The sequence below is a fragment of the Taudactylus pleione genome, unplaced genomic scaffold (assembly GCF_031769625.1).
Source record: "Taudactylus pleione unplaced genomic scaffold, aTauple2 ptg000674l, whole genome shotgun sequence".
NCBI lineage: Eukaryota > Metazoa > Chordata > Amphibia > Anura > Myobatrachidae > Taudactylus > Taudactylus pleione.
In genome coordinates this window covers 1,399,922-1,472,010 of record NW_028285076.1, presented here as the reverse complement: position 1 = coordinate 1,472,010, position 72,089 = coordinate 1,399,922, and the positions used below count along the sequence as shown (strand labels likewise).

The 72,089-nt window shown below is 45.8% G+C and overlaps 1 protein-coding gene across 2 annotated transcripts; it reads right to left on the bottom strand.

The window, feature by feature from the left end:
• Positions 1 to 35,169: 35,169 nt before the first annotated feature.
• LOC148478160 (uncharacterized) lies at positions 35,170 to 66,955 on the bottom strand. 2 transcript variants are annotated; one of them, XM_088455853.1, is made up of 4 exons: positions 66,644 to 66,955; positions 57,772 to 57,798; positions 35,861 to 35,978; positions 35,170 to 35,678 (listed from the first exon to the last, which is right to left on the bottom strand). In XM_088455853.1, exons 1-4 carry the CDS (start codon positions 66,915 to 66,917, stop codon positions 35,612 to 35,614), a joined length of 486 nt encoding a protein of 161 aa, XP_088311979.1. In that variant the 5' UTR covers positions 66,918 to 66,955; the 3' UTR covers positions 35,170 to 35,611. The 2 variants fall into 2 exon arrangements, with proteins under 2 accessions (XP_088311979.1, XP_088311980.1); XM_088455854.1 differs by lacking the exon at positions 57,772 to 57,798.
• Between the last annotated feature and the right edge of the window lie 5,134 nt (positions 66,956 to 72,089).

The window sequence follows — 72,089 nt, the reverse complement described above, 5'->3', positions numbered from 1 at the left end:
TAGGCCTTGCACAGATGTTTTACGTATATCAGCGTTACCCAGTTTGTTGCACAAGCACTCTATCTGCTGCTGAGGCACCAGATACATTTTCTCAGCGTATTCCATCAATGATTAGTAAGAAGTCCCGTTATTAATGGTATAGCAAAGCCAAGCAACGAGCCAATAAATCCGCCGGACTGTTTCACCAAACGCTTCTTTTTACCAATGGTGAATTTCTTATTACATAGCGTTTTTATAAGGTTGCACTTCTTTTTAAGGTAATTCAACTGTCGTTGTGACAAAGGTATTTTACCTTTTAGCGTGTTGAGCGCAATCTCACAAATGGCCGTCACCAAATCGTTTGAAGCCGTGGATAAAATAGCGTTTCTTTGAGTCGGTGGCGCCTTTATTAACGCTTTTAAAAGCGCCCAATTACGGCGTAAACGCGCCGACATGCTCGCTGATGGTGTCGCTAGTGGTGAATGACTAAAAGTTGAAGAATTACAGCTTTTTAGAAGTATGCTTTTTAAAGACTTACGCTACCAGTGTGTCCGGCGGGAATAACCCGCTTCGTAAACGGAACTCATCAGGCGTGTTGTTTCTTAAATCAACCAGTAAACACCCATAAGGAGCTCTGGTCGCTTCTTCAAAAGCCTCTAAAAAGAACATCGATTTACCGGGATACATCTGCCTAGCCAGCATCGTCACTTGCAATTTATCCCTAGGATTTTTGAAAAGAACCATATATTTTGTAATTAACTGTATAGTTCTGCTCTTTTACCCTGACAAAACACATTTTGCACAAGGTACATAATGCTGAGATTTCTATGGTGTATATACTTTGTGAAAGCTTTCTCAATCTCCGAATTATTGCTAGCCGACTCCATCAGATCATCAACCACTGCTAAATTAATCTTATCGGGCGGGAAAAGTTGGTCATCATTAAAAGTCTCAGGTAGCCCCTCTATAAAATGCATACCGGGGTAATCACGCAGAAGATGATCATACATTGACTGCCAGCAAGCGTAAAACCAAACAATATTATCGGGAACATGTGAGAGGTGCGTAGTGGAATTATGCAGCAGCATTTTCACAAAATAACTTTTACCCGAGTTGTAGGGTCCTGCTAAAATACATGAAAAGGGGTGTTGCAGCCTGATATCCATCTTAATACCCAAACGGTAGCGTTGTGAAGTTATCTGTAAGCTTCCGTTTAGTGTAAACGCACTTTTGCGTTTTCTGCAGCACTCGCGTTTCAATCTGCCAATACCTTTTAAAACACACTATACCGGGCTGGCGAATCACAATTTTTTTCTGGTCGTCGCCTTCGGGGTTTAAAGGATAATCTAAGACCAGCTCTTTCAGGCTGTCAAAGTTGACATGTTGCACATTATCAACATTAAGCGTGATTCCTTTAACTTTTAAACTAGTCTTTCCGTTATTTAAACGATATCCGTATGACTTGGGTCCCGCTGAGACAAACTCTGTTATATGCGCACCAGCCGGGATTTCACTAGTCAGTTCGCCTAGATAATCACCCAATGGCGGATTCCAATCACCGGGCCTTCTGACAAAAATGACAGTGTCTGTATCGTGGTAAAGACAGCGATCTTGTAACCTATCCAGCAGTTTGTACAGTTCAATACGGGCATACGCTGTTGTTATTGCGGCTATAAAAATATTACAAATACACAAGCAGGTGTAATGATCTTTGGCGTATTTCCAATTCACCATCACCGCGTCGTCATCTATGAAGTCTAAAGAAGATACCTCATAGTGGGGCAAAAACGCGTATTCAAAAAGTTTGTCGGGGTCTGAGACAATTGCGGTGTTGGGTAAGTTACACCGTTTCCCAAACTTACCCCACAATGAGTTCAAAAAGAGCTTAGACAGCTGACACTTGGCCGGATTAATATGAATATGATCCGGCCGTAAAGACACCCCTTCATTTTTTTGATAGGCGTCTATATACGCTTGCCATTTCTCAGAGTCTGTACACCATTCGGGATAACCAGACGCCTCTTGTTTGTCCCTGAGATGTAATTTAATGTACCCTGAAAACAAATCATCGGATTGGTTATCAAAATGCCACACCTCATAGATTTTACACACTTTGTAACCCTTGTCAATTGCTAAATTTAACTCTACGGTACACCACGTACCGACGAGGGCTCGTTCCTCATCATTATGTTCACATGTCTCTGCATGCCCAGACTCGCAGCATGTTCAACATAAGGGAAACATTAGTTTACCGAGCATTTTAACAGGTAGAACCGGAAAGAAAAGCCCACGCGGAGGGTACACTTTTACTTTGGCGATGCCAAAATATGTTGTGATATCGCCAAAATCTTTATAAATGATCCTGGGATGTTTTACAGGTTATGATTTGGTTTTGTTGACAAATGGGTACAGACTGGTAAAATCATAGTAGTGTATGCGCTCATCCTGTTGCGTTTGGTGATACAGCTTTATGTTGTTTGTAAGGCCGCCGTAAAGTGCAGCGCACGGGTCCAAGGGTTCGGGCAATTCTCTGTCCTTAAGAAATGCCTGTAGACACGCATCCTCTTGTAAAAAAATTTTCCACTCGCATTCCCAAATAACACGCACGTGAAACCCGCACAGTTTAAGAAAGTTAATTCTCACCTGCGTCTTGTGACTCAACTGGCCGTAGGTCGTTTGAGTCACTTTGTTTTCATCATCGGGGTTGTAACAAGCGCTACATCCTGATAAAAACAACCTTGGAACTCAAACGCCATTTGTACACCATTGATAACGGCGTATCCGTCCAGGTAGTATCTACCGACCTTCTTCTCACCCCCTTGTAATGCGTGTCTTATGTCTATGCCCTCTGTATGCACTATGTACATTAACCACTGTATGGCCGGTGTTGAGTAGCGCTTCTGAGTCTTATGATAGTTATCGCCCGGTACAAGCGCCAGCGTGTTTTCCTTTAAAAATTTACATCGGTACATGGCCATACATACCGATGCTAATGTGGTAATTTGAAACGGGTCAACGTGCCTCTTAACAATGACGGGACCCTTTTTCTTATATACAATTATGTCAACTGATGTCATTGCTAAAACGGTGTCTTGGAAGGTCTTACAAGCCCTCTGTAGTATTACCACATCCTGCTTGCTATAGCGTTTAAGTTCATCCAGGAAGTTAAATGGCATATGCTTGTATTTCTCATACCACTCTTTGAATTCAGCTAAATCTGATTATATCATATATTGTATGCCAAAATGCTGAATATCCGGCATGACGCCTATATAATTTTGGTTAGCAGCGGTGTTAAAAAAATGCGGGAAATGGCCTTTTGAGCCCTCAAAACCCATCGCTTTTGGTAATCGACTGAGGTGCATGGGCAAAAAATGTAAAGAGTCGATAAATCTTATCTTTAAATCAAGAACCTTAATGCACATCAGCTTACCATCTTGCGCCAGCACATCGATTTTAAATTTCTCCTTAATCAGATGGCGCATTACAAAGTACCCATCATAACGACCGGCATTATGGGCTATGAATGTGTACCCCTCAAATTTTGGTCTCATGAATGTTTTTACAAAGTCTTCAATACAAGTAACACCCTGAAACTCCCAGGATTGTTCATCCGCTGTTGTTTGAATCACCCAGGACTGTTCACCCCCTAGTGCTAACGCGTAACAGTAATTTGGTATGTGTACACCCGTCTCCTGCATACATTCAAAATCATAAAAATTTTATTTTTTTGTAGGATCCACAGGTTTAATGTTTTGGATATAACACAAATGATCTGCTAAACTGCCAATGCACACCTTGCAAACGGGACATGTCATTCCTCTACACTTGTGACTGGGGGTGGTGTACAAGCCGCAGCAGTGGCAATACAATTTTTCAAGACACGGTGTTTTGGAAGACAATGCTAGAGCCTTGTGCTCTTCTAAACAATCGGTTGACCTGCAAAACACCCTACACACAGGGCATCTTAGCTCCACTTTTCCTGTATCAATACACTCCTGTCTGAGACAAGCCTTACAAAAGAAGAGGCAGTCGTGATTATTTTTATGGTGGTACGCTGTGTTGCAAAACTTGCAGAAGAATCGGGCACCCACAAATGTTTTTATGTCTAATATACCGTAGTAATGGTCGTCGTGCCATAAGATAAACAGTATGCTGTCTTTGTATTGACTGTCTGTACAATAAAAATGCCAGTCTGTACTGTAGTACAGTACCTTTATTGTTGCTTTTAAGTGATTTTCAAAACAAGCAACGTCACTAAAGCTGATCGGCTTATCAAGGGGCAGATTCAAAGCTTTATGAAGCTCAAGAGCACGCTTGTGTATAGCGATATACGTGACATTTTCATTGTCCAGAAGTTTGCAGAGACTAGCCGCCAGACACAAATTGTTACCACTGTTATTAAAATCATATAACAAATGCCTGCATTTCTCAATAATAAGACTGTGTGGTATTCTCCGCAGACGTAGACCCGTCAGGGCACCGCCTACGCGATTCTTGAAAACAGAGATCACAAATTTCAACTCTGTATCAATTAAAACCTCAGAATTACTTTGCAGCGTGTTTGTTATCTGATTCAAAAAACTGACGGCGTCTCATGTATCGTGCGGCCTGCGATGTGAATAAATCGCATTGCGTAAACTACTGCCCTCCAACCTTAACTGCACACGGTCATTAGGGTCGACATTAACCATGTAGCTGTTGAACAAAGTCTGTATTGCATCGTGTATTGCCCTCATAGCATCTACAAACGATGTAACCCTATCCAAATTGACAAACCGGAAATGGTGGTGGATTTCAGACGCCCTGAAATTGGGGTGATTTCGCTCGTATCTGTCGATGGATTCTAAAAACACAGGGTGCGTCTCCTCGTTATTACCGGGAGATTCCGGACCGACAGGTACGGGTGATGCTACAGCATGGTCCATCTGTGATAATCATCTATCTATGCGGCCCGATGCTGCGTTGTCATTCTGGCCACTAAATCTAAACATGCCATGCCGTCCTAGTCTAAGCTGTTTCTGTCTTGCATTTATTAAAGTCTGAATAGCGCACTTTACTTTTAAACGTCTGTATGTATTTTTACAGCGCTGCGCTCTCTTTTGATAGTTTATTCGTGTCTTCTGTCATCGTGGGTGAACCTGTAGTGGGTTGTCGACCAACACCCGCACCTGTCGATCCTACGCCCGATGGACCTGTGACAGCATCGTCCACTGTGTTCTGCGGCGCTGAATGACGTCTACCCTCCCCGCCTGGTGGCCCTGCGACAGCATCATCCAGCGCAGCAGAAGGCGGATCATTCACAGACACACTGACGTCGATGCTTGGGGCGCCTGAAACACCACCTTCCTCATGCGCATCTCTCGATTCTACATCTGACGCCCAGAACACCTGGGCATCTTGATAAGAATCAACATCATCTCGTATCAAAATGGGCTCTACCTGTGTGTCTGGGATGATAATTGTTTCAGATTGGTTGTCTGATATTGTAATAGGACTGACCCGTACAGATGGCAATATTATAACATTATGTTCTTTTGTATGCCTGCTCTTCCTTTTTGAAGTGGTATTGCTGACCTCTGCGGTAGTGTTAACGCCAGTGCAGGGCACTTGTTCATCACGCCTGTTGACCCTCTTAACCTTTGTGCAATCTGCGCTGTGTTAACACTAAGGCAAGGTGATTGATCATCATCATCACCATCACCCTGTCCTTGTAACTTCCTGTATGTCTTACCACCGTTACAACTTTCTGGTACACTTCGCAACGGCATCAGTTGCCTTCTTTTAGGGGCTGATTCGTCAGTATAACTCAGTCTCCTCTTTAATCGCTTTTATTTAATGGTTCATGCACCCAATGCGTTGTGTGTGGTAAAGCTCTCACCCGTCTATTTGGCTTGATTTTATTGTACAATTGGTTCATTATCAGCGGTGTAGAACCGGCTAGACGATAATGGCGGTTCAGAGGCGCCAGTGTGCGTTGGTTATCTTTGTCAGCATCGGACAATTGCGGCGTTGTTATTCCGTCCACTGTTGTATGGGCCTCTGGTTCTCCAGGCGATTCATCAAACGTTATTGCGCTGCAATAATCCACCGGTTCCATATTATATAGCGCATCTACATCGAACGCTACAATAAAAAATAAAAAAAGCATTTAGATGTGCAGCGGTGATATACATTTTGCTCTGTGGAAAAATTATCATTTTAGGTGCATGTAATGAACGTATAGCGTCGATTAATTAACTTACCCTCGATAGAATGCTCTCGGGGCAGTTCTGTCACCGGCGCCAGTGGTGAACACGCTGGTGCATCGCGTATAAGATTTTCAATGGCTGATTGTCCACATGGTATGGTAGGACTGTCTGTGGAATACAGATGCATAATTTAAAAACATATCGCATGATCTACTTACAGGCATTTTGTATTGTCGCTAAATACCCATGGATACTTACAGCTGTTTTCTGACTGCGGCGACGCTGCATACCCCATGTAAGGATTCTGGAATGTTCCGACATCATCCCCAAATGCGCATTCTGCACCATATGGGTCGGCACTTCTCAGGTCTTGACCGGCCGTTCCTGCATAAGATTAATTCTGATTAATTATGCACGAATAAACATTTGTAAAATACATTACAAAAAAATAAAAATAAATAAATTAATTAAAAAAAATAAATAAATAAAAAATTTAAAAATAAAATAATAATAAATAAAAAATTCAGCACCCATTTTTATATAAATAAATAACTTTATGTAGGCATCGTTAAACTATAGCCACTTACGGTTTAGAGGCCGATATACATGATCTTCTTCATCTTGCGAAAGGCACGTGATCATATCATCGTCAGAAATCTCAAAGACGTTCTGGCTTGTTGACTGTAAAAACAAAATATATTAATATGCAAATCATTTATATTTTTTACCGTTAATGCATATTTTAACATGATAATGCGAGCAGCTCTGCTGTAGAAAAAAACAAAATAATACACACCTCCATTACTGTTTTTTCTAAGTCTGTGTCTTGGAGTAACCGTAAATCTGGAAGACATATTAAAATGTGGTAAATCACAGCACCCTGTAATTGTGACAATCTATTTTAAATAACGCCATAAAACATTAATTTTATAATTTAAAAAATAAAAAAATACATAAACCACACTAAAAGCAAGTCATGTCAGCTAACATAATGACATTCCAACTGCTAATTCACGCATTTTAAACAATATCAGACATATATATGACAACGAGACATTACTCTAATACTTGCAATACCAAAAGAAAACACTATCTTAAAATTATGCTATCATACAATTTATAATCACAGCATTAAAAAGTATAGTAAATATCTGTGTGTATATATATATATATGTGTGTATATATGCTTAACTTATGCACTATGCTTAAAACCACCATGTACATATATCATGCCATGCATAGCATCAATCTGCAATTCCAAAACTCGTCACTAGATGCCGCTCAAGTCATATGTAATACACCGTCTATCTTTGAAAATTTCAAATGCTATCCCAATGCTAGCATTGTTATATATGTAATAAAAATACAATTAAAAGACGGTAATATTTGTATAAACCAAAAAAAACAAACAAACAAAAAAATAAAATAAAATAAAAATAAAAATATATATAGTTATATATCTAATAAAAACACATTTAAAAGAAGGTAATATTTGTATAAATAAAAAATACAACTGCTGATATATATATATATATATATATTTAACATAACATGTACATATATCATTCCATGTATATAAACATTTGCTAACCCATACAATACCAAGAGATTCTGTTAGATTAGGAATTACCACACATATTTATAAGACGCTTGTTATGAAACACAAAAATAACGGTAACTGTTATAACCACAATGGTGCCATTTTTTATAAAAAATAAAATAAACCACTAATCTAATAAATGTATATACCCGTATATACTACAACTGCTGGTTATTATTTACTTCACAGAAAGGATAGTGTTAGCAGTGATAATCGTTAGAACAATTTAAACATGCTGTATAAGAATATCAAGCGCTTAGGGCGCAGTCACAATGTGGTCATTCTATGACTAAATTAATATTTCATACTGTGAGTATAATATAACATAATTATACACAAAACATATACAATGGGAGTTTACTAAGCAGAAATGTTAGTTTTTGCAGTGAATAGAATACTGTTGCTGTAACTTCTATAAACCGCACGTCTACAATACCCGGCAATAGACAAACCGCGCATTATATATAAAAAGGCTAATACATATTGAAGACACATGCACCTCTATATACAGCTGATAAGTATTGTATAAGAATAGCTATGCAAAGAACCGATGATCGCACTTGTTTGTATCTTAAAAAAAAAATTAAAAATATATACTTACATTCTCCTGTGGCCGTTTGCTCAACCTCAAAACAGTTGTGGATGTGTAGCAGTCCTAGCCTGGTGGCCCCCCTTATATTCCATTGCCTGTTACTGATGCATACAAGGTACAGCCCCCCAGTAGGCGTAGTTATAGAGGCATGTGCTATTAGCAACTAAAAATGTATCTTTTTTATTAAAATTATATATTTTTTCTATAGATAATGATATTCTAAAATTTTTAAGGTCTTTATAATGTACGGAGAATTATTTATCATATGAGTCTAAACATGCCTGGCGCAATTATGTTTAAATGTTTAATCGCCCTATATATATATTTTCTTTTCTTTTTTTTCTTCATTGATTTAAATGTGCTACATTAGACATAAACTGGCGTACAATTTAAAAGCAAGCACAAGATATTTTAACAGACGGAATTAAGTTATTTTATAAATATATATTTTATAACAAGCACAAATTGAAATTAAAGACAACCTAACAACGCGCTATTTCAATTTAATCATACCGGCTGTATAATACCTGCATTTAACAGCGTTCTGTTTTAAACTGTGTATTTATCATTTGAGGTTAAAGGTGCCCTAATGCTGATATTGAATCATGTTTAAGGTTCAGGACAGCCTAATGGTTATATTGAATCATGATACTTATTTGAATATGTATCTTACTAACAATTGAATATGTACTTATAATACAGCTATCGTATGAATCATTATCTATCAAAGGCTGCTGTGAAATAAAATCAAATGTATCTTACTAACAATTGAATATGTGCTTATAATATAGCTTTCGTATGAATCTAAATTAAGGGATGTATCTATCAAAGGCTGATGTGAAATAAAATAAAATCTTGATGTGAGATAAATTGTGATTATTATGTATGCCACTTCCTCAGGAATGCTGCATATTATTCACCAGCTTTTTCAAGTGTGAAGGCAGAACATGTGCATCACATATTCTGTTTCACACTTGACAATAGCCCATAGTCCTGTTCCGGACAGAGCTGTAAAAACTTATACCATTCATCATATTCCACATCTGTATTCCATAAAAATAAAAATAAACATGACATGTCCTGACTTGTTCACAGCCATATCTTATGTAAGAATAACAGCGCAGGTAATCCCCCCTGCTGTTTATGCAGGATATAGCCCTGTGGTATTTAGGCATACTGACATGTTCTCACACTGAATAATGACCTGGTATGCCTGTATACTTTGTAGGGAAAACTTATGCATGTGTTTTTTCATAAGTTCATAGTATTATTCCAAGATACATGGCATCTGGCTGATGCTTCATCTAACAGCAGCACTGCCTGTTTAAACAGTGCACTCGTTTTATATCAACCCCTATCGCATTTATATACATTTGATTTAGATTTATTTATCAAACCCTATCAAAAAGATATCGTTTAATATGAATTTATTTTCATTTAATATTAAAAACTATAAATTCATATAAAATGCATATTAAACGATATCAAAAAGGGGAGGAAAAGAGGGAGTGCCAGGAGGAGGGTAAATGGGAGGGGCTGGGGGGCGTGGTACCTGTCAAATTAAGTTTGACGGAAAAGTGTTCTCTATCTACTTGCTCAATTATGAATTTTCATCAGTTTCAGTTCCAGCTGTAAGGTAAACACGGACAGGAAAGTACAACTGAAACTTCTGTAAATTTATGCGTCTACCACCTTTATAATTGCTTTTTTATTTTTGTTATGTTATATTTAAAATACATATAAGTTTTAAATATAATAGCACAAAATTATACATGTATATAATACACCCCAAATAGATTTTTTATGATTTTACATGCTTAAATACTAATTAGCTGACGCAAGTCACTAGTAAGCAAGGACAAAGATTGGGGGGGGAATGCTACATGTACTTTTTTGACAATTTAGCTTGGCCAGTGCAGTTATCATGTAAATTTATATATGTTCTTCATGTAACGCAATTCTGAGAAGGTGTTATATGAAGTCCTAAAACAATTTACTTTCATGTAAAGCAAAAAGTGTTAGAGCACTATACAGATCTATGCCATGATACCTAATACAGTGCAGTACTTTGCAAAAGTGAATTAATGGAGAAGATAATTACTTTATCTTATACATTATCCCAATGAATACTAGTTGTTTTTAAATTAAAAAAATTAAAATACATTGTTTCATTATATTTTTCAAAAGAAAATAAGTGCTGAATAGGCACACTAATTATTTGTAACATATTAATAGTGGAAAAATAAGAAATATATCACCGCATAGAATGCTTGTATGAAGGTCCAAGGTCTTCATGCTCCTTCAGTGTAAGACCATTAAATTTTAGAAGATAACGTGTTTCTAGCTATAAAATAAATATATACATTGGTTCATAAATTTATAAGGAAAATTGTGTACTGTTGGATCATTTATTTTAAAAATTGTGAGGTTTATCATATAAAATAGCCAAGATGTATCAAGCAATAGAAAGAGTTCTTTATAGGACCAGAGATCAATTGCTTTTGACAACCAGACAGTCAGCTCTCAACTGTCATGCTGTAGCCTGTTTAAACAATTACAATATTAATAACTTTTGATCTTTCCAAAGCTTAATACATGTGCCACATTGACATTAGGCTTTACATTTTTAATAAAGTTTGTGTTTTTAATATTTACCATTTAAAATTTTCACAATTAATACATTACAGTGAATAGTAATCTAAAAAATAAAATTTTACATTCCCGTTATGGTATAGTTGCTAATTACAGATTAATAGCTTTCTGGTTCTGAACTAAAATTGCTTAGCATCTGTAAACAATGTAATAAGAAATTTTAATAAAGAAGTGTAGACAAACGGAAAATTATAAAAAAAAAATACAGTACATATGGTTATTTAAATCATTTGACAGAAGTAGTAATTTTTACAATGGAAAATAATATAACATTTCCCTATAGATTGTAAGCTTGCAAGCAAGGCCCTCTTACAACTCTCTTGGACTATTAGGCAATTTTAGTTATATTACTGTTCAAAATCCTAAAGCACAAAATAATATAATCCGCAATATAACAATATATTCATAATGATAATGATGATTAGCCCATGCTGCTCCCCATCTTTGAAACTCTCTACTTCTCACCATCACACTATACACCTCTCTACAATCCTTCAAACAGGATCTTAAGACTCACTACTTCATCAATGCTTTCCAGCTCTCTTCCTAACTTGATGTTCTATGCTCCCTCCTCCCTGTCTTCCCCATCTGTACCATGCTTGTATATCTGCCCCTCCCCTTGAGAATGTAAGCTGTTGAGAGAAGGGCTCTCTAGCCTCTTGTGATTCTCATCTCTTTATTCTCTAGTTCTTAACCACCACTAGGACACCTAACTCTTGGTTGCTTATGCTCTCTTGCTTATTTCAGTGTTATGGCCAACAATGTATCAATGTATATTATCCATGTACTTCTCCTGCATTCTATTGTATTGTCAGTTTTTTGGGTTATGTACTTTGTAAGGTGCTGCTGTACACTTGTGGGGCCATATAAATAAACGATAAGAATAATAAGCATGAACTAAACATTTTATGTATAATGTAATTGCTCTATTGACAATAAATAAAGATTTTATTAAAAAAATATGTCAGTGGGTATAAATTTTTTTACATAGAATACAGAAATATTATTTAAAATATTATATGAATTACATGTGTTTAAAATAACCCCCCAAAATATAATATGTTTAAGTATAATATATATATATTTTGTCTTGTATTTTTTAATACTTACCTGTGGTAATGATTTCCAGACATTTTATAATCGATTTATTTATTTTTTTGTAATTTTTTTAAATAATGAAGTTTAAAAACAAATATAGTTCAGAACAACTAGGACAACTATAATCATTTGCAGCTTGATGATGTATTATTCAAACTTGAGGTGAAAGGCTATGGCCCTTAGATATTCCATTAGATCCATGGTACCATATTGAGCAACACATCTTTGTAGGGCTTCTTCAAGGCCTTTGTTTTCATGCTTTGGTGGTGTTCACATCACATTACATGTAACTTTTTCAATTAGGCTGATTGTCACTTGTTGCTCCTTGTGCATAGCCAAAATAAGCTTGTAGACCCTTAACTTTTCTCTCCAAGGATAATGTTCCACCTTCTATGCCAGCCCTCCAACTTGTTTTGTGTCCTTGGAATACCATCAAGCATATTTGCATGGACTGACCACATGCAAGGTGGAAAAAGTGGGGGAGATCTTGTTACATTTCTTGTACGGTCTCTAAGATGACCCAATACATACTGTAAGTCTCCTCAAAATAGTTCATTAATGGTGCTGCATTAGATGGAATTTATGACTTTAAAACTTCAAATGCCACAGGGATGTCTTCTGTGGGAAGAAAAGCAAGTGTCACGGCCAGGGTATTTCAGCATGGCGCTAGGCGAGTGTTACCTGTGAGGTCATTGTGGCGCGGGCTGTCTGGTGGAGGAGCTGGTGTCTGGCGGGGGGCTTTGGCTGCGCGCGTTGTTGTGCGGGCCTGTTGTCACTCTGCGCTGGTAAGGCCTGGCGGCGTCTCCATTCCGTTTGGCATGGGCGTCGCCATCTTGCCTTCTGGCCATGTGATGCGGCTGGCCAATCCTGGTGAGTCACATGTTCCCTCTGGCCAGTAACAGCATGGCATGGGGTATTTAGGAAGGGTCAGTGCCTTCCTTCTTTGCCAGTGCAACGTGTATCTCAGCCTAGCTGAGAGGGAGTTCTCTGTGCTTATCCTGTTCCTGTGAATTCGCTGTCTGCCAGTCTGCCTGTCAGCTCCTAGCTCCCACTGGACTACCCCGCTTCCTCCATCACCCTTGCCCATACCTGAGTGCCTGAGCCTGCTGACATCCTGCGCTTCAGTTCACTACCTGCATACCTGGCTTGATTATTTTCAGTTCACTACCTGCATACCTGGTTTGATTATTTTCAGTTTCACTACCTGCACACCTGGACAGCTCTAATTGTTTCTACTTGGACATTAACCATTTTACTCCCACCACAGAACTCTTGTTCACATTTATATATTCCTGGACTTTTATTTACTGCCACATTATATGTCTACTCAAGCACTTATTAAAAATCCTAGTTTTATTTTCAAATCTGCTTCTGTGATCGCTCCTGCTACCACCCCGGGTCCACAAACAACCCAGAACATAACAGTTTGCACTGGCCCCATGGAGCCGACCACGGATTAGGAGTCAGGAGTGGATTTGTTCCGGTGCATTTCTGGTCATTTAGAAAATCTGGAAAAAATGCAGCATCAGATGGCTCAATTTCTGCAAGAGATGTCCAAGCGACAGGATAGTTTGCAAACTTCCTTTTCTACCCCTGAAGTACCAGCATCTACATCCGCATCAGTGTCTGGGAATACAGGAGGCAGATCATCTCCCCGCTTACATCTTCCTTTACCAAATAAATTTGATGGCAATCCTAAACTCTGCCGAGGATTCCTAAATCAGTGTGACATACATTTTACCCTGCAGCCTGACAACTTTCTAACTGCAAGAACTAAAGTGGCTTATACAGTCTCTCTGTTATCCGGCCAGGCCTTGGAATGGGCTTCCCCACTCTGGGAGCGCTCAGATCCGCTGCTGGATAATTATGCAGGCTTTGTGTCATCCTTCAGGAGGATTTTCGATGAACCTGGGCGTACTGTATCAGCATCATCAAACATCATGACACTGAGACAAGGGGTCCGTCCTGTCAGTCAATATGCCGTGCAATTTAAAATTTTAGCATCAGAGCTCAAATGGAATGAGGAAGCCCTCACCTCGACCTTCTGGCATGGGTTGTCAGACCAACTGAAGGATGATCTAGTCACTCGAGAGCTTCCTACTAATCTGAACGACATGATTTCGTTGTGTATCAAAGTTGACCTACGCTTCAGGGAACGTCAGGCTGAAAAAAACAGAACTGACCGGCAAAGGTCATTTACCACCTCCATTTCTACCCATCCCATTCCTTCTCCTACTGAAGAGGAGCCTATGCAGGTGAATCATACACACCTCTCCAAAGAAGAACGTCAGCGAAGAATGCAAAAGAACCTCTCTCTGTACTGCAGAGAGTCCGGTCACCTGCTGGTCTCCTGCCCCCATAAACCAGGAAATGCCAAATCCTAACTGACCCTGGAGACATCAAGTTAGGAGTTATGAACCCGTCTCCAAAGATTAAAGATTTCACGATTACCCTAGCCTTGGATCTTAAACCCAAACCTTGGATCTTAAACCCAAACCTGTCTTTGCTACTGCTCTACTCGACTCGGGAGCAGCCGGAAATTTCATAACGTCTAGTTTCATAGACAAATTTCAGATTCCTTGTTTGTCTCTCAACCATGCCATCTCTCTGACCTCTATAGACGGACGCCCTCTAACTAACAGGATAGTCACCAAAGAGACTCAACCAGTATTGGTCCGAATTGGGGCACTTCATTCTGGGTCCTTAAAATTCCTGGTGATATCAGAGGCCTCTCAAGAATTGTTCTTGGTCTACCCTGGTTACGTCAACATAATCCCAGGATTGATTGGAGTTCTATGTAGATTCTGTCATGGGGTATGGACTGTCAGAAATCCTGTCTTCCAAAAATTCGACCTGTGAGAAAGACAGTTCCATTAGTTTCTTCTGCCATTCCAAAGGAATATCAGATGTTCGCCGACGTTTTCTTTGAACAACAAGCAAATATCTTACCCCCTCATAGGGAATGGGACTGTCCAATTGAATTGATACCTGATAAGATACCACCTCATGGTCGTACTTATCCGCTGTCCTTGCCTGAGACTCAAGCCATGACCGAGTACATCCGGGACAACCTGGCAAAGGGGTTCATTCGCCCCTCTACTTCACCTGCCGGAACTGGGTTTTTCTTCGTTGGCAAGAAGGACGGTGGTCTAAGACCATGTATCGATTATCGAGGCCTTAATGACATTACTGTAAAGAATCGATACCCTCTTCCCCTGATTACTGAGTTGTTTGATAGGGTCAAGGGCTCTGTCATTTTTTCTAAATTAGATCTGAGAGGGGCTTACAACCTCATTCGTATCCGAGCTGGCGATGAATGGAAGATCGCTTTTAATACCAGAGATGGACATTTCGAGTATTTAGTAATGCCTTTTGGATTGTGTAACGCCCCTGCTATCTTTCAAAGTTTCGTTAATGAGATTTTCTAGGATCTGTTATATGTTTCGGTTGTTGTCTATCTGGATGACATACTGATTTTTTCACCCTCTGTGGCTAAACATCAAGAACATGTTAAAGAAGTTCTGACCTGTTTGAGAGAAAACCACCTTTACTACAAACTGGAGAAGTGCGTCTTTGGAGTGCCCAGTGTACCTTTTCTCGGCTATGTAATATCTGGCTCCAGTTTAGAAATGGACCCCAAGAAGGTACAAGCAATTCTGGATTGGACCCGACCTCAGACACTGAAGGCCATCCAGAGATTGTTGGGCTTTGCCAATTATTATAGACGCTTCATTAAGGGATTTTCTACACTGCTGGCTCCCATTACAGCCTTGACCCGCAAAGGTGCTAATCCTGCCCAATGGTCACCTGAGGCAGAGTCTGCCTTTCATCTTCTAAAACAGGCCTTTATCTCAGCACCAGTTCTTCGACAACCAGATCTGGACAGGCCTTTTTTGTTGGAAGTAGACGCATCATCTGAGGCTGTGGGAGCAGTCTTGTCTCAACGTTATGAGGACAACCGAGTCCATCCATGTGGGTTCTTTTCTAAAAAATCCTCATCTGCCGAAAGGAACTACGCCATAGGTGAGCAAGAACTACTAGCTGTAAAGTTGGCATTGAAGGAATGGAGATATTTGCTACAAGGCGCCAAGTTTCCATTTACTGTATTTACGGACCATAGAAATCTCCTATTTCTCAAAAACCTCCAATGTGTGTGTCCTCGTTTGGCCCGCTGGGCAATATTCTTTGCCAGGTTTCAGTTCACCCTGACCTTCCGGTCTGGAGCACTTAATCAGAAGGCTGATGCCCTATCGAGATCTCTCCTCTGTGATGATCAATCTGAAAATCAAAGCAATACCCCTGTCTTGGAATCAAGAGTTTTCACCGCATTACAAGTTCAGCCTCCTACGGGAAAATCATTTGTGGCTCCGGAATTAAGGAAGCAGCTTCTCACTTGGGCACATTCCTCTCGCTTCGCAGGGCACTCAGGCACTCGGAAGACCTTGGAGTTCCTGAAAAGACACTATTGGTGGCCTTCTATGAAGGCAGATATAATGGAGTTCATCTCTTCCTGCTCCTCCTGTGCCCAGCATAAATCATCACGTCAAGCTCCAGCTGGGGAATTGCTTCCATTACCTACTCCATCACGTCCATGGACGCATCTCTCTATGGATTTCGTCACAGACCTGCCAGTCTCTCAAGGTTTCAACACTATCTGGGTTGTAATAGACCGATTTTCTAAGATGGTCCACTATATACCATTGAAGAAGTTACCTTCTGCCCCTGACCTGGCACAGTTGTTTGTCCAACACATATTTCGTCTACATGGCTGTCCTGCTGAAATTGTCTCTGACTGTGGTGTGCAGTTTACTGCAAAATTCTGGAGGGCTTTGTGTTCTGTTCTTCAAGTGAAGTTAAACTTTTCCACGGCCTACCATCTGCAAAGCAACAGCTCCACCGAGAGAGTTAATCAAGATCTAGAGACTTTCTTAAGAATTTTTATGTCATCTTCCCAGGACAATTGGGCTGCCTTGCTGCCATGGGTTGAGTTCACACATAATGCTTCCTACCACTCGTCAACTAACCAAACGCCATTTCAGGTTGTATATGGCCTTCATCCTCGTGTTCCCGAATTCCGAAGCCTGCCTGTTTTCGATGTTCTGGCCGTGGAGGACACGGTGCAGAATTTTGCTGTCATCTGGACTCAAGTATGGTCTGATTTGTTGAAGGCATCCTCTCGCTATAAGACCCAGGCCGATAGAAAGCGTAGAATAGTTCCACGCAAGCAAGTTGGAAGCCAGGTTTGGTTATCCACCCGGAATCTTCGTCTGAGGGTTCCTTCTATGAAATTTGCACCACGCTTCATTGGTCCCTTCTCCATAACAGAAGTCATTAATCCAGTGGCCTATCATCTACAGTTACCCCCATACCTAAAAATCCCTAATTCCTTCCATATTTCCTTATTGAAGCCCCTGGTCCTGAATAAAGTCCATAGTGCTCTACCTGCTTCTCCTCGAGTCCAGACAGAGAGAGGAGTTGAGTTTGAGGTCGCCCAGATCTTGGACTCTCGTCTACGCAGAGGTCATCTACAGTATTTGCTGGACTGGAAAGGTTGCGGTCTAGAGGAACGTTGCTGGACCGATGCTTGTGATGTCCACGCTCCCACGCTCATCAGGAGATTCCATTCTGCCCATCTGGAGAAGCCTGGTGAGTGTCCTGAGGCCACCCCAAAAGGGGGGGTACTGTCACGGCCAGGGTATTTCAGCATGGCGCTAGGCGAGTATTACCTATGAGGTCATTGTGGCACGGGCTGTCTGGTGGCGGAGCTGGTGTCTGGCCCCCGCTTTGGCTGCGCGCGTTGTTGTGCGGGCCTGTTGTCACTCTGCGCTGGTAAGGCCTGGCGGCGTCTCCATTCCGTTTGGCATGGGCGCTGCCATCTTGCCTTCTGGCCATGTGATGCGGCTGGCCAATCCTGGTGAGTCACATGTTCCCTCCGGCCAGTAACAGCATGGCATGGGGTATTTAGGAAGGGTCAGTGCCTTCCTTCTTTGCCAGTGCAACGTGTATCTCAGCCTAGCTGAGGGAGTTCTCTGTGCTTATCCTGTTCCTGTGAATTCGCTGTCTGCCAGTCTGCCTGTCAGCTCCTAGCTCCCACTGGACTACCCCGCTTCCTCCATCACCCTTGCCCATACCTGAGTGCCTGAGCCTGCTGACATCCTGCGCTTCAGTTCACTACCTGCATACCTGGCTTGATTATTTTCAGTTCACTACCTGCATACCTGGTTTGATTATTTTCAGTTTCACTACCTGCACACCTGGACAGCTCTAATTGTTTCTACTTGGACATTAACCCTTTTACTCCCACCACAGAACTCTTGTGCACATTTATATATTCCTGGACTTTTATTTACTGCCACATTATATGTCTACTCAAGCACTTATTAAAAATCCTAGTTTTATTTTCAAATCTGCTTCTGTGATCGCTCCTACTACCACCCCGGGTCCACAAACAACCCAGAACATAACAGCAAGGGCTTGAATGTGCCTTAATTTCATTGAATTCCATGGTCCCGTCTATACTGTGAGGCAAGTCCAAAGGATTGGATTTTTCTCCAAATATTTTGACCAAGATGAATCAGCCAACACTTTTATGGGTGCTGTCTGGAAAAACTCTATTTGCAGCTTGGATTGCCGCATTTTCAAAATCAGTCAGTATGAACTGGGGAGCAAACTCTATTTAAAATTCAGGTCCATAGTCCTGGAGTACTTCTAAAAATGGGGCATGGCAATCTAGACTTTTGCTACTCAATAATACATACACCAGGAGAACAAAACATTGAGTGCTTTCATCGGTGCCAATCATGGCATGTATAGAGTATAGTTGTCTAAATACAGTCGGACAAGTCTTAAAAGTCCCATCCATAACCCAACATGATACTTCATGAAGTTTACTCATGTTGGCTTCTGTAGAAAATAACACTGTTCTTTCGTTATGGAAATCACTATCCTTTTCCAAAAACTTTGTCATTGATGAAAGCCAAATGATGTGGGACATCGATCTCATCCAGGGAAGTGAGTTCAGCAGGACAATCTTCTCTCCTGGATCTTTTAACTAATTGACGGAGAGAATCTCTGATAGGTAAACAAGGTACGCTAGTAGAGGGCATCTCAGCGATAATAGATTGAATAATTTGCGAAGGTGTATCATTAGATTCTCGAGCCCGTTGCTTGATAGCTGCCTTGGCAATGTTGACATCATTTTTTTCTGGTTGAGGAGCATGATTATGTTCGCCGTGGGTATTCAAATGATGCTATCCATCCACAATCATTGTCTTTGCAAAGCAAGGACAAGGTCCTGTCTTCCTCTCAGTGCAGTGCCAATAAACCACGTCCCCACACTGCTTATTCTTAGCCAGAAGATAGCCATCTATGTTCAATAACATTCCTCTATGGGAAGGGACCAAATGATATACTGCTTCATCTGCCATTGTAGAAAATTTCACAAAGGAAAAACCAAAAAATACTTGATCCGTAGAACGGAAAAAGTACAATTGTATAGATGTATGGAAAATAAAGCATTTTATAGCATTAAAGAAGGTGGCGTTAACACCTCCATTTTGATTATTGGACCAATAAAATTAATTTACTTGTAAAACAGGGATGTTCCAATAATTATCTGGTGTGGTGGATGGGTTTAAAAACATTTTTTCATTGGCATTCCAAAAAAGGACTTATACTAGACATACTGACATGAGAATTAAAAAAATTACATTGCCGAGATAAGGGTGGAGTGGGAGTACATGAAGGTCTCTGTTTCAGCACATGGGGCACCCAGCAATTAGAGCCAAGGTATGCAGGGTGACTTTAGGGGGCTAGCAATGCCACGAGCACTTGCATAGTTGTAAGATATGGCTGGGACCTGTGGTTCCACAGGTAGAAAGTAGAGTGGGGAGAGCTGCTATTAGAGGGAGCATCTTAAACTAGATGGATGCACCCATGTCCAGGCATTCACGATAGCTGGGATGGTAGCGGTGGATGAGGGGGTGCGTTCCAGGACATGGGGGCATCCAGCAATTAGAACCAAGGGGTGCGGGATGACTATAGGGGGCAAGCAATGCCACGAGTGCTTGCATAGAAGAAAGGGGTGGCTGGGACCAGTAGTTCCACAGGTAGAAAGTAGAGTGGGGAGAGCCGCTACTAGAGGGAGCGTCTTAAACTAGACGGATGCGCCCATGTCCAGGATAGTGGGGATGATAGCGGTGGATGAGGGGGTGCGTTCCAGCACATGGGGGCATCCAGCAATTAGAGCCAATGGGTGCAGGGTGACTTTAAGGGGCTAGCAATGTCATGAGTGCTTGCTAAGGTGTAAGGGCTGGCTGGGACCTGTGGTTCCACAGGTAGAAAGTAGAGTGGGGAGAGCCGCTATTAGAGGGAGCATCTTAAACTAGACAGATGTGCCCATGTACAAGCATCCAGGATAGCGGGATTGGTAGCAGTGGATGAGGGGGTGCATTCCAGCACACGGGGGCATCCAGCAATTAGAGGCAAGGGGTGCAGGGTGACTTTTGGGGGCTAGCATGGCCAGGAGTGCTTGAATGGATGTAAGGGCTGGCTAGGAACTGTGGTTCCATGGTTGAAAGTAGAGTCTGGAGAGGCGCTATTAGCGGGCAGCTTGTATTACTGTTTGGAGTATCTAAAACTAATGTGTCGATCTTTGATTTTTCGATCTATTATATGTCAACCTATTATATGTCGATCTAAATAATTTCGACCTATATAAATTCGCTCTAATTCTGGGCCTGATTCAGAGCTGGACGCTATTTGCGGGCGCACGTTCAGAAAAAGGGGCTGGCTATTTAAATTGAGCGCTCGCTCTTTGCGGTCTGTTGACGCCTCTATGTCTGAACGAGCATCCAAAACATGCGCTCGCTATTTTGTAAAGACGCCCCTTGGCCGCTCGCATCATATGTCATCTCCGCTATTTATTAGATTAATCGAGTACATCGAAAGGCGTATGAACTGCTCGCTATCCTTCTGGTAGCATTTTCCTACCGCAATCATGCGAGCAGTTCAGGCTAAAAGACAACCATAGCGAGCGGCCAAAAAGAGGGTCGCGAATGTCAAGACCATCACGACCATCGGGCTTGTGACGAGACCCTTGTGGTAGGGTCTCGTTGCCACAAGCCCTGGAGTGCTTTCGGCTCTATCAGAGCTGAAGGCACTCCCAATGACATCACTTGTGATGTCAGTGGGGCCGGCCCCAGATGGTAGGCATTCCCATAGAAACACCTCCGTCTAGGCAGCCACGCCCCCGGCATACCCACCATAGGGGGCGTGCTGTCACTCACCATCGACAGCATGCCCCCTTTGGTACGAGACCCATAGCGATGGCTTGGCCATCGCTATCCGGGTCTCGCACATGCACACGACGGAGCCAGGTCCATAGTGCACATGTGCACTGGGCCAACATCAACCTGCTTGCGAGTGCTCAGTGCTCTTGAGCGGGTCTGAATCATGCCCTCTGTGAGGATGAGGATATACACATCACTGAAGAGGGTGAGGAATCTGTGGATGAGGATGACATCTTGCCACTGTAGAGCCAGTTTGTGCAGGGACAGATTAATTGCCAGCTTGTTTTGTGGGGGGCAAAACTAACCAATCATTTCAGCTATGACACAGGCAATGGAGGGGGTATGCACCTGACTCAAGTGCAGTGGAGAATGATTTCCATATTTTGCAAGGTTCTCCAGCCCTTTGAACTTGCCACACGTGAAGTCATTTCAGACACTGCAAGATTGAGTCAGGTCATTCCCCTCATCAGGTTTTTGCAGAAGCAGCTGGAGAAAGTGAAGGAGGAGCTAAAATGGAGCGATTGTGCTTGGTGCTGAAAAGATTGGCTTGTTAAAGTGTGCATGTCCTGTTTATACAACATAAGGGTGGGAGGGCCCAAGGACAATTCCATCTTGCACCTCTTCTTTTCTTTGCATTATGTAATCTTTGGGGCCTAGTTTTTCAAACTTCCATCCTGTCTGCCACTGCAGTGCCACTCCTAGATGGGCTACGTGTTTGTGCTGCCCACTTGTGTCACTTAGCATAGTCATTCAAGCTACCTCGGTGCAACCTTTTGGCCTAAAAACAATATTGTGAGGTGTGAGGTGTTCAGAGTAGACTGGAAACGAGTGGAAATGAATGTTACTGAGATTAATAATAGCATAGGAACAAAAAAAACGAATTCTGTGATTTTAGCTGTTTTTATGCTTTTTTCCAAAAAAATACAGATCCAAAACCAAAACACGGAAGGGTGGTTTTGGCAAAACCAATCCAGATCCTAAACACGAAGAAAGATCCAGATCGAAAACACAAAAAGTGGCAGGTGCACACCCCTACTTTAAACCAGTAATGTATATTGTCAACCTCCTTGTTTATTACATTGGTTTTTGACCATCTTAGAGCATTACTACACTACCATATGTTTTTTTGTGTTTTTTTTGTACATGTATGTTCCACTGAGAGTCAATTCTTATTTTATACATTTATAACTTATTAAAAATTAAGTTGTATATTATTCAATTTGGTAGGTAGTGTCCAATCTAAGAGAGTATTTTCCTGTTTTTCCTGGGTTTTGGCATTTAACAGCATTATGCAGTGCTGTACAGTATATTGAGAGGTAGTTTCAGACATTAGTATCACAAACATGCACATGTGCAGAAGCGGAGACACCTATCCAGATATGAAGACACACCCATTTTGCCTATAAAGGAGAAACTTGCGTGGCACTAAGTACTAGATAATTAAATTCCATTCCTGTAGATGACTTTGAACCCAGCTGTGATTTGTCTGTTTCCTGTTTCTGATCTCTGGCTTTGTTTGGACTTCCCTTCTGTATCTCTGCTCTATTGGATAAACTATATACAAACCCGGCTTGTTTTTAAGGGTTTGACATATTGAATTACCTATGTATTGACTTGGCTTATGCACTTGAATTTGTCTCTGCTTACTCCCATGACCTGGATCTGAACTCTAGTTTACTGACCAGTAGATTATTTACTGGATCTGATTCTGCCCGTGTACAATACCCGGGCTGTATGACCACAAGAATTTTTACATAGCCTCTAAATATCTATAGATCTGCTATTGCTCATACTTGTTGTTATTACCTGTTTCTGAAATTGGAGTCTAATATTGAATATTGTACATAATTGTGACAAAATCAACCAGTTTCAAAATAATGGATTCCGAAGGGATTCAAAATCAGTCTGCTAAAAGATGAATTCCATCTGTACAAATGAAGGCAATTACCTGCATTGCAACAGAGGGATAGGGGAGGTACAAGCAGCACAGATTAAATAAGCTCCAGCTGCACCTGCCATAATAGAAGCTACATTACCTGTTCCATATAACCCAGAGCCAATTTTACAAATGGCAGAAAAGCAAATGGGAATTGAGTGAGTTTCATCAATTTATTGCATGTAATATGGTGTTTAAAATGTGTACAATGATGTACTGTATCTTTTAGAAGATACAGTACATCTAAAAGTTGTCTTAATGTTAACCTTACTTAAAAGGCCAGCTCTGGCATGGACTATCCCTTACTTGGAGAAACAAATGCACTTCTACATTTTTTTCCAGTGTTTTCTTGGTTATTTTCCACTACTACAGGGTGCACCGCATTGGTTTTTATTAATAAACCTTTCAAAATTGCATATAAAACTTTTTTTGTTGCAGCCCACACACTCATAGACTTTGAATATTCGGCCAGGTTGGAATTTTGAGTTTGACATGCCTGCTGTACAGTATATTGAAAACATTAATTATTGTGAAGATATTATCCTGGACATTGTACACTTATCATGGTTCATAATTATGTTGGGAGGTCCATGGTTGAAAAATAACAATTCTATAATTAATTGGGAAACATGAGAACTTTCTTTTACTCTTGCAGCTTACAAAAGATATGTCTGAGCTCCTGCCATAGGGCATTTAACTTCTGAACCTAAGGAAAAGTTACTACAATGGTATCAAAACCATATTGTTGCCTTTGATAAAAAAACAGGCAGAAAGATTACCCCCATATTTAATCTATGACTGTCCTATTGATATTAACCCTGGTGCACAATTTCCTTTTGGTTACATTTACTCTTTATTAGAACCAGAGTTGCACATTTTGAAGGAGTATATTGAAGACAATATGGCACTAGATTTTATTAGACCTTCCACTTCTGCTACTGGTGCGCCAACATTAGCAAAAATGATTGGTAACTCAGGCATTGCATAGACTACAGAGCTCAGAATGCAGAAACTGTATTGAATCATTATCCATTGCAATTTATATCCTAACTTATTGAAATTATGTAATGAAGACCCATATTCCCATAATCTCAAATATCGAATTCCAGCCATTCTCCAGTATCAAGTCACTCAAAAAATCATGTTTTGAGTTTTAATATTAAAGGTGTATTGGACATACTACACTATATTTGCCATTTTCTAATTCTTTTTGAGTTACTTGATACTGGAAAATGGCTGGAATTCGACATTTGAGATTATGGGAATATGGATCTTCATTACATAATTTTTTCCTGCTGAATTTAAAGACTGAATTACTTAGATGGAGAAGTTCACTGTAGAATTATCTCTTTCCAACAGGACAAACTATCTTTTGGTTATGTGAGCAGTGCTGCATGTATATTACACTGTTCTCATTTGACTGTCACTTTCCAGGGCCGGTGCAAGGTTTCTGGGCACCCTAGGCAACATTTCAGCAACTGCCCCTGCTCCCTCCAATTCATAATATGCCATGCGTCAGAGTCACCTGTTTATAATATGCACAGCAGGGTCTCTCACACATACACACACACTAACCCGGCCAGCACTCATACACACACACTAACACTGCCAGCACACATACATACACACACACTAACACTACTAGCACTCATACATACACACTAACCCTGCCAGCACTCATACACACACTAACACTGCCAGCACTCATACATACATACACACACACTAACCCTGCCAGCACTCATACACACACACTGACACTGCCAGCACTCATACATACACACTAACACTGCCAGCACTCACATATACACACACACTAACCCTGCCAGAACTCATACACACACACTAACACTGCCAGCACTCATACATACATACACACACACACTAACACTGCCAGCACTAACATACACACACACTAACCCTGCCAGAACTCATACACACACTGACACTGCCAGCACTCATACATACATACACACACACTAACCCTGCCAGCACTCATATATACATACACACTAACACTGCTAGCACTCATACATACACACTAACCCTGCCAGCACTCATACACACACACTAACACTGCCAGCACTCATAAATGCATACACACACACTAACTCGGCCAGCACTCATACACACATACTAACACTGCCAGCACACATACATACACACACACTAACACTACTAGCACTTATACATACACACTAACCCTGCCAGTACACATACATACACACACTAACACTGCTAGCACTCATACACACACACTAACACTGCCAGCACACATACATACACACACACTAACACTACTAGCACTCATACATACACACTAACACTGCCAGCAGTCATACATACACACACAAACACTAACCCTGCTAGCATTCAAACACACACAAACCCTGCTAGGACTCTCACACACACACATTAACAGTGCCAGCACTCATAACATACATACATACACACAGTGACAGTACTCATACAAACACACACACTAACCCTGCCAGCACTAATACACACAGACACTGTCAGCACACATACATACACACACACTAACCCTGCCAGCACTCATACACACACACTAACACTGCCAGCACTCATAAATGCATACACACACACTAACTCGGCCAGCACTCATACACACATACTAACACTGCCAGCACACATACATACACTAACACTGCTAGCACTTATACATACACACTAACCCTGCCAGTACACATACATACACACACTAACACTGCTAGCACTCATACACACACACTAACACTGCCAGCACACATACATACACACACACTAACACTACTAGCACTCATACATACACACTAACACTGCCAGCAGTCATACATACGCACACAAACACTAACCCTGCTAGCATTCAAACACACACAAACCCTGCTAGGACTCTCACACACACACATTAACAGTGCCAGCACTCATAACATACATACATACACACAGTGACAGTACTCATACAAACACACACACTAACCCTGCCAGCACTAATACACACAGACACTGTCAGCACACATACATACATACACACACACTAACACTGCCAGCACTCATACATACACAATAACACTGCCAGCACACATATACACGCACACTAACACTGCCAGCACTCATACATACATAACAGAGAACCCTTACCTGGCTCCATTCAGCTGTAACAGCAGGCCTGTTCCTCGTGTTGCTTGGGGGGGCGGAGCCTCCGATGTGAGTGACAGGCTGGCAGCTCCAGAGGGAAGGAGGGGAATGCAGAATAAAAGGCTGTCATCACTGTTGCTGAGTGTTGACTCTACTGGACTGACAGGTGAGATTGCAGTACCAGGGGCTGGGGGAGATCCTGAGGCTTGCAGGGACTGAAAAAGGCATCCCTTTCTCTTTTTTTTTGTGGATCTAGCAGCACCCTCTAGTGGCCGGCGCACTTAGGCACATGCCTAAACTTGCCTAATGGTAGCGCCAGCCCTGTTACTTCCTGTTTTTAATAGTGGAAACAACTAGTAATATACATTGGCAGCTTTGGCTCTATATGCTCTGGTGTTTTTCATACAATTTTTTCTTGTTACTCTATATTGGGTGTTCTGGGAATCAGTCAATTATTGCAATATTTCTCCCGTACACTATGGGCCTGTACATTATGGGCCCTCTACCTTGATAAAGGGACTACAGGTTACTAAGTACCTTGGTGCCTAAAATGTATCCACCTATAACTTTTTATACTGGTGGTGTACCCTTATATCAGTGCCTCCACCCAAGTATTGGTAGTAGGTATGGGCCTATTTGGAAAACCCACCAATATCAGTAATATCTTCCTACCTCCAAATGTACGGTGAACATATATGATTTAAACGTATTGTACCACTTACACAAACGTCTGAGTGTATCTCATATGATACTAGTTTATTTCCTTCTTCGATCTTCAGTATAATTCATATAGGAATTTATACAAAGAATAAAAGAAAATACAACAATAACAATCTTGACCATCTACAATGGTAACAAACATGTATATTGTTTAAGAAATAACTTTCTTAAGTATATGAGCTCATATAACTAAAATATTGAATAGTCTTTCATCTGTGTTCATATGCTGTAAGTAGATATTTTATACTGGTTATATATATGCATATATATCTATTTATACCCCTTTCAGACATCTCAAGATTCCCGGGAATTTGGCCTGCCTCAGCCAAATTCCCAGGTAGCTGCGTATGTCTGAAAGGTACCTACTGGGGAACACATTCACAGGTAGCCGCCCTTGCAATCGACCAGGATTTTTCCCGGGACTTAAGTCCCAGGAAATTACCCTGCTTCTGTCTGAATGGTGCTACCCGGGAATTTACTCCCAGGCTTCACCAAACAGCTCCTGATTGGCTGGATGCAGCTGCCTATTGATGAGATCATCAGCAGCAGCAGCCGGACAGTGGAGGGCAGACGCCATAAACGCTAAACATAGTGCTAAAGAGGCAGTGCAGTGCTACATGTTGGATTTAGGTGCTGAAACAATTGCAGAGAGACCTGCAACACTACGAGGTGAACTTGGTGCTGACAGAGGAGAGAGTGCAGTACCAGGTGGTTGGAGAGTGGTGCCAGGTGTGTAAATGACTATTTTATTACCTTATTAAAAGAGTTTGTTTCTTATTATATATGGCATATATTTTAAAATACTGAAACACATTATTAATACACCATACAAGAGATTTATTTTTTATTAATTTGCTTATTTATTTATTTTTTATCTAAATTTTCTGGGTTTTCTTTAGCGCGGTAATCTTTCTTTTTTCTGTGTACAGGTGGTTGCTGATCATGGCACATTGGAAGGACGAGGAGGTCCATGAGCTCTTACATGTGAGGGGAGAGGAGGAAATAAAAACTCAAATCACAGGCACTGTTAAGGATGCCATGATCTATTACAACATTGCCAAAATCCTGGCCATCTGGGGTATTGTGAAGACACAGCAGCAAGTCCTTAATAGGCTAAAGAGCCTAAAGAAACAATACACAAAAGGTCCATGACCACAATCGTAATCGCAGTGGTGTGGGAAGGATGGAGTGGCCCTTATACGATTTATGAAAGTCGGCTTTTGGGCATACAGCACTAGGCAACCCCATTGCTCTATCTTCTTCAAGTGATGGTGGCACACTGTCTGCAACAACGACAGGCACGCCTTCAACAACTCCTGAGAGCAGCCAGCAGAGCCTGGCATTATCGCAGGTCCTATTTGATGATGCAGATGAGGACTCAGGGCCTGATTCATAGCCGCTCATTAGCGGCTGCTCGTTCGCTCCGAGCGATATTTTCCCAACTGTGCATGCGTACGGATTGTAATACGCATGCGCGAACCAGTCAGTGCGGCCAGAAATCGTTTGTTCGCAATATAGAGAATGCCTGCTATTTTGAGTGACAGGCGAAGGTGTATGTGGGTGGTAACAGGGGATGGTGCTTGAAAACGGGGAGTGGAGATCTGAACGCAGGCGTGCTTAAAGGTCAAAATGGGCGTTTTATGGGTGTGCATAATTAATACAGCAGCGTCATTGACCACGTCACTGGGTTATTTTATAGTCAGAACTGCTCGCAAGATTGCGGTAGGAAAAACCAACCACAAGCACTGCGAGCAGTTCATACACCTTTTGATGTACTCGATTAATCAAATAAATAGCAGACATGACGTATGATGCGAGCGGCCAGGGGGCGTTTTGTACAAAAAAAATACCGCAAGTTTTGTTCGCTCGTTCAGACATAGAGGCGTGAACAGACCGCAAAGAGCGAACGGTTCATTTGAATAGCCACCCCTTTTTTCAGAACGAACGACCGCAAATAGCGACTGGCTCTGAATCAGGCCCTCAGCTAATACCATCATCATTGAACCAAGCACTGGCAAAGATGTGATCTCTCCAATGCAAAGGCAAGATTCTGAGTCTGAGCCACAGACCCAGGGAGACAAGCCCACCCTACGCAGTAACAGTAAGTTTAAATCAAATAACTCATGTTCTGCTGCATTAATCTATGTAATGTTGTAGTTAAATTTATAGTATATAGTAGAAACCATATTGTTTCTGCGTTCATCTTGTAGTGGAGGACGGGCACCGCATGCAAAGAGACGTGCTGCTTTTTTAATTGGGACCATTTATTGTTTTGTGTTTCAATTATTTTTTACATCTGTTGCTCAATGTGGGGGTCATTCAGACCCACTCGCGAGCGGCAGTACGCTCGCAAGTGGGTCGATGTTCCCCACTGCGCATGCGCACGATGGAGGGAGCTCCGTCGTGCGCATGCGCGAGACCCGGCGAGCGAAGGACTCTCCTTCGCTCGGAGTCTCGCATCAAAGGGGGCGTGCTGTCGATGTTGATGTCGATGGTGCCTGCCAGATGGAGGTGTTCCTCTGATAGAGCCAAAATCACTCCAGGGCTTGCGGTTGAGAAACCCGACCACAGGGTTTCACTCGCAAGTCCGATGGTCACGATGGTCAAGACCATTGCGACCATCTTGTTGGACGCTTGTATATGCTGTGGGTGGTGACCCACAGCTATACGAGCGTCCAGGAGGACGCTCCATTTTAATCGAGGTGGACCCTGATTCAGAGCGAGCGCTCTGGTCAGAGCGTCCGGCTCTGACTCAGGGCCTGTATTCTATCTTTTACTTTCAGTTTTCACAGTGCCAACACGTAAAAAGAAGAAGAGCAAAATTGATGTTGCTACCAAAGCCATGACAAATATACTTTGTGAACAACTACGCGATCTAGATTTGGAATGGCAGACACAAGATAATGCCAGACTGCAGTGGTTCATGGCCAATGAGAGAGAAATGCAGAGTAATTTGCTAAAGGAAATGATGGCTATTCAGGAAAGGCTTAGTCGCGATAACTGCAAATTTTTCACTCAAATCTTGAGCACAATCCACTACAAAACAACACATGTTCCACCACCCACCCATTTTGGGCACCAAGCTAATTATCCAAACTCATTTGGGGAACCATCCCAATATGTGCAACAACCTCAGTCTCCCACCTCATTTGAGCATACATCGCAGTATGACCAGCACGCTAATTTCCCCACAGCATTTGGGCAAACTACATACAAGTATGCTCAACAACAAGCAAAGCCCACCCAGCATTTGGGCAGACATCCCAGTATGCGTAACAAGTAAAGTCCCCCCAGCATTTGGCAAAGCATCCCAGTATGTGCAACAACTAAAGTCCTCCACAGCATTTGGGCAAACTACATCCCATATATCCAAGCATCCGCAAACACCTCAGTCATCCTCAACATTTACAGATAATAAATTAGATAATGTACTCAAAGGTCAATTTAAAGATACTTTGCCAGCTAATAATCTGTCACAGGTACTTACTCCTGACAAAAACCCAGAGTTTACAGTTTACCAAAATATTTAACTGTGGTAATCAAATATACAGTATCTAGTGATGTTAACTAGACATATCCATATCATGATGTTGAAAATGTTATGGTTACTGCTTGTCATTTTATTTTTTGAAGGATATTGAGTTGGTGTAAACAAGGATCTACCAAAAAAACCTGACCCTATTTTTTTCATTTTAAATGCTTGTTTAATGCCTCACAACTATATGCACACTTAACATTGTTCTCATTGTCTACGCTTTGACAATATCAATCCATACATACATATGGAGTACTTTGGCTTCTGAAGTAAATGTGCACTTTTATTTATTTTTATACTTTTGTTTGGTTTTGAATTGTGTTGTATTTTGTACAACATTATTTCCTATGTAAGAAATATGGAAATGCTTTCAAACTTCGTATGCAACTTAAACAAAAGGCCTTTATTAAAATAAAAGATTTTTTGAACAATTCAAAAATTACGTCTTTGTATTAGGGGTGAGCGGGTTCGGATTTCTGAAATCCGAACCCCCCCGAGCCCCCCCGATCCGAGTCCGATCCGAGTCAGGCTCGACTTTTCCCGCCTGACTCGGATCTGACATCGAGGCAAAACGTCATCATCCCGCCTTCCGAGTCTCGCGGGTTTTGGATCCTATATAAGGTACCCGCATCGGCGCCATTTTCTCACTCGGCTGTGGACAGTGAAGAGGGAGGGTGGGAGTTAGTGCTGTGTAGTGTAGTGTAGTGTAGTGCTGCTGTTGTCCACTACTTCAAAGTCCATAGGGGCTGGCTGTGTTGTGCTGTGCTGCTGTTGTTAATAGGGGCTGTGTCCACTACTTCAAAGTCCATAGGGGCTGGCTGGACTGTGTTGTGCAGTCAGTTCTCCATAGGGGCTGTGTCCACTCCAAAGTCCTGTGCAGTGTCCCAGTCCTAAAGGGGTGCTGTAGTGTTGTCCAGGGGGTGCTCTGTCCATCAGGGGTGCTCCCCCCAAGTGCTAAAAAAATAATATATTTTCTGTGTTTGTGAATTGTGTGCGCAGTAGCCGCACGTGCATCAACAAAGTAGTGCCAAGCGTGCGCCTGTGTCATAAGTAAAGGGCCGGCTGGCTTGACCGTTAAAGGGTGCTGTAACCCCCGAAAGTACACTCCAGTCCAAACCAAAAAAAAATTATTTTCTGTGTTTGTGAATTGTGTGCGCAGTAGCCGCACGTGCATCAACAAAGTAGTGCCAAGCGTGCGCCTGTGTCATAAGTAAAGGGCCGGCTGGCTTGACCGTTAAGGGTGCTGTAACCCCCGAAAGTACACTCCAGTCCAAACCAAAAAAAAAATTATTTTCTGTGTTTGTGAATTGTGTGCGCAGTAGCCGCACGTGCATCAACAAAATAGTGCCAAGCGTGCGCCTGTGTCATAAGTAAAGGGCCGGCTGGCTTGACCATTAAGGGTGCTGTAACCCCCGAAAGTACACTCCAGTCCAAACCAAAAAAAAATTATTTTCTGTGTTTGTGAATTGTGTGCGCAGTAGCCGCACGTGCATCAACAAAGTAGTGCCAAGCGTGCGCCTGTGTCATAAGTAAAGGGCCGGCTGGCTTGACCGTTAAGGGTGCTGTAACCCCCGAAAGTACACTCCAGTCCAAACCAAAAAAAAAATTATTTTCTGTGTTTGTGAATTGTGTGCGCAGTAGCCGCACGTGCATCAACAAAGTAGTGCCAAGCGTGCGCCTGTGTCATAAGTAAAGGGCCGGCTGGCTTGACCGTTAAAGGGTGCTGTAACCCCCAAAGTACACTCCAGTCCAAACCAAAAAAAAAATTATTTTCTGTGTTTGTGAATTGTGTGCGCAGTAGCCGCATGTGCATCAACCAAGTAGTTCCAAGCGTGCGCCTGTGTCATAAGTAAAGGGCCAGCTGGCTTGACCGTTAAAGGGTGCTGTAACCCCCAAAGTACACTCCAGTCCAAACCAAAAAAAAATTTATTTTCTGTGTTTGTGAATTGTGTGCGCAGTAGCCGCACGTGCATCAACAAAGTAGTGCCAAGCGTGCGCCTGTGTCATAAGTAAAGGGCCGGCTGGCTTGACCGTTAAAGGGTGCTGTAACCCCCGAAAGTACACTCCAGTCCAAACCAAAAAAAAAATTATTTTCTGTGTTTGTGAATTGTGTGCGCAGTAGCCGCACGTGCATCAACAAAGTAGTGCCAAGCGTGCGCCTGTGTCATAAGTAAAGGGCCGGCTGGCTTGACCGTTAAAGGGTTCTGTAACCCCCAAAGTACACTCCAAACCAAAAAAATATATATTTTCTGTGTTTGTGACTTGTGTGCACTGTGGCTGCACGTGCATCAACAAAGGAGCAGCGCCAAGCGTGCGCCTGTGTCCCATAAGTAAAGAGCCGGCTGGCTCATTTCTTAAAGGGTGGTGTAACCCACAAAGTGCACTACTCTCCAGCAAAAATAAAAAAATATTTTCTGTGTTTGTGTGCGCTTTAGCCGCACGTATATATATCAATATAACATAAATGGAGGACCAAACTTTCTCTGATAAAAATAAAATAGGGAAAGATCAAGAACCACTTCCTACTAGTGCTGTTGCTGCTGCTGGGAGTTGTTCATCATCCCAGAGAGGAAGTAGGAACATCACTACTTTTACTAAACAATTGACCCTCCAACAGTCCCTAGCGATGAGGATGAAGTACGACAGCAGTCATCCTGAAGCAAAACGTATAACTGAGGCCTTGACTGCTATGTTGGTGTTAGACGTGCGTCTGGTATCCGACATTAGTGCAGTGGGATTTAGACAATTGATGGAGGTAGTGTGTCCTCGGTTCCAAATCCCGTCTAGATTCCACCTGCATCCTCAAAGCAGCAGCGACAAGCGTGCGTCTGTCTGTTAAAGGGTGGTGACACCCTCAAAGTGTGCTACACAAACAATTAAAATATTGTTCTTTTTTTTTCTGTCTTTGTGAAATGTGTGGGCTGTAGCCGCACCTGCATCCTTAAAGCAGCAGCGACAAGCGTGCGTCTGTCTGTTAAAGGGTGGTGACACCCTCAAAGTGTGCTACACAAACAATTAAAATATTGTTCTTTTTTTTTCTGTCTTTGTGAATTGTGTGGGCTGTAGCCGCACTTGCATCCTCAAAGCAGCAGCGACAAGCGTGCGTCTGTCTGTTAAAGGGTGTTGTAACTCTCAAAGTGCTCCAAAAAATCAAAACATTTTTTTTAATGTGTTTGTGACTTGTGTGCGATGTAGCCACACTTGCATCCTCAAAGCAGCAGCGACAAGCGTGCATCTGTCTGTTAAAGGGTGGTGACACCCTCAAAGTGTGCTACACAAAGAATAAAAATATTCTTCTTCTTTTTTCTGTCTTTGTGAATTGTGTGGGCTGTAGCCGCACTTGCATCCTCAAAGCAGCAGCGACAAGCGTGCGTCTGTCTGTTAGAGGGTGGTGTAACCCTCAAAGTTTGCTCCACAAACAATAAAAATATTCTTTTTTTTTTTCTGTCTTTGTGAATTGTGTGGGCTGTAGCCGCACTTGAATCCTCAAAGCAGCAGCGACAAGCGTGCGTCTGTCTGTTAAAGGATTACATCGGTGACAGCATCCAAGTAGGCATGTCAGACAGTCCGTACCTGTACTGGCAGAAAAAAGAAGCAATTTGGAGGTCCCTGTACAAACTGGCTCTATTTTACCTGAGTTGCCCCCCCTCCAGTGTGTACTCCGAAAGAGTGTTTAGTGCAGCCGGGAACCTTGTTAGCGAAAGGCGTAGGAGGTTGCTTCCACAAAATGTGGAGAAGATGATGTTCATAAAATGAATGATCAACTCTTCCAGGGAGACCAGCCTCCAGAACGTACAGAGGGACCTGTGGTTCCAGCAGGGACGAATTAATACTCTGTGAGGATGAGGATGTACATAACACTGAAGAGGGTGAGGAATCTGTGGATGAGGAGGATGAGGACGACTTCTTGCCTCCGTAGAGCCAGTTTGTGCAGGGACAGATTAATTGCCAGCTTGTTTTGTGGGGGCCCAAACGAACCAATCATTTCAGCCACAGTTGTGTGGCAGACCCTGGCGCTGAAATGATTGGTTTGTTAAAGTGTGCATGTCCTGTTTATACAACATAAGGGTGGGTGGGAGGGCCCAAGGACAATTCCATCTTGCACCTCTTTTTTTTCTTTGCATTATGTACAGTTTGGGGCCTAGTTTTTCAATGCCATCCTGTCTGCCACTGCAGTTTCACGCCTAGATGGGTCACGTGTTTGTGCCGCCCACTCGTGTCGCTTAGCATAGTCATCCAGCTACCTCGGTGCAACCTTTTGGACATAAAAACACTATTGTGAGGTGTGAGGTATTCAGAATAGACTGGAAATGAGTGGAAATTAAGGTTATTGAGGTTAATAATAGCATAGGAGCAGAAAAACCTACAAATTCTGTGATTTTAGCTGTTTTTATGCTTTTTTTCAAAAAAATACAGATCCAAAACACAAAACCCAGAACCCAAAACACGGAAGGGTGGTTTTGGCAAAACCAATCCAGATCCAAAACACGAAGAAAGATCCAGATCCAAAACCAAAACACGAAAAGTGGCCGGTGCACACCCCTACTTTGTATTTATTACAATAACACCATAGAAAGAATGTTTTTTGAAATGGTGGTTCTAATCAATTCTATGTCATTAGTTCAATAAACAAGTGAGGTTGATGATAGGGTAGAAGGATCACTCCCAACAGGCTCCTCCACGATGTCCCACTCTGTCAGGTATTCTTCTCGCTGTATCTCACAGATGTTATGCAAGATACAGCATCAGTAATCAACCGAATGTCCACATAGTTTCTTTTTAACAAGCAGCGCGAACGTCCCCTCACTCTCCCGAATGCATTTTCAACAACCATTCTAGCTGAACAACCTGTTGGCTGTACCCTTTCATCAACCACCTCCTTAATGGATACGTAACATCCCCAATGATGTGGACTGGTATCTCCACTCCATCCACAAGCTTGGACTTCTGCAAATAACAAATATTACAGTTATTATTAAAGGCTTTACAGGTAACAGTGTTGTATGCAGATACGGTATATTAGAGCAAATTGCAGGTGACATCCCAGAAATCATGTTGTGGTTCGGTATGGAAGATAATACATATCGGTTTTGCAGTAAAAAGCATGACATAAATGTGTGTATATTTACCTCATGAGGAAACAGCCAACCATTCTGCATCTCCTCCGCAATCTTGTACAGATCAGAATTGGCCAGAACACAAGCATCATGAGCACGACCACGCCAGCCAATGAAAACATCAGTGAAGCTGTGAGAGCAAGATAATATCCAGTTAAAACTAGACATATAGACCATGTGAAGTAGAATCTGATTGGTTGCTAGGCCCAACATCTCCACTTCAAATAACCCTCACTTTATTAAATATACCCCTAACTTTTAAATACACTACAATATATACATTTATTTATTTCTGATAGAAAGCATATATAAGATCTGGTTACAACTATACATATAAACTTTTTAAACACTCAACATTTTAGATACTTTACTTTGCATGCAGGTCACAATATATATCTAATTAAAAGTAATAAATATGGCTTACCAATACCGATGGTCAACGACGGCTTGCAGAATGATGGAATGCCATCCCTTTCTGTTATAGTAGTCTGCTTGGCTGTCTGTGGGAGCAATTATGGGGATGTGGGTGCCATCAATTGCCCCAGCACACTGTGGGTAACTGCAGCGCAGAAACCTGGACACTGTCTCATCCAGTCGCTGCCCATGGGGTAGGGCAATAAAACGGTGGTACAAGGTATCCAGGATGGCCTGGGTCACTTCACGCACCAAAACACAAACCATGGAGATGCCTAATCCAAACAATCAGAATATTGTGCGGTGCTCGCCAGGGGTAGCATACCACCACAAGACGATCGCAAGTCTCCTGCTTGGGGCAATGGGCTGTTTCCATCGAGTAGTGTGCCTGGTAAGAGACGGGGTCAGGAGTTCCAGGATGTAATTAAAGGTGCCTTGCAACATCCTAAAATTTGCAATCCATTGGTTCTCTGTAAACCCCTGTACCGTACCCAGGGGCAAATTGGGCTTTAACTTCATCGGGAAGATTCCCGGTGGGCCGACACAACTGTGTGGCCACCTGACACTGGTTGCCCCACCCTCAGTAGCACATCACCTGACCGTCTTGCATGACAGGCAGCTCCCGGCGCCTGTCATAGCAAGCACAAGAGCGGCCCGCACGTGGAGGAGCTGACATCGCGAGAAGAGTCACTGCAGTAGTAAGTCAAGTGACAGTCTCACCAGACAGAAGAACTCCTCCTCCATTACCTGTCCTGAAAGTGCACCTAAGAGACAGAGCGGGTCTGCATCTGGCTGCATGGCTAGTGCTAAGTATTATAACAAAGCATACTGGTTTGTGGGGGGAGCAGAACGTAGACTGCTTTCTTGGGGGTGGAGGCAGAAAGGAGTCAACTTTCTCTGGGGGGAGGCAAAACGGATGGTGCATTCATGGAGAGGGAAGGTGGGCACAATGGAGACTGCCTTCTTTGTGTTGGACTGGAGGCTGCCTTCTCTAGTGGAGGTGAGGGACAGTGGTTGTTTTGCCTGGTGTCACATCAGCCAGTTTTCAATCTTGTAGCCATTAAAGTTAAAGAGGGCAAGAAGTATTCACTCAGTGAAGGGTGGCTCCTGTACTGATGGCCCAGATGAGAGGTGCCACAGTATTATTATTCTTTGTCTGTGTACAGAGGTGGAATGGATCTGGCTTATGTCTCTGGAGAAGGGGAACATATTCTGTAATGATTTACACTTGCTTTACATTTCGTACAAAGGCCCTGATTCAGAGCCGGACGCTCTGACAGAGTGCTTGCTCTGAATCAGGGCCGTCCCTGCTCCTTTTTGGAGCGGCCTCCTGGCCGCTCACATAGCTGTGGGTGACCACCCACAGCTATAGCGAGTGGCCAAAATGATGGTCGCGATGGTCAAGACCATCGCGACCATCGGGCTTGCGACGAGACCCTGCGGTAGGGTCTCGCTGCCGCAAGCCCAGGAGTGCTTTAGGCTCTATTAGAGCTAGTGATGTCAGTGGGGCCGGCTCCAGATGGTAGGCATTCCCATGGGAACGCCTCCGTCTGGGCAGCCATGCCCCCGGCACGCCAACCAAAGGGGGCGTGCTGTCAGTCAACATCGACAGCACGCCCCCTTTGGTGCGAGACCCATAACGACAGCTTGGCCATCATTATTCGGGTCTCACATGCGCACGACGGAGCCGCCTCCTTCGTGCGCATGCGCACTTGGGCACCATCGACCCGCTTGCGAAAGCTCAGCGCTCGCAAGCGGGTCAGAATCAGGCCCAAAAAACATTACACTACAATGAAATGGTCCCTATGTGCCCATGTGAAACTAGCAGCGCCAGTGCATCTATAGTCTAGGTTGGGCCTATGTAGTATACCATTGCCCCTCCTTATTATCCCTGCCATGTCACATAATATATGCCAACCTATGCCCCTAAAGTATAACAGAATCAGGGACCATATATTCCACCCGGTGACTTCAGAAAATATCAGAAGCAGTACCTATAATACTAACCAGTTCCTATGTACTGGTGCCCTCACATGACAATCTGTGTGTCCCTAGAGCAGTGGTCGGGGAACAGAGGTAAATTACCCCATTTGGGGTAAAACTTAAATTCCTGGGGGTAATGGACGGACAGCCAGGCATGCATATGAATCACCCGGCGTCAGTGACCTCCAGCCTGGCGTCGCAGGGAGGCTCTAAGCCGGACGCCCGCTGAGATGTTATTATTAGCGGCCGCCTGGCTCCTTCCCTGCAGCGCCGCATTAGCCGGAGGCTGGAGTTCTCTTCTGAATACTAGCTTCCGGCTCTCTCCATGCGCACTATGGGAGAGACATTGCAAGTCTTGTCGCACGCAGTAAGTACACAAGCTGCATATGCATTCACAATGGCTAATTTATGCACGCCCGTGCAAAGGTGTTCAAATGGACTGGCACGCCTGCGTTTCTCCGACTACTCCCCCGTCACCACCCCAAACGCTGATGTACCCTCACTCACCCTGCGATAGCTTTCTATGTGTGTGCATGATCGCAGTGCGATTGCACCATCGGCCGATCTGCGTACGTGATTGCAATTGGGATCCATGATGAATCAGGCCCATTGTTTGTTGTTTTAATATAATTTTTGGAGTAGTTATAACATACTTTCCTCCTACTTTTGAAAAGGCATTTCAGGGAGATTGTGAAAGCACACCTATGAGCGCATGGTAAAGTGGACGTGTACTGATACAACTGAGAGGCGTGTCATAAAAACTATATACAGTTAAATAATGTAAATGAGCCCCAAAGCAGTTACTTTTTGATGAAAACACACTGATACTTTTCAGAAAATACATGTAGCCATAGGGATCATTGTGCTTGGTTTGGTTACTATTGCTTTGTGTGTCTCGTAATCAATGCTGTAAAATTACAACATGTTCAACATCTTAAAGAAAAAAAAATGCTAAGGGGCTTATTTAATAATGCGGTGCTCTGTGTGCAGAACTTACGTAACCCTCAGCAGAATTCAAACAATTACTTTCAACCTATACAGTAAATTACAATATAGATATGGCTGAATTTGATTGGCTGTTGTTTATATCACACTAGCTGTATTGCGCAGTGTTGTCTGGCTATTATATTTTTTTCTCTGACTCCATTTCACCCTCTCTCTCTCCCCCTCCCCCACCCAATACTGAACATGTATTGCAATATATGGAACTAACATTCCTTGTTTTTAATTGAGTATAGCTACAACTACTATAAAAATATTTTTGGTGAGTGCAGAGGAACAAATGTCACCCCAGTTTTAATTTCTTACAATTTAAAAATATGCTCCACCTTTTATTGGTGTAACTCTGTCAACCAGGTATAGTAACATAGTAATCCCTAGTTTGGTTTTGGTTCCTCTTACAATTGACATGGGGCCACTTCTAGAAATTTTTCCAGGGCCACTTTTTGTTCCCAATCCACCCCTGACCGTACCCCAGAAAGCCTCTCCATGTTGTCGATCTCGAGACCATATTGTGCGAGATGACCCTCCAGTCACTCTCAATATGGATGAGACGCTGGACATTACCAAGGCTCTCCTCCGGCGTAGGTAATGTCGGCACTTGGATGCCTTCTCAACCACAAAATGCTCCCTTCTCCTCAGGATCTCACACTGTATGATTATGAACAGTGTGAGCAGCTTCAGCCATGCCTCAGTTACTGTGTAGCACACCAAATCCACCAGACAAAACAAGGTCTCCATGCTACACAGATGCTTGGAAATACAGCAATGCCTTATAGGTGCCCCTCCCAGTCCCCTCATACCAAACCCCTACCTTTGCATGACCTCATTAACATCCACTTAAAATGACAAAACTGTGATTTTCTGTGTAAAACTCTGAAAAACCCTGCTCTTGTCTGAAAGGGGTCTACCCAGGAATTTCCCGGGTAGACGTTGTAGTGTGAAAGGGGTTCTCGACCAAATACCCTGGATTTTGAACAGGAGAAATTCCCGGGTCTGAGCAGGAAATTTCCTGGGTCGTATGTCTGAAAGGGATATTAGTTAAACGAAGCTTCTGTGCAGGTAATATTTCAGTTTATTTCCTGAGCCACGCCTGAACATTAAAGTCATGGACTTAGTGAAACATTGTATCCTTCCTGTAGCCTTTCTGCAGTTCATTAGCTATATCCCTTTGTAAGGTATGTTCATTAAAAGTTAGTTAGACATTATACCACTCTTGGTCACTAGATGGCACTCTAAGTCCAAAAATGAATTTTACAGTCCGCCCATTTTATACAGCATACTCCAGGGCTATACGGAGGGGCAATGTAACAGTAACGTTTGGTATAGTCACTAAGCTCTGGATTACTAGCACAAGAAGGCAGTTATATGGTAGCTATTATGTAGATCTATGCCCCTGCTGTTCTCTCCTGCACAATCTCAGCCCCTGTCTCCTGTGTTCTGTATATGCTGTGCTGGTGTAATTAATATTCACTCTTCACCTCTTGATGAGGCAGCTTTGTGATTGGCTGAGGGGGACACTCCCTTCTGCTGCTGCTGCTGAGTTTGTACACTCCCCCGAATCATCACTGTGATGCTGTGATTGGTGGTCAGTGGGAAACTTCCCTTGATAAGAAGGGCGGAGCTTAGACTGTCACTGCTCCTCCAAGGCTGCCGGGATCCTGCACAGCTGACCACCCAATGCTGATATCAATCACACCGGCCACCTAATAAGGTGAGACCTGGACTCCCACTCCAGCCACACAGTCCCTGTGCATGGCTGCTGCTGCTTATAGCTGTGTGATTATAGCTGCAGTGCCGGCACTGAGGGGGTGAGCTCTGAGGGAGTGAACTGCATAAAGCCACTGGTGCTGTGGCAGCTCTCCCTTTTATACCCCTATCACAGAGGCACGAGACTGCCAAGGTAGGGTTTCATGTCCCTCATTTCCTGCCTACAGCATGAGCCCTACAGTGTTTATTGACAGTTAAGAATGCTTGAGGGCTACTAGAACCTTCCTCCCCCACACAGCTGTCCCAGGCCATGTGTTCCTGTGTCCCTGCAGCACATCTCATGCAGCACATCTCCACTTCCCAGGCCATGTGTTTCTCTGCTCCTGCAGCACATCTCATGCAGCACAGCTCCCCCTCCCAGGTCATGTCACATTATTACAATATACATAGGCAATGAACACTGTAAATACATTAAGTAACATACAAACCTAGTAATGGCTGAGGTGTGCCCAGTGTGTGTGATCATTATACCATAACAATATAAATATAAACATTTCAAACTTATCTAAGAATAAACACATGGAGACAGTAATGGATTTTAAAACAGGTCAGCTATTTATTTAAGAATTAATTTAATTATTTTAAATATTTTAACTATGTATGGTGGCTGGAAGGATGGCACTTACATAGAGCAGCCCAACAATGCAAACTCAACAACAAAACACAGCATTGCGGGCGGAGTCCGCCCTGTGGATGTCAAACCCTGCACTTGGGTATTAAGCATAGACCTTCTACCAAACACAATACAATCCATAGATGGCTGTACTGCCCCGTAGAGGTGGTGCAGTACTTCTCCACACTTAATAGAAGGTGAGCACACCCAATGCACACACGCTACCCCCGGGCTGATGATAAGCCATACTTCCCACAAATGCAAGATTCTACCTCAGAGAATCGCAGCCCGCCACCATACACACTAAACCACCTGACCTATGCTAGAGAATAAACTTCCCACAAACAAAACAAAACCAGCCTCCATCAAATGCACCCCATCGGGCCTATAGAAATGCTTATCCTGGTACCGTATTAACTGATGTGTAATTACAAAACCTCTATAAGACAGCATAAATTTCGCCAAAGCAACATTGATCTTTTTACGAGCCTCATCCAAAGCCTTAGGAGAACGAGCACCATGCCGTGCCACTGTAGCATAGGGGTAATGCAGGACCACATGACAGTACAGAAAGGCCAAGCACTCATAATGAGGTCTGACACAATGTCAAGCCGTAAATCAAGGGCAATCCTGGAACCCATATCGTTCCCACCATTTTTTTTTAAAATATAAGATAGAGTAATTAACAGAAAAGTGACAGACAGGAGTGTAACACAAAATTTTTAGGAGCCATGGGAAACTGATTAGAATTAAATTCTAAACTAAGCAGTAAATAATGTTTAGTTTTGAATAGTCAAAACTTTAAACAATAAAATGAAATATCCAGTTTAATTTTAGCTGCCTAAAGAAACATTGAACAAACAAATTTTAATTTTAAGATTTTGATCTAGATTAGTTTGGACAACAGTACAGAATGATAAGGAAAAACCAGGGAGGGTATGGGGGTGTGGGGGGGTTGGATGGAGATAGGAAAAAATTAAAACAACTCGGCTAGAGGTAAACCAAAAACCTGCTGAGGGACTGCATGTTTGGCTGAATTAGACAGTCTAGACAAGGAAAATAAAAATTTCTCAAGACCCCCACTTGTTGAAAGTGACAAGTGGCAAGTATTACCCGAGTAGGATGGACAGGGGAGACATAACAAGAAAAAACTACAAACAGATAGAACAAAGAGAAATGAACAAATACATGACACATAGGCAGACAAAATATCAGGAAAACGGAACAGTAGTTTCAGCCAGTAGCCACCGACCTAACATAATGCTTGTAACCAGCTGATTTCCAACACCCCAGAGCCATGATCTGCAGAACCGAGAGGCCAGCCGCAGAGGCAGAAGTAGCTGCGCCAATTCTAAAAGAACGGGTACTGAAATCCTCTGGGGAGAGGCCAATGTGAAGCAAACAGCATCTAAAAATGAATTGAAACTGATATTTGGTAAGAGGCAAACCATTAGCATGAAGCAACCATGCGCCACCAACTACAGGCTGCAATGCCAGGCACAGCTTTGCCAGGTGTACCGGGTAAACCCGGTCATCCTTGCAAGCCGTTACCGAGACCCAACGGCTGTGACCCATCTGATCAGTTTCAGAATGCTGCAGTTTGCACAACACCACCCCCTCCCCAATACTGACATCAGAACGGGACATGGGCAAAACCGCTAACTTAGAAGGGGCAACTAGTTCCGAAATTCGGAAGGTGCCATGAAATGCCATTGAAAATGCTAAACAGAACAGATTAGCCTCAAACTGAGAAACCACAACCTCAGGCACCACAGCTAGCAGCTTAAGCAATAGGGGAATATCGATTGGCCGGCTCTTATCAACTGGCCGAGGAGAGGCGCAAGCCCATCCCTATAGGGCCTTAATAACAGCAAAGCTCTTTGTAAGGTCTGGATGCCTTTTCAGTAGCGAGAAGAAAGAAATGCCTGCCAGCATGCGCAAAGCTACAGCCCGAGATCGACGAGAGACATAAAGACTCCACACAAAAGAAAGCTATGCGTGCTCTCATCTCTGCTTCCACGGTGATGGAGATAGCTATCCCATTCGGACCAAACATTCTGATAGGCCCGCAATGTAGCCGGAGCAAGGGATTGCTCGGCTAGGCCCTCCATGCCGGCTCGATGACCTGCCAAATATAGGGGGGGCAAGGCTCACCAACTAAACAAGCCTTAGGAGCAAGCGACCTAAACCTGTCCCACTGAAAATGGGAGAGCGCCTCAGTGATGTTATTGTCTGAGCCCTGAATGTGAATTGCCTTGAACAAGATGTTAAATTGTAAGCAACGCAGCACTAACTGCACGAGCAAGCATAAGGCTGGCAAGGAAGAGGTGCGCTGTCCACTAACAGCATGCACAATGCCTAGGTTGTCGCATCTAAAAACAATACTCCTATCACGCAACTCAGAAGCCCACAGTTCCAGCACCACCATAATGGGAAACAATTCAAGGAGTAGCAGGTCTTTAGTTAAACCCCTGGAAAACCATTCCGCCGACCATGGGGCAGCAAACCCATGACCCTCCGAGGTAGCACCCAAATCCCGATGAGCTGGCCACATCAGTGAACAACTGTAACTGAATGGGGACCGGAGGGGGCAGCCACAAGAGAACACCATTAAAATCATCTAGAAAAGAAAGCCAAATAGCTAGATCCCTTTTTATTTCCGCAGAGAGCCGAATAAAATGGTGTGCCTGTAGCTTCCTGGAAAACACCCTACCCATGGGGATCACCCGGCATGAGAAATTGAGCAAACCCAGGAGAGATTGTGCTTGCCGCAGTGTCACCTTACCCGCAGCCAGGCAATCCTGAATGGCATGTTTTAATTTGAGAATTTTTTCAGCTGGAAGTCTGCAGCAGCTATCCGAGGTATCGATTTCGATACCCAGATAGGACAGCCAGGAAACGGGGCCCAAGGTTTTCTCGCTGGCAATCAGAACCCCAAAAAAGTAAAAAAGGGCCTGAATGGACTTTAACAAGAACCCGCAACGTGGGGAATCAGCAGGGCCGACGCACAGAAAGTCATCCAGGTAATGGGCCAAACCATGCCAGCCTTGATGCACCAATGGAGAAAGGTGCTGAACCTTTTGAAATAAGCACAGGACACAGAACACCCCATAGGCAAGCACTTGTCTATATAGTATCCATCATCCAAATGAAAACCCATGTAACTGATTGGGTCCGGGTGCAGGGGCAACAAGCAAAAAGCTGACTCAACATCTACCCATCAATGCTCCAGGTCCGTGAGCCCTGACTAAGTCCAGCGCCTCATCAAAAGACTGATAAGACCCCGAGCAAAGCTCCTGCGGAATGGCATCATTAACTGAACGGCCAGATTGGCAAGACAGATGCTGAATGGGCCTAAAAGAACCTGGCATCTTCTTAGGGACCACGCCGATGGGGGACAATACCAAGTCTGCTATTGGTGGCTCAAGAAAAGGACCTATGATGTGACCGAGGCCCACCTACTTAAGGACTTTATCCTTAACTATGTGGGGCAGCTCAATTGCAGATCGAAGGTTCCATGGAGAACCCACAGGCATGACTGAAGCTATCGGCAAATAGAAACCAAACTTTAAACAGTCACTCAAAAATGTGCTGCAACTGTGTCAGGGTACCATGCAAGCCATTTGGCCATGGCATCTAGGTTAACAGGGGAAACAGTTTTAACTAGCAGGCCCAGTGCCGGCAGGTTTTCTGGGGGTTGGAGGAGTGCCAGGTTTTGAGCAGCCGGAAGCTGGATGGGCATCCCTGCATTTGCTACAGAGGTGGTGAAAACGACACCACTGACCAAAGGAACACTGAGTAGAGTTAAATGCGAAGCACTTAACCTTACTGCTGCTGGATGGGCCTGGCCGGCTAGCACCTAATTTCCTTCTCTGGCCAACTGCAGCCAGGGAAAATTTAGGTCCCTGAGTGATGTCGAGCCAGACCTCAACATCCTTGCACCCAAAATCAATAATGGGGAGCCTGTCCTGCTTACAACGAAATTCTCCATCATAAACACGCCATGCAACCCCTCGGCCGGACCTCTGCATACTATGAATAAGGTGAAAGTACCAAATGATATTGTGGTGTTCAGCGTGGCGAGTTTCCAAATAGCAGGCTGAGAAGACAAATATCCCCGCCTGCCAATTAGAATAAGTCTGGAAAGCTTCTAAACCAATACCGCCTTTGCGTTTAGCGGCTCACAATTCCTTGCGCATGCTATCTGTAAGGGAGAATACATCCACATAATGTCCCTTCCGTATTTTGTCTTTATTGCTAGGGTGGATGCCCCTCAGAACCGCAGTGTTAGTGCAACGAACCCCTGCATCAGCACTGTCAGCGGGCACTTTGTCATCACAGGGTGGTGTGGTGATTACACCGAGGCCTACTTGAACGCCTGTAGGCCTCAATCCTAGCAAAGTTAGCTGCACGCTTGCGCTCCTTGCAAGCTTTCCCAGAGGGGATAGTGTCGCTGGAGTCGTCAGAGGTGGAATAACTTACGTAGCTAAACGTAGAATAAGAACTGGATGAACACTCACCAACCACCTCAGCTGGAGGATCAGCGTGGCTCCCGGATCAACAAGCATCAGAAGTCACCTCGTCACCAGCATCCCATGAGGGATCGTCGGAATCTGCTAAAGAAGGAGCAAGGCCCTGCGGAGCCATGGCAGGTTGTGGAACCCCGATAGGAAGAGGCATGCTAGCCAGACCCTCAACCGAGACCCTGTCAGTTGCGCTGACAGCCGCAGTGTCAATTGACTGCATCAGCGCAGCCTGTGGCGAGGAGCTAGCCGTCGGGGAAGCCACTGTGTTAAATGGCACTGCTTGCACATTATGAGGAAGGAAGGCAGCAAACATGGGGGCCAATGTAGTTGCCATGTTGGCAAAAAGCCCCATTATAGCAGCTGGGTCAAAGGCAGGGGACACAGCATGGCCATGTACAAGCATGGCTGAGGAAGAAGCCACAGGGGAAGGAGGTTCAGAACAGTAGCAAGCACACAACAAGGGGAGACGTAGCCCCCAGCAGCACTGCAGGGGTTGCAATCATAGGAGCATAAGGCCTCATCTTCCACCTAGACCTAACATGGCGGCCACTAACAACGCATTCTGAGCCGGGCCCCCTAAGATGGCGGCTACTATCGCCACCATTTGAGCCAGCGGGGCCTTCAACTCACCCGCTGCAGCCTGCAGCAAGACTGCGAGTGGTCAATGAGGAGGCCAGGGCTTGTTTAACAAAGCGCCGCGTGGCATGCGCAGTCTGGGCGCTGGGAGTAGCGTGACATGTGAGCCCCGGTGGGATCAGCCACGGGGGTCAGCAATGCGGAGGTGCCTGGCGACAATGCATTGGGGTCCAAAGCAGGGAGCAGCACCAGGAGTTACGCGACACACGACCTCCGGCTGGAGCAGCTGCGGGGGTCAGCGATGATGACATGCCCTGAGGCATCACGTTAGGGTCCGCATTGTCAGCCACAGTATCAGGTAGGAAACAGGCGGGGGGAGGTACAGAGCAGTGAGGGTGGTCCATTGAGTCACAGGGAGCTCAGGAATCAGGCAGGCCAAGTGATGCAGGAAGGGTAAAGGGAGAAAGAAGAAGGTATAAAGGAAGATAAGGAAGATAAAAGGGGTGTTAAAGGAGATAGAAAGAGTAAAGAATCAAGGAGGTAGGAAAAAGTAATTGTATGTATGTTTCACTGTGGACACAGTACCTGAACAAATGATCCCAGGAAAAGAGGCCTCAGGCTTGTAAGCCTGGCCTTAAAAAAGCTCTGTCATTACTCCTCCCACTAAGGATTTAATAGGTTGGTACCCCCACAATGATCACCACCCCAGGACCAGGCCCAGCCTCCTGGTTTAAGTCACTTCTGGCTCATCCGAGCCCTCCGTTATTCTTAAACATAGATATATATTTGTCATATTCTTATTATTTATTTTCTTTAAGATAGATAGAATTTTACCAGATAAATATATTTAAATTATTGGTGTACAAATATGTATTGAACTTATATTTAGTTATAACTTATAGCAGTCCCTAATTTTATACATAGTTTTATACATAGTGTTACATTTTCTTCCCCTGGTGATCTGTGCACAGTTCCATCCCTTACAGTCAGATCACCAAATATTGGCACCCCTCTTGACAACCATACCCAAAATAGGGCATAGTAAATACCACATGTGGTTGAACCATCCGAGGTAAATAAGCAGGTTCACCCAAAAGGGGATATGTCAGTATTAAAGGAGGTCTATGCATACCTGGTGGCATTTCCCTGCCCAACATCCCCTCACCAACCTGTGGGTGTTCTAACATTATCTCAGATTCTCCACTATGAATAACCTCCTTATCATTTATACTGTGTTCTAGCTCGCTTTCCCCATTCCTCCAGGATCTGCTGTCATTATCATTATCACCCAATGGACAATAACATTCATCTGGCAATATAGGTCCCTTAGTCAAAGAAGGTAAACTGTGATTAGTGGTAAGTGGTGCATATCTAGGGACACTGTCATAATAAAAACATCCACTACCTCGCTCATTGTCATAGTTGTCATTACTGTAATTTTCATGCTCAAAGGCAGTAGTATTTCGTTTCAATTCAGAGTGGGTATCCAATGACCGTAAACGGCCTCCACCTTTCCAATTAGAATGTCTAATGGTAGCAGACTCATTGGTATCTGGTAACCGGATATCTTGCCCTATAGGCAAGAGGTGTTGTCGGTGGTAAGTAGCTATAGTTCCCTCCCCTGATTCCAATCTCAATTTGTACACAGGAATATTAGGTAGTTTCTCAATGATCACATATGGATCAGGTGTCCAACGATAGGCTAATTTTTGTCATTTTGGAATTCCTAATTGCTGTACCAATACTCTGTCCCCAATGTCAAGCACATTTTCCCGCACTTTGAAGTCATATTGACATTTATTCCTAGCACCTGCTCTCCTAGATGCTTGTTGAGCTATAGTGTGAGCATTATTCAATTCTTTCCTAATTCTGCATATATACTGCATATGTGTTTGTCCAGTAGAATCTCTTGCATTCAATCCAAGGGAAACATCGATGGGCAGTCGGGCTTCATGCCTGAACATCAATTTATATGGGTAGTATCAAGTGGCTTAATTCCGGGTGCAATTATATGCATCTATCAAATGGCAAATCCTCCTATTCCAATACATTCTGCATCAGGGGTCCAAGGTGCCCAGCATGTTGGGCAGGGTACGGTTAAACCACTCTGGCTGTGGATTCCCTTGGGGATGGTAAGGGGTGGTCTAGGATTTCTTAATCCCGCAACACAGACAGAGCTTTATAAAAAAAAAAATTCCCTCAAAGTCCCGCCCCTGGTCAGAATGCAATCTGGCGGGTAACCCATAATGGACAAAGAATCGTTCCCATAATGTTCTAGCCACAGTCACGGCCTTTTGGTCAAGGGTAACATAGGCCTGGGCATAATGAGTGAAATGATCTGTCACTACCAGAATATTACATTCCTTCCAAAAATGAATTGAAATCAATGGAAACAGCAAAAATGCATGCTTTGCCATATCTCCTCTTGTAGCAAACACAGACAGCTCAAAATTTCACACAATGTGTTGAAGACCAAGGCCCACAAATGTGATGTGAAATGGTTTTTCTCCCATGTTGCGTTTAAGAGAAAACAGCAAATGCTCGTTTTAGGCCAAAATGCATTAAAACCAATGGAAACAGCAAAGATGCATTCTTTGATATATCTCCTTTTTTAGCAAACACAGGGCCTGATTCAGACCCACTCGCGAGCAGCTGTCCGCTCGCAAGTGGGTCGATGGTCTGCACTGAGCATGCGCACGACGGAGGGAGCTCCGTCGTGCGCATGCGCCAGATGCGACGAGCGAAGGACTTTCCTTCGCTCGTTGTGTCTGATCAAAGGGGGCGTGCTGTCGTTGATTGACAGCACGCCCCCTTTGGTGGGCGTGCCGGGGGTGTGCCACCCTGACGGAGGCATTCCCAAGGGAACGCCTACCGTCAGAAGCCGGCCCACTGACAACACTAGTGATGTCAGTGGGAGTGATTTTGGCTCTGATAGAGCCAAAATCACTCCGGGCCTTGCGGTTGAAAACCTCAACCGCAGGCTCCGGCTCGCAGTGGCGATGGTCGCGATGGTCACGACCATCGCGGCCATCAAACTGCACGCTCGTATAGGCTGTGGGTGGTGACCCACAGCTATACGAGCGTCCAGGAGGACGCTCCATAATTATGGAGGGCGGCCCTCATTCAGAGCATGCGCTCTGCTCAGAGCGTACGGCTCTGAATGAGGGCCACAGACAGCTCAAAATTACACACAATGTGTTGAAGACCAAGGCCCACAAATGTGATGTGAAACCTTTTTTCTCCCAAGTTGCATTTAAGAGAATACAGCAAATGCTTGTTTTAGGCTGAAATGCTTTGAAACCAATGGAAACAGCAAAAATGCATACCTTGCCATATCTCCTCTTGTAAAAAACACAGACAGCTCAAAAATTCACACAATGTGTTGAAGACCAAGACCCAGGGCAGAGGTGTGTTTTACAGCTCCTAGGCCTTTGGATCTTTTGCAGCCCAGAAACTTGCCTAAAAGCCCTCCCCAGGAGGATGGAGGGGTCTGGGGGAGGAGGATGATGGTGACCCCTGTGTTTACAGTGACCCTGGAGACCCTAATCGTGGGGTTAATACTTTATTTGGGACCCAGGAAGGAGGTGGTGGAAGCCTGCAGCCTGTGGTAATGGTGACCCGGGTGGAGGAGAGCCTTATACAGCGCCCGGGAGCTCTTAAACTAAAGGAGATCGGGGAGAGTGAAGATGTTTCAGAGGACATGGAGATAACTCTGCAAGATCTGCCTTTTAGTGCAGAAGAAGAGCTTTGCCCGGACGCTCAGGATCTGATGAGCGCGGCGCCGCCGGGTGTGCTGGAGCCGGAGCTCACTGATGCGGCTTTCAAGGCTCTGGATGTGGAGGGCCTGCGTCAGGAACTAAAGAGACTTGGCTCTAAGGTCAGTGCACGGAGGAGGAAGCGCGAGCACTGTACAGCGGGGGAGAAGGAGACTATTAGGTTGGAGCTGGCGGCCCTGAATCCTCTAATAATACAGTACAAAAACCGTTTGTCTTTACTGCGGAGCTTACCGCAGGCGATGCCTAGTCCAGCGGTGGTGGTCTCGACGGGCTGCGGGGTGCAGGAGGCTGGTTTCGGGGCCCAGAAGGGGGTCCCCCCAGGGCCCAAAATGGCGTCCAAAATGGCGCTGATTAGCAAAAACGCCGGGTCACCTGTGTCAAAACAGGTTGGATCCAAAAAGATGGAGGCTGCACAGCTTAAAAAAACTACAGGCAAGATGGCGGCTGTTGGTGGGGGCGGAGGAGGTTCTGTGCCGGTGATGACTGCGTCCAGGATGACGTCGGCTGGGGGCAGGAGCCTCTTGAAGCCTGCTACTTTTAGACTAGAGCCCAAAGTCCTGTCTTCTATGCAGGACTCCCCCAAGATGGGACCGGAGCAAGTGGATGCAAGTGGCGCGGTGGAATCAGCCTCTCCAAACATGGCGTCTGCCTTTGCTGGTTCCGGGAGCCTACCTAAGTCTGCAGCTCTAAAGATGGCGTCGGGACAGGAAGAAGGTCGGAGGTCCTCTACAAACATGGCGTTGGTTCCAGCTTCGCCCGAGGAGCAGTGCGGATTACCCTCTTCAAAGATGGCGCCGGCTGACGTCATATCCAAGATGGCGCCGTGCAGCTCAGTGATCGGGACGGAGTCGGAGGTTGCCGTGCAGCTGGACCCGAGTGGTGCGGAGCGGAAGGTGCTGGCGTTGGTACCGGAGGGTGATCTGGCTCGGAGGACGGGCCCGATGATGAGTCAGGGTGAGTTACTGCAGCGGAGGGAGCCGGCTTGTGTGCGTGACGGGGAGGGGGGCGCGGCTGTTGCTATGGAAACGGCTGTTAGTGTTTCCATGGTGACGGGGGCGTCCTCCGCTGCTCTGTCCGAGGCAGGACCGGTGCCTGGATTGCAGGGTGGAGGGCTGGAGCAGGCGGCCGGTCCGGTGGTCACTTCTCCCTCTCCGTTAGCAGGGGCAGGCTTTGGCTGTGCCCCTGTGGACGCGGAGGAGAGAGTGATGACTGACATGCAGCTGCTCACGGCGGTGGAGGAGGTAGAGGCTATGGAGGTGCAGGGGGCTGGTGTTTTGGCACAAGGGTTGCCTGCCCTGGACAAGAACTCATTGAATAAGGGCCAATCTATTATTATGGACACCATTTATGGCAACCTGGATGTGCCTGCCAGGTCGCTGGCTGCGCTGGACTTGATCCTGGCTGACAAGGAGAGGAGGGAATCTGTGCAGGGGGGAGGTGTTAATAAAGTTGCAGTTACTGGCACTAAGGTGCAAGGGAATGCTGTCAGTCCGGATGAGGTGCAGGTGAAACCAGGTGGTTCCAATGTGGGTAGTAATGCCAATGTAAAAGTCACTTCTGATGTACATGCTTCTTTGTCAAAGGTTGCTGTTCCTAAAGGGTCTGTTTCAGTGTGTTCTAGTGTATCTGCAGCTGATGAATCTGCCAGCGTAGCTCCTACGGTTGTGGGTGGTGGTAATGCTGTGGGTGGTGGGAGAGTGCAGCCTGTGCCGTCAACATCTGGTCAGCAACCTGTGAGTAAGCCTGGTCCTGTGTCATATGCAAGTGCTGTGGGTAGCAAGGCGCCGCCAGTTACAAGGTTCTTTACCATGGGCGCTGGTGCTCCTGCAAAAAGGAGGAAAGTGATACAGTTTAAGTGGATAGGGGAGGGATTGCCTCCTGATAAAGCGGCATTCCTGGGGATGATTTTTGAACAAGGTTTCAGGGCTGACGACCTTTATGCCTGCATACACCCAGTGAGTACACCAGACTATGACGTTAGTTTCATCTCCCTGAGGGGTTTACAGGCGTTTACCGCAATATGGGAGCAGAAGAAGTCCCAAGCGCCTTTTTCCAACTATAGTACCCATGCCTTAACCAAGCAGGATAGGGTGAAGGTGACGGTCTTGGTAAGGAATGAGTCGCTGCCGAAGGCTGATATTTTGTACTGGTTGTCGAGACACTGTATGCCTCTGTCGTCTGACCTGGAAAAGATTGACTATACGAGGGGGGTGTGGGGAGGTGCCTATTCATGTTATGTACGTCTTATTCAGTCAGGCATGGAGACTCAGCATATTCCGGCTGCTGCGTACACTGGCAGAGACAGATTGCAGTGTTTTTATCCTGGGCAGCCGCGCACTTGCCACAAGTGTGGTAGTTTTAGGCACTTTTCTAGGGACTGTCCAGTGATTCTATGCACGATGTGTGGGAAACAGGGCCATGGGCCTAGAGATTGTTCAAATGTGAGGTGCAATCTGTGTGGTGAGTCGGGTCATCCATATAGTCGTTGCCCGCAGGCTCAGCACAACGATGGGCCCAGTCGTCGTGATCGTTGGGCAGTGAGGGATGATGAGGATGAGGATGATGAGCCTGCAGAGACTGGCCAACTGGGTACTGCACAGGAGCTGGCCGCAGACTTAGAGGTGATTGCGGAAATTACTAAGGGATTGGAGGAGAGGTCGGCAAGAATTTCACCAGGAAAGACAGGAGGGGGCGGGAGTCAGAGTATCTCCACTGTTGCAAAGGGCAAAATGTTGGTAGCGGGAGGCCAAGAGGGGGATGGTAGGACTGGGGAGAGTGAAAGAGTGGAGAGGGCTGTTTCAGTGAGGGTGGGTTCAGTTCCTAAAGAGGTACCGTTTACCGCAGTGAAGGGTGGTGCAAAGAGGGTGTCTCCTCTAGGGGATACTGTTGTGTGTTCCAACAGGTTCGAGGCTCTTTCGTCTGATGACGAGAGAGATGAGGATGTGGTTACTGCTAAGGAAGTGAGCGTGGTTCCTAGCAAGGTTGCTAAATCCCTTAAGGGGAAAGAGAAGCAAAAGGGATCAAAAAAAGGTGCCTCAGGCGTGCAAGGAGGTTGTGGATAAATTGATTGAGGAGGCCAGGCCCAAGAGGGGTAGACCAAGGAGGAGGGGGGGGAAGGCTTTGGATAAGTCTACCGGTGAGCAGGAGGATTCTGGTGAGAAGCATGGTGTATGGGATCCATATATTGAGGGGCCTAAGCCTGACGTGGAGGTAGTGGTGGAGATGTGCCAGGAGACGGTCATAGGTCAGGAGACTGAGGAGGTGAAGGAGGTGGAAGTAGTGGAGGAAACTCCGGAATTTATGGATGTTGGCTCGGGTGATCCTGGAGGGTCTTCTGTAGAAGATCCGGGTGGGGATCCTCCTGAGGTCTTGTCAGGTGTTTTGGCAGCTCCAAAGGCCCCAGATCCTGGTCCACCTCCGCTTGTGGAGGTGCGTGAGGGTGGGGGGTCTGGAGTTGGAGGGTCAGATGACCCACAGGGTGAGGCTTTGGCCTCTGCAGCTGATGTTGTGAATGTGGTGGAGGGTGAGTTGGAAGAGGTGTCTTTGTCGGGTGATGGCCATCTTCCTTTTGGGGTAACGTGTAAGCGATCAGTCTCCTCAGATGAGGATTCTGATCGTCAGATAAAGAGAAAGTGAGTTGTAGTCCTACCTTTTATAATTCAGACATATGGCTCCCCAACCCATACGATGCGCCACCATTAATGTGGCTTCCGTTCTTTCCGAGCGTGCTCGTTTTATGGCCTTTGATTTTTTCAGCACGGTTGATGCTGATTTTTTGTTTTTGCAGGAGACTCATGTGGGGGATTTGACCACTCTTCATAGGGCGAAAGCTCAGTGGAGGCGTGGTCCGTCCTTCTGGTCTCTTGCGGCCGAGCCGTACGGTGGGGTGGCGGTTCTTTTTACCGGTATGGTAACCATACACAGAATTATAGAGTTGCAGGTAAGTAGGTGCATGGTTTTGGACATTAATCTAAGGGGGCAAGATCTTAGGCTGATTAACGTCTATGGACCGCAGTTGGCTTGGGATCGGAAGTGCCTTTTTGGATTAATAAAACAGTTTCTTTTTACGGCCCAGCAGATTGTCTTTGGTGGCGATTTCAATACTGTCATTAGGCTCAAAGACAGGGGAGGTGCCAGGTCATCTCTGGGCTATGATGCAAATTTTTTAGTAGGTATGGTTAGAGAGGCTGGTCTGGTTGATGTGCATGTTCGCCATTTTCCGGACCTCACGGGTTTCACATACTTTTGTGGTAGTCGTAGATCTAGAATAGACAGGTTTTTTGTTAAGGAGTCTTCGAAAACTTTGCCTCCAGAGGTGAAGCCGGTAGAATTCTCCGACCACGTTTTTCTGTTACTTTGAATGTTTCAGAGACTCCTCAGAAAGGACGGGGCCTATGGCGCTTGAATTCAGAACTTCTGAAGGAGGAGAGGGTCAGTCAGTCTTTTAGAGACTTCTTTCAATCACAGGAGTCACTTCTGGAGGCTGGCTGGAGTAGGTCGGAGTGGTGGGAGGTATGTAAGAAGAGGACTCGGGGGTTCTTTCAGAGGCTGATAGCCCGGAGGAACTTAAGAAAAAGGTGCATTGTCCACAGATTGAGGAAAGAATTGAATTTCTTGATCTCTGAGGGTGGAGATGGTGGGGAAATCTCCCGGGTGAAGGCTCAGCTAAGGGAATTTCAGTATAGTCGTCTGGCTTCTTTGGTTCTGGAGAGGGATTATGGTAAGTACCACTCGCCTGATCCCTACCAGAGTTGCAGAAGAGCGGTCGATTTGAGGGAGATCAGGGGCCTCTGTGATGATCAGGGTACTCTCCGTGATGATAAGGAGGGTATCTTGGGAGTCATTGGGTCATATTACTCCGATCTCTTGGCTGAGCAGCCACTCATCAGAGAGAGGATGGAGACTTTTCTGAGGGAGACGCCGGGGCTCAAAGGACTTGATGCCTCTTTTGACTCCTTGGGTAATGATGTGACGGTGGAGGAAGTCAGGATAGCCATAGGTGGATTGTCCATCAAAAAGTCCCCAGGACCAGATGGTTTAACCTCTGAGTTTTATCAGGTATTTTCAGACATCCTGGCTCCTCGCCTTATGGAGGTATATAATGAGTGCCTGGGTGAGGGGTTGCTCCCTCCTTCCATCAGGTCATCCGCCCTCATATTATTGTCCAAAGGTAAGGATCCGTCTCGTATTGAGAATTGGCGCCCCATCGCTCTTCTCAATACAGATAGGAAGATATTGGCAAAAATCTTCTTTAATAGGCTGATGGAAATTTCCGGGCTGGTACTGTCTCCGTCTCAGCACTACACCGTGAAGGGCCGTAGTACATTTAGTGCTGTCCTTGGCGTCCGGGAGGCCGTGGAACGGTGTCGTGCTGAGAAGTGGGGTAAGTACTTACTGGCATTGGACCAGTCCAAGGCCTTTGACCGAGTGAATCACAAGTACTTGTGGGCTGTACTGGAGTGGTATGGTATTCCAACAAGGGTGGTTGATTGGCTTCGTGTTATTTACTGCCAGGCCGAAAGCTTCCCACTTGTGAATGGTTGGGTGGGCCCTGCTTTCAAGGTTGACTCCGGTGTTCGTCAGGGATGTCCCCTGAGCCCTCTCTTGTATGTGTTTGCGATTGATCCCTTCGTGAGGAGGATGGATTGTGGCACTGTGAGGGGGGTGCAGCTGGGCCCGGAGGCTCCGTTGAGAGTGGTGGCTTACGCTGATGATGTTACGGTAGTCCTGTCTTCGGAGGCAGAGGCGCGTGATGTGGAATATCTCATCTCAGAATACTCTGAAGCCTCGTGCTCAAGGGTGAACCAGGACAAGTGTGAAGCTTTCTGGATGGGGGAGGAAGGTGCTGAATTTGGCCTTCCGGACAGCCTTCCCCGGGCCAGTCCTGAAATTACGATCTTAGGTATAACATTTGACCATGGCGATTATGCCACCCGTAATTGGGATAGTAGGTTGGAAAACGCTACCAGGAAGGTGCAAGTCTGGAGGAAATGGAAGTTTTCTTACAGGGAAAGGATTCACTTGTGCAAAACCTATCTGGTCCCTATTTTTCTGTATGTCAGTTATGTATGTTTTTTGCCAGAGTCTTTGTGGACCAAGGTGAACGCCCTGTTCTTCCTTTTGTGGGGGAATAGGATGAACATCGTCAAGAGAGGGATAACCTACAGGTTGAGGGAGGAAGGTGGACTAGGCATGGTCAGTCCGGTGGTTTTCTTTGCCACAACCTTTATTAAGATGAATCTTGGTGGTCTGTTTTTGGACGGCCTCCCTCAATGGGTAGAGAGTTTTAGAGCCTGGGTGTCTCCCTTTCTTGATTTGTGGTATGATGATGGCCGTGTAAGAACCCTCAGAGTCCAGAGTGGATACCTACCGGCCTACGTCATCCTGTGCTTGAAGGTGACAAGGCGTTGGGGGTTGACGGTGACTGATGTCAAAACCTTCTCCAGGAAGCAGTTGGGGAGAAGCATTTTGCGCTCTCACTTTTATGCTCCGCTGTCGCTGAAAGACTGCCCAGGCATTATTCGCTCAGATGGGATCTCACTGTTGTTATCGGAGAGAATTCCACTGAAGTTCAGGGATATTGCTTGGCTCTCCTTCCAAGGGAGGCTTTACGTGAGGGGAAATATCAAGAGTCGGAGTGCCAATGATCGTGATTGTCCACGTGAGGAGTGTCTAGGGGGAGGAGGAGACAATGGACCACTTCCTCTTGAAATGTCCCTTTAATGTGAAGGTTTGTAAGCAGGTCTCAAGGGCTTTACGTATCCCGTGTCTTTCGGGGCTGAGTTACCCTGAGTGGGCCTATGGAGCTTTCAAAGGGTATGGGCGATATGATTTGACCACTATTTACTTAGTCAGCTTAGGAATGCACGGTGTTTACTTCCCTTGAGAAACAAAATCCTTCCCTGTGCAGAGGCGGTGGGTCATGTTCTTCACAAGGTTAAGGTACTGATGGAAATGGATAAAGAGAGGTTGGATGCTGTTGGGTGGTCTAGGAGGTGGAGACACCTAAAACCCCTTTAGTGGGTGGCTGACACCCTGTCTTTGTCCTTGCTTAGGCTTTCTATTCTTCACTTCCTGCTGTAGATTTTGGTCGTTTATTTTTGTTTGAAATGGTTTTACATGCAGTTAAGTGCTGTATCTCACTTTCTCTATGTCAATGGAGTTAGTGTTGGTAAATTGGTGGAGGGTTTGTGGTGGTGGGATTGGTGGTGTATCTGTTGTCTTGTCATGGTGGTATGAATGGTTCAGCTGCGCAGATCAACTTACTGTTATGGCAGATAGCCTGTTTGGTTTCTGTAATAATAAAACAAAACAAAAGCCTATTATGTATTAGTCTTGGTTAATGACAGTGGCCTAAGATTAACTTAGGTTTAAGTTTGTATTGTGGTTATGAATTGCATCTTCATATTGGGTATTGTTTTTTTATCTGTATTATTTATTCTATACATGTCTTGCAATACCTTAATAAACGGATTATGACCAAGGCCCACAAATGTGATGTGAAATGGTTTTTCTCCCATGTTGCATTTAAGAGAAAACAGCAAATGCTCGTTTTAGGCCAAAATGAATTGAAACCAATGGAAACAACAAAAGCGCAAACTTTGTGATATCTCCTCTTGTAGCAAACACAGACAGCTCAAAATTTCACAGAAGGTGTTGAAGACCAAGGCAAGAGGTTGTGTGTCTTAGAGCTCCCAGGCCTTTGGTTGTTTTGAGCCAGCAGTCTCTCCTGAGTATTTTCCCCAGCAGAGGATGGACCCTCCTGGGGAGGAGGATGACGGCGATCCCCAGGCTTCTGGTCCTGGAGGAGGGCCTGGTGGTGGGCCTAGCGAGCCTGGTCTGAGGAGGGCTGTGGTGGTCTTAACCCAGCTCTCCCCCAGTGAGGCCAGCGGTGACCGGGGGCCAAGTCAGGCAAGCCCGGTGGTGCTGGGCCCGGCTGTGTTGGAGGGAGTCCCCAAACCTGTGGATGCTGGTTCTCTGGGTGAAGTAACCCAGGGGAGCGCAGTACTGCTTACCGGTCCAGAAGGGGAAGAGGAGGCTCCCTGCCCTGATGGCCAAGACCAGGATGCGGGGCTGTCCAGCTTTGAGTCTGAGTTTTCCTCTGAGTCCAGTGAAGATGATGGTGGTGATGTTGTTGACGAGTTCCTTGGCCTGGGTGTGGATGACCTAAAGCAGGAAGTTCGGCGGACCCAAGCTTGGATCTCTGCCAAGCGCAGAAGAAGAAACAATAGCCGTGGTTGGGATAAAGCTGTGTTAAGGGATGAAATCCTGCAGCTGGAGGCTAAGGTGGAGAGGCTGAGGGGGAGAATTGCTGTGTTACGCAGTGAAGGTAAAACTCCCTTACCTGGCGAGGCTGTGGAGGCTCCTGAAGGTGCAGCTGTAGAGGCGCTGGGTCCCGATGATGTGCAGGCAGCAGGTGGCGGGAGATCAGCGGTGGCCGGCGGTGAAGGAGAGACGGAGGCTGCTGGCGAGACGGAGGCTGCTGGCGGGTCGTAAGGGTCCAAGATGGTGGCGCCCGGTCCATGCATCATGGATGCCAGTGACGGGTCTATGTGGGCGGTGGAGGCAGCGGATTCGCTGGTCGGAGCTCCAAAGATGGCGCCTGGCGGTGAGGCGGCCGGAGGAGCTTCTACAATGGCGGTGCAGGCTTCAGTGTGTGGGCAAAGTACTCCTGGGATGGCGCCCGGCGGTGTGGTTGTCGGAGGAGTAGTTAAGATGGCCGAATTGGTTACGGAGTGTGGGCAGGGGGAGGCGTCTCTCCCGGGGATGGGGCTGGGCTCTGCTGATGCGGGGGGCGTGGCGGTTCCCATGGCAGCGGTGGACGCTGTTGCCGGGGGGACGGCCGCTGCTCTGTGTGGTCTGGCGGCTCAAGCTCCTGATCCGAAGGCTGCGATCCATGTACCGGTGCGGGCCGATGGTAGTGATATGGTGGCTGCTCCTTCCTGTATGCCTGGGGTGACATGCTCCGGCGCTGTCACTTTGGAGGCGAAAGAAGCTGTGGCCGGAGAGAAGGTGGCGACGTCATCGGGCGACGGCCATCTTTATGTAGCCCTTGACACTGGGAAGACTGTTCAGGAACTGTCAGCGGCTGGTACTGGCGGCCATCTTTGTGGAGCCCAAGTTGATGGGAAACATTGTGCAAAAGAACTGTCCTCAAAGACTGGAGGTGGCCAGGCTGAGAGAGTTGTTGATAATACGGTCATGGCTCAGGGTATGCCAGCCTTGGACCATAGTTCCCTGAGTACAGGGGAATCTGCAATTGTTGAATCAATTTATGGGAACATAAGTGTGCCAGCCAGAGTGAAGGCAGCACTCACTATAATTAATGCTAACCAGCTGAGAATGGAGTCGAGTGGGGTAATGCATGGTCTGGCTGTGGGTAGGCAATTGGTGGAAGCCCCCCCTCCTCCTCTTCGTCCTGTACAGCCTGTGGTTACTCCTGGTATTACCTCATATGCCAATGTCCTGGCAGGTGCTAATAGGCAAAAGGCAGCCCCTCAGGTATGGTCGGAGAGTAGAGGGCCCATCAAGAGGCGGAATGTCATCCAAATAAAATGGATAGGTGAGGGTGAGGTTCCCTCTAAAGCAGTTTTTTTGGATATGGTATTTTCTTTAGGCTTCACCGCAAGGGATCTATTTGCATGTATTCATCCCATTAGGACCCCTGACTTCGACCTCAGCTTCCTTTCACTTAATGGGCTGCAAGCCTTTTGTTCAAAGTGGGAGCTGAATAAGTCAAAGGCCCCTTATTCCTCCTATAGGGCTAACACCTTGACAAGACAGGACCGTGTTAAAATTACAATCCTTGTCCGCAATGAGTCCCTCCCTATTGCGGACATAGAATTTTGGCTCTCTCGTCACTGTACAGTCCTGTCAATTCTAGAGAGAATTGATTACACCAAACAGGTATGGGGGGGTGCATACTCTGTTACTGTAAGACTGACGCAGGTCGGTGCAGAAACCAGGCACATACCCTCGGCGGCTTATATCGGCAGGGATCGCATCCAATGCTTTTATCCTGGCCAGCCCCGTACTTGTCATAAGTGCGGCGACTTCCGCCACATGAGTAATGACTGTCCGATTACAAGGTGTGCATTGTGTAGTAAAAATGGGCACACTTCTAAAGAATGCACACAGGTGACCTGTAATTTATGTGGTGCTGAGGGTCATCCTTATAGTTGCTGCCCTGAGGCTTCACACAATCAGGGGGGTCAGTTGGAGGTGGTGGTCATTCCCCCGGGAGAAAGTGAGAGTTCAGTTTTAGCAGCGTTTATGGAGGTGCAGCCAACTGAACAGCCTGTGGTACAGCCTGTTAGACAGCCTGATGGGAGTGCTTTGGGGCTAGGTAGTGCTAAGCCTTCTGTTGGTGGTGAGTGGAAAGAGGTGAAGGGTGGTGGGAAGAATGTGAAGAGGAGGGGTGACACTGATGTAGTTTGTGCCAACAAATTTGATGTCCTTTCCTCTGATACCGAAGATGAGGGTGAGGTGGTCAGGGTGAATGGCAAAGAATTGGTGTTTGTTCCTGTTAAGTCAAAAAGGAAAAAGCTAAAGAAGAAGAAGGAGCTGACTTTAGGGGAGGTGGCGGTGAGGTCTGATCCCAAGCAAAAGAGAGGGGGGAAGAGTGTCAGCAAAACAAACCATGTGGAGGGTTTGGAGGAGATAGAGTGGAACCCTTATACCATGGAGTTGGGTACGGAGGTAGAGGCCTTGATGGATGGTGGTGGCCCCAGTAAACAGGCTATTAGTCAAGTGGCCTCCCAGGGTTCAGTCGGTGTGGTGGAGGAGACACCTGAGAACCTGGTGGATGAAGTCCCAGTTGAGGTGTTAGGTACCTCCCCAGTGGTGGAGGTGAAGGAGGTATCTGAGTCATAATCAGAGAGTATTCTCCCAAAGCCTCCTGACCCGGATCCTCCTCCAGTCGGGGTGTTGGAAGTGGAGGGGGTGGTGTGGTGTTGGAGGGTGGTGGGGTGGTTGGGTCTGGTGACCCACAGGGTGGGGCTAAGGCCCCAGATGTCATTGTTGGTGTGAATGAGGTGCAGGGTGATTTGGAAGAGTTTGTTTTGTTGGGTGAGGATGTCCCTTTTGGGTCAACCTGTAAGCGAGCAGGCTCCTCAGATGAGGAGTCTGGTCATCAGATAAAGAAGAAGTGAAATGGAGTCCTATCTCAATAATTCGGAACTATGGATCCTCAACCCATACGATGTGCCACCATTAATGTGGCTTCCATTCTTTCCGAACGCGCTCGTTATTTGGCCTTCGATTTTTTCAACACGGTTGAAGTTGATTTTTTGTTTTTGCAGGAGACCCATGTGGGAGATCTGTCCACCCTCCACAGGGCTAAGGCCCAGTGGAGGCGTGGTCCATCTTTCTGGTCTCTTGCGGCCGAGCCATACGGTGGGGGTGGCGATGCTTTTTACCGGCATGGTAACCATACGCAGAATTATAGAGTTGCAGGTGGGTAGATGCATGGTTTTGGATGTCAACCTGAGAGGGCAGGACTTGAGGCTGATCAACGTCTACGGACCGCAGTCAGCCTGGGATAGGAAATGCCTTTTCGGGTTGATAAAACCATTTCTTTTTACGGCTCAGCAGATTGTCTTTGGTGGCGACTTTAACACCGTCGTTAGGCCCATGGACAGGGGGGGTGCAAGGACAACTCTGAGTTATGATGCCAATTTTTTAGTGAGCATGATTAGAGAGGCTGGTCTGGTTGATGTGCACATTCGCCATCATCCGGACCTCACGGGGTACACTTACTTTAGCGGAAGTCGTAGGTCTAGGATAGATAGGATTTTTGTTAAGGAGTCTTCGAAAACTTTGCCTCCTGAGGTGAAGCCGGTAGAATTCTCTGACCACGTTTTTCTGAGTGTAACTTTGAATGTTTCAGAAACCCCTCAGAAAGGGCGGGGTCTTTGGAGATTGAATTCTGATCTCCTGAAGGAGGAAAGGGTCAGTCAGTCCTTCAGGGACTTCCTTCAACTGCAGGAGACACTTCTGGAGGCTGGTTGGAGTAGATCCGAGTGGTGGGAGGTATGTAAAAAGAGGACTCGGGAGTTCTTTCGGAGGCTGATAGCCCAGAGGAATTTGAAAAAGAGATGCGTCATTCATAGATTGAGAAAGAAATTAGATTTCTTGATCTCTGAGGGTGGAGATGGTGGGGAAATCTCCCGGGTGAAGGCTCAGCTAAAGGAGATTCAGTACGATCGTCTGGCTTCTTTGGTTCTGGAGAGGGATTATGGGAAATACCACTCACCTGATCCTTACCAGAATTGTAGAAGATCAGTTGATTTGAGGGAGGTCAGGGGCCTGTTTGATGACCAGGGTACTCTTTGCAAGGATAAGAAGGGTATCTTGGGAGTCATCAGGTCTTACTACTCCGACCTTTTGTCTGAGCAGCCACTCATCAGAGAAAGGATGGAGGCATTTCTGAGGGAGACGCCGGGGCTTGAAGGACTTGATGCCTCTTTTGACACCTTGGGTGATGATGTAACGGTGGAGGAGGTCAAGAGAGCCATAGGTGGGTTATCCATCAAAAAATCCCCGGGACCGGATGGGTTAACATCGGAATTTTATAAAGCCTTTGTTTACGTCTTGGCTCCTCACCTCATGGTGGTTTATAATGAGAGCCTGGGAGAGGGGTTGCACCCTCCCTCCATGAGGTCCTCTGCTCTTATATTGTTATCCAAGGGAATGGATCCGTCACGTATTGAGAACTGGCGCCCCATCGCTCTTTTCAATATGGACAGGAAGATTCTGGCAAAAATACTCTTTAATAGGCTGATGGAAGTTTCCGGGCTAGTGCTGTCTCAATCTCAGCACTGTACCGTGAAGGGCCGTAGCACATTTAGTGCTGTCCTTGGCGTCCGGGAGACCGTGGAGCGATGCCGTGCTGGAAAGTGGGGCAAGTACTTACTGGCATTGGATCAGTCTAAGGCCTTTGATCGAGTGAACCATAAGTATCTGTGGGCTGTACTGGAGAGGTAAGGTCTCCTAGCAAGGGTTATCAATTGGCTTCAAGTTTTGTATAATCAGGCCGAGAGCTTCCCGCTTGTTAATGGTTGGGTAGGCCCTGCTTTTAGGGTTGACTCCGGTGTCCGTCAGGGATGCCCCCTGAGCCCCCCCCTGTATGTGTTCGCAATTGATCCTTTCATAAGGAGGATTGATTGTGGCACTGTGGGAGGGGTGCAGCTGGGCCCGGAGACTCCTCTGAGAGTGGTTGCCTATGCAGATGATGTCACAGTTGTCCTGTCATCCGTGGCAGAGGCGCGTGATGTGGAACACCTCATCTCAGAATACTCTGAGGCATCGAGCTCCAGAGTAAACCAAGATAAGTGTGAAGCTTTCTGGATGGGGGAGGAAGGTGATGAGTTTGACCTTCCGGAAGGCCTCCCCCGGGCCAGTCCTGAAGTAAAGATCTTAGGTATTACATTTGGCCGTGGTGATTATGCCACTCAAAACTGGGAGAAGAGGTTGGGAGATGCTACCAGGAAGGTGCAGGCTTGGAGTAGGTGGAAGCTTTCTTTCAGGGAAAGGGTTCATTTGATCAAGACTTCTCTGGTCCCAGTATTTTTGTATGTCAGTTATGTGTGTTTCTTGCCTCAATCTTTAAAGACCCGGATGAACTCCTTGTTCTTCCTGCTTTTGTGGGGAAACAACATGAACATCGTCAAGAGAGGCGTAACCTACCGGTTGAGGGAAGAGGGCGGGCTCAACATGGTCAGCCCTGTGGTTTTCTTTGCCACGACTTTCTTAAAGCTCAATCTTGGTAGTCTGTTTTTGGAGACTCCCCCTCAATGGGTAGAGAGTTTTAGAGCCTGGGTGCTTCCCTTCCTCGATCTATGGAAAGATGGTGGCCGTGTAAGAATTCTTAGAGTCAGGTGTGGATACCTCCCGATCTACGTCATCCTATGCTTGAAGGTGACGAGACGGTGGAAGCTGGTTGTGGGGAGCATCAAAACCTTCTCCAGGAAGCAGTTGGGGAGAAGCATTTTGCGCTCCCACTTCTATGCTCCGTTGTCGCTGAGGGACTGCCCGGGCATAGTCTGCTCAAACGGGATCTCTTTGCTGATGTCGGAGAGAATCCCTTTGAAGTTTAGGGACATTGCCTGGCTTTCCTTTCAAGGGAGGCTCTACGTGAGGGGAAACATCAAGAGCCGTAGTGCCGATGACCATGATTGTCCACGCGAGGGTTGTCAAGGGGAGGAGGAGACCATGGACCACTTCCTTTTGAGGTGTCCCTTCACAGTGGAGGTGTGTAAGGCAGTTTCAAGATCTTTACGCATCCCGTGCCTTTCGGGGCTGAGTTACCCTGAGTGGGTTTATGGAGCCTTCAAAGGGTATGGGCGGTTTGATTTAGTCACTATTTTTTTAGTCAGTCTAGCGGTTAGGTATCACCTATGGAACGCACGGTGTTTATTGCCATTGAGAAATAAAATCCTCCCCTGTTTAGAGGTGGTGGGTGGTATTCTTCATGAGGTGAGAAGGATGATGGACATGGATAGAGAGAGGCTGGATGCCCTCGGGTGGTCTAGGAGGTGGAGACACCTGAAACCCCCTTAGTGGGTGGCAGGCAGTCTCTCTCTGTTTGTTTCTTTGGCTTTCTGTCACTTTCACTTCTTTCCCCTGTAGATTTTGATTGACTTGTTTTTTATTGAGATGGTTTACATGTATCTAAACTGCTCTTTTTTACTTTCTCTTTGTCAAAGGAGTTAGTGTTGGTGGATAGTGGTTAGAGTGGTGGTGGGATTCGTTGGGTGAGGTGGTGGTTAGTTGGTGGGGGGAGTAGCAAGGTGTTGTCTTGTCTGGGTGGCATGGATGGAGTTTGTGTGTGTGATGGCTGCTGTAGGCAGCCCTTAATAAGATGAAGCCCTTTAGCCAGGTAGGCTTAGGCTGTGTCTAGTTATGGGTTTTTTGACACTGAAGCTTAAGTGTCTGATTATCTGTATTATGCTTGATCTAAGCTGTGGAAATACCATTTTTGTCTCTTTGATGTCTGTGGATTTGAATATTTTGGTTTACTTTACTATGTTTTTTAAGTCTGTGAACCTCATTATTTATTGTAATTTTAATGTTTTACATGTTGCAATTCTCAAATAAAGAGGATTGACCAAGGCACACAAATGTGATGTGAATTGGTTTTTCTCCCATGTTGCTTTTAAGAGAAAACAGCAAATGCTTGTTTTAGGCCGAAATGCTTTGAAACCAATGGAAACAGCAAAAATGCATACCTTGCCATATCTCCTCTTGTAAAAAACACAGACAGCTCAAAATTTCACACAATGTGTTGAAGACCAAGTCCCACAAATGTGATGTGAAATGGTTTTTCTCCCATGTTGCGTTTAAGAGAAAACAGCAAATGCTTGTTTTAAGCCAAAATGCATTGAAACCAATGGAAACAACAAAAGCATATACTTTGTGATATCTCCTCTTCTAGCAAACGCAGACAGCTCAAAATTTCACAGAAGGTGTTGAAGCCCTAGGAGCAGGACGTGTATTTTTTGCTCTTAGGCCTTGTGGAAGATCTGTGAAGCCAGGGACTCTATTTCATTCCCCTCCCCAGGAGGGATGGAGTCCTCTCCGGAGGATGTTGGAGGTGGCCACCAGGCTTCTGGGCCTGGTGGAGGGCCTGATGAGTTAGGCCTAAAGCGAGCTGTGGTGCTGCTTACCCAGCTCACCCCCAGCGAGGTCGGCAGTGAGCCCTGCCGGGCTATCCAGGTGGAGGAACCTGGAGAGGGCCCCAAACCCTCGGGATCTGGTCCCCTGAGTGGGGTAACTCAGGGGAGCGCGGTGGTGCTTACCAGCCCGGAGGGTGAGGAGGGGCTTCTCTGCCCGGACGCCCAGGACCTGTTGGAGGGGATGTCTGGCGATGAGTCGGAGCAGTCGTCAGACTTTACTGATGATGAAGATTGTGGTGAGGCTGTGGAGTCTGAGGACGAGTTTGCCGGCTTGGATATGGCTGAACTAAGGAGAGAGTCTAGGAAGGCACAGGCATGGATCTCTGCAAAACGGGTCAAAATAAATTCCTGCCCCACTTGGCAGAAATCCATACTTAAAAAGGAAATGGTGGAGCTGGAAGAAAAAGTGCAGAGAATAAGAGCCAGGATAACATCATTAAAAGAGGCTGAGAAGGCTTCCCTACCTGGATCGGCTGGTGTGGCTGTATGTCCTCCCGGTGGTGTGGCCGTAGGAACTCCCGGTGGTGTGGCCGTAGAGAACCCCGTTGGTGTGGCGGTAGTCCCATCGTGTCTGGAAGGTGTAAAGGATGCGGGCAGCGGGTGTGCGGCAGCAGCGGCTGAGGACGGAGATGCTGAGATCGCGGGAGGCAAGATGGCAGCGCCCAGTCCGTACATTGTGGAAGCTAGAGGCGACGTTATGGAGACGGAAGGCAGCGCTGATTTGCTAGCGGGTCCCATGACGGCGCCCGGCGGGGAGGCGGCCAGAGGATCGGGGCTGATGGTAACGGTGGCTGCTTCCAATAGGCAGGGGGAGGCGTCTCTCCTGGGGACGGGGACGGGCACTGACGGAGCCGGGGGCGTGGCGGTAACCATGGCAGCCGCTGACGCTGCTGCTGTGACAGCTGTCACGGATCAAGGCGGTCTATCTGCCCAGGTCCTGGACCCGAAGGTTGCGGAGGTAGGGCCGGCGCGGGCCGGTGGGGAGCGCACGGAGGCTGATCTGTCCCACATACCTGCGGTGATGGGCTCCGGCTCTATTCCCGTGGAGGCGATGGGAGATCTGGCCAAAGAGGTGCAGAAGTGTGATGAGCTGTCATCTGGCGGCGGCCATCTTGTTGGAGAGCAGGCCGGTGGGAAAAGCAATGAACTCTCAGTGTCTGTCAAATGTAGCGTCAGCCATCTTGATGTGGTCCGCAGTAAAGTTAAACGCGCTGCGAGCGGTCCACCTTCCACAAGTAAAGAGGTGGAGAACAGTTCGGAATCTCTGATGGTGGCGGCTGCTGAGGAGGCTGAATGTCGAGACCGAGGTGCTAAAAGACTGGGTGACAAGGCTGTTTCTGGCCCATTGAAGGTGTCGACCTTGGCACAAGGACTACCCAGTGTAGACAGATCTGTTCTAAGTGGGGAGCGTTTAACCTTGGTGGACACTATTTTTGGGGGGATCAATGTTCCTGCAAGGTCCATGGCCGCTGTGGATTTGATTATGTCAGATCGGGCCAGGAGGACAGGGTCAGGTGCAGGCGAAGGTGGTTCAGTTATGAGTAATGGTGTGGCTGTAGGGCAAGTGCCTTCTACTCCTGGTATTGGTGTTCCTGGGGCCCAGGAGCAGGTCAGGCCGGGTCCGACATCGTATGCAAATGTGGTGTCGGGCAGGACACCTGTGGTTCCAGTGTTTAGTGGTGGTGGTGGGGCCACAATTAAAAGAAGGAACGTGGTTCAATTAAAATGGATAGGAGAAGGTGAGCCTCCGAGTAAGGCTACATTTTTAGAGATGATATTTTCTCTGGGGTTCTCGCCGGGTGATTTGTTCGCCTGCATTCACCTGGTGAGGACCCCGGACTATGACGTAAGCTTTATGACATTGAGAGGGCTGCAGGCGTTTAGTACAAAATGGGAAAGTAAGAAAAAGGAGCACCCATTTTGTAAATTTAAATCACTGATGGTGTCACGCCAGGATCGTGTGAAGATTACGATTCTGGTACGTAATGAATCCTTGCCAGAGGCGGACATATTGTTCTGGCTCTCAAGGCACTGTCTGATATTGTCCCCTGGTCTAGAAAAATTTGACCATACGAAGGGAGTATGGGGGGGAGGCCTATGCAGCATTTGTTCGACTGCAGCAGGTAGGAATAGAAACCAGGCATATTCCTTCTGCCGCTTTCATTGGCCGGGATAGAATCCAGGTGTTCTATCCCGGTCAGCCCAGAGTCTGCCACAAATGCGGAAGTTTCCGGCACTTCTCGAATGACTGTTCAGTTGTGAAGTGTGCACTATGTAGCGAGTCGGGGCATAGCTCTAAAGAATGCAATAGGGTGAGGTGTAATCTGTGCGGGATGGTTGGCCACCCATACAGTCGTTGCCCATCAGCCTCCCATAATGCAGGGGTAGGGGTAGGTGTGCAGATGAGAGTTGAGCGGGAGGAGGCGGTAGGTGAAGAGCTGGTGACTGGGCAAGTGAGTGGGGAGGATACTGGATTTGAGACAGCGGTAGAAAGGAACGGCGGGAGGAGTGAGAGTGAGTTGGAGGTGGAGCAGGAGCCGGTTAGACCTGTGAATAGCCCTACGGTTGGTGGTCAGGCATCTAATGAGGTCAGCAAATTAGGCCCGAGCAGGGTGGTGGCTCCATTCACTCTAGTTGAGCAGAGGAAAAGGAGGAGAAGGAAGAAAACCAAGCAAAGAGATGGGGACCTGGTATTGTCAAACAGGTTTAGGTTTTCTACTTCAGACGAAGAAGATGATAAGGAGGAGGAGGGTGAAATAGTGAGGGAAGGAGGTAAAAATTTAGTGTTTGTCCCGGATAAGGCCACGAGGAAAAAGGTTGGTAGAAAGTCTACCTTTGGGGAGGCTGCAGAAGGGGCTAAGCCTGGGGAATCTAGACAGGAAGGGGCTGGTGGAGGCAAGGTTCTGAGGAAGACTAGGAACCTGACTACAGAGTCCACTAGTGAAGGTCCAGAATGGGATCCAGCGGGAACAAGGTTGGGGGATAGAGTAGTGGTGGCAGGGGGAAAGTTGGTAGAGGGGCAGAGTGCGGGGTTTTCAGGTGAAGTGTCTGTGGTGGATGAAACCCCAGAGCCAGGGCCTGGGGGTGCTTGTTCTCAGGAGGTTCCTGAGAAGGCCCCTCCTGAAACCATGTTAGGGGATTTGACGGCCCCAAAGCCTCCGGACCCGGGTCCATCTCCTGAAAAGGTGTTGGGTGAGGTGGTGGGGGATGGGACCGAGAGGACTGGTGGGGCGGCTGGGTCCAGTGACCCACAGGTTGAGGCCACGGCCTCGGAGGCTCCTGTCAGTACGAATGTGGTGGAGGGTGATATGATTGAGGTTGTCTTGCCGTGTGGTGAGGATATTCCTTTTGGGTTATCCTGTAAGCGGACAGGTTCCTCTCGGGAGGAATCTGTTCGGCAGACAAAGAAAAAGTAAGATGGAGTCCTACTTCTATAATTCTGAACTATGGCTCTCCATCCCATACGATGTGCCACCATTAATGTGGCTTCCGTTCTTTCTGATCATGCTCGTTACATGGCCTTTGATTTTTTTGACACGGTTGATGTTGATTTTTTGTTTTTGCAAGAGACCCGGGTGGGAGACTTGTCCACTCTCCATAGGGCGAAAGCCCAGTGGAGACGTGGTCAGTCTTTCTGGTCTCTTGCGGCCGAGCCGTACGGTGGGGTGGCGGTGCTTTTTACCGACATGGTAACCATACACCGAATTATAGAGCTGCAGGTAGGTAGTTGCATGATTTTGGATGTTAACCTAAGAGGGCACGACTTGAGGCTGATTAATGTCTACGGACCACAATCGGCCTGGGATAGGAAATGCCTTTTTGGGTTGATAAAACCATTTCTTTTTACAGCTCAGCAGATTGTCTTTGGCGGCGACTTCAACACCGTCGTTAGGCCTAAAGACAGGGGAGGCACAAGGACAAGCCTGAGCTATGATGCAAATTTTTTAGTGAGCATGATAAGAGAGGCTGGTCTGGTTGATGTGCACATTCGCCATTATCCAGACCTCCCGGGTTACACTTATTATTGTGGTAGTCGTAGATCTAGAATAGATAGGTTTTTTGTTAAGGAGTCTTCAAAAACTTTGCCTCCAGAGGTGAAGCCAGTAGAATTCTCCGATCACATTTTTCTGAGTGTGACTTTGAATGCTTCGAAAACCCCTCAGAAAGGACGGGGCCTTTGGCGCTTGAATTCTGAGCTCCTAAGGGAGGAAAGGGTCAGTCAGTCCTTCAGGGACTTCTTTCAACTACAGGAGACACTTCTGGAGGCTGGTTGGAGTAGATCTGAGTGGTGGGAGGTATGTAAAAAGAGGACTCGGGTGTTCTTTCAGAGGCTGGTAGCCCGGAGGAACTTGAGAAAAAGGTGCATCATTCACAGATTGAGGAGGAAATTGGATTTCTTAATCTCTGAGCGTGGAGATGGTGGGGAAATCTCCCGGGTGAAGGCTCAGCTGAGGGAATTTCAGTATAATCGTCTGGCCTCTTTGATTCTGGAGAGGGATTATGGTAAATACCACTCGCCTGATCCTTACCAGAGTTGCAGGAGGTCAGTTGATTTGAGGGTAGTCAGAGGCCTGTATGATGACCAGGGTACTCTCTGTGAGGATAGGGAGGGTATCTTGGGAGTCATCGGGTCCTACTATTCCAACCTTCTGTCTGAGCAGCCACTCATCGGAGAGAGGATGGAGACATTCCTGAGGGAAACACCGGGGCTCAAAGAACTTGATGCCTCTTTTGACTCCTTGGGTGGTGATGTGACGGTGGAGGAAGTGAAGAAAGCAATTGGTGGTTTGTCCATCAAGAAGTCCCCAGGACCAGATGGTTTGACATCAGAGTTTTTTAAAGCCTTTGTTGACATCTTGGCTCCCCGTCTTATGGAGGTATATAATGAGTGTCTGGGTGAGGGGTCACTCCCTCCCTCCATGAGGTCCTCCGCCCTCATATTACTGTCCAAAGGAAAGGATCCATCCCGTATTGAAAACTGGTGCCCCATCGCCCTTCTTAATACGGACAGGAAGATTCTGGCAAAAATATTCTTCAATAGGCTGATGGAAATTTCCGGGCTGGTACTGTCTCCATCTCAGCATTGTACTGTGAAGGGCCGTAGCACGTTTAGTGCTGTCCTTGGTGTCCGGGAGGCCATGGAACGATGCTGTGCTGAAAAGTGGGACAAGTACTTACTGGCATTGGATCAGTCCAAGGCCTTTGATCGGGTGAACCATAAGTACCTGTGGGCTGTACTGGAAAGGTATGGTCTTCCTGCAAGGGTTATTGATTGGCTTCAAGTGTTATATAATTAGGCCGAGAGTTTCCCACTTGTCAATGGTTGGGTAGGCCCTGCCTTTAGGGTTGACTCCGGTGTCCGTCAGGGATGCCCCCTGAGCCCTCTTCTATATGTGTTCACAATTGATCCTTTCATAAGGAGGATTGATTGTGGCACTGTGGGAGGGGTGCAGCTGGGCCCGGAGACTCCTCTGAGGGTGGTGGCCTATGCAGATGACATCACAGTTGTCCTGTCATCCGTGGCAGAGGCATGTGAAGTGGAACACCTTATCTCTGAGTACTCTGAAGCTTCGAGCTCTAGAGTGAACCAAGATAAGTGTGAAGCTTTCTGGATGGGGAGGAAGGTGATGAGTTTGACCTTCCGGACAGCCTTCCCCGGGCCAGTCCTGAAATTAAGATCTTAGGCATTAGATTTGGCCGTGGTGACTATGCCACTCGAAACTGGGAGAGGAGGTTGGAAGATGCTGCCAAGAAGGTGCGGGCTTGGAGAAGGTGGAAGCTTTCTTTCAGGGAAAGGGTTCACTTGATCAAGACTTACCTGATTCCAGTTTTCTTGTATGTCAGTTACGTATGTTTTCTGCCACAATCTTTATGTACCAGGATGAACTCCTTGTTCTTCCTTCTTTTGTG

Excerpts from the sequence above, each read along its gene's own strand:
- LOC148478160 (XM_088455853.1), bottom strand. The coding sequence starts at position 66,917 with ATGGGACCCGCTAGCAAATCAGCGCTGCCTTCCGTCTCCATAACGTCG. Across the intron at positions 57,799-66,643 it reads AGCCACACCAGCCGATCCAG|AAACCAAACAGGCTATCTGC; the intron begins GTAGGGAAGCCT and ends TTATTATTACAG. Across the intron at positions 35,979-57,771 it reads ACAGGCTATCTGCCATAACA|CTTCACTGATGTTTTCATTG; the intron begins GTAAGTTGATCT and ends TTGCTCTCACAG.